This window comes from Oryctolagus cuniculus, chromosome 2 (assembly GCF_964237555.1).
Source record: "Oryctolagus cuniculus chromosome 2, mOryCun1.1, whole genome shotgun sequence".
Classification (NCBI taxonomy): domain Eukaryota; kingdom Metazoa; phylum Chordata; class Mammalia; order Lagomorpha; family Leporidae; genus Oryctolagus; species Oryctolagus cuniculus.
The window spans coordinates 129,043,341-129,115,012 of NC_091433.1; the positions used below are offsets into that span (position 1 = coordinate 129,043,341).

Below are 71,672 nucleotides of genomic sequence, written 5' to 3' on the forward strand. Positions count from 1 at the left end.
AGCCAGGAGCCAGGTGCTTCCTCCTGATCTGCAGGGTCCAAGCACTTGGGCCATCCTCCACTGCCTTCCTGGGTCACAGCAGAGAGCTGGACTGGAAGAGGAGCAACCGGGACAGAATTTGGCACCCTAACCGGGATTAGAACCTGGGGTGCCAGCGCCACAGGCGGAGGATTAGCCAAGTGAGCTGCGGTGCTGGCCAAACGTGGGCATTTTTGGGACTGCTGAGGGCAGGGTGGGACAGCCAGGCTGCCTCTGGGCCACCGCATGGAAAGGGGCATTCTTCCTCTTGCCCAAACCCAGATGGTCTCCCATTTCAACCTATGCCAAGAACTGCAGGAATTTCCCATATCTTGGAAATTAAGAGAAGCAAAAAAACAGAGACTTGGCTCTTTGAGGGGAAAGTTTCAAGGACCACTGGCCCAAGCAATAAAGACTAAACATACTCAAGACAGAAAACATTTTAAATTGAGCAGAACTTCACAATACTATGGATTCCACACGGTCCCTTCCTCCCACCAGAAATCATTCTTCTCTCCAAGGTATTTACTCTCTTGCCCTCACCTGAGGTGTCACAAATAACACTATTATTTCTAGGCCACCTTGGAACACTAGGATCAGCTCATTGAAGAAAAATGCAGGATCAAATGCAACTTCAAACGTCTTCCTAGGTGTTGCCTAAGTCAGAAAAGAAAAAGCAACACAGTGAAATGAGCGGGGTGGGGCGGCGAGGGAATGTAATCATCTATTTGGAGTGTAACCTGGTTGTCCACACAAAGGCTCTATTATCCGCAGTTGAAAGTTTGCAGGACATAAGGAGGAGGTGAATGGGATGACCCACTTGAGACAGCACCAAAAGAACAGTGATGACTTCACAGCCCTGGAAGACCACAGTGGGCAGAGAACACTGCATAATGAGGAGCGAACTGGGACACACCTTCAGTGTCAGCACATCCCAAAATCCACGTTCTGCTCCCCGTCCCCAAAATTCTAATTTAACCCTGTTTCTATGATGCTTGATCAAATGGTTCACTCTAGAGTCCGACAACAAGTTAAATGTTATTTTATTGTAGAGGAAAAAATATCCTGAAATGTTTGTTACATAACAGTGATTCCTGAAAACAATTGTCCTTCAGGGTTTCTAAGTTTTGCCATCTGCACGGATGGGAGAGCTTACAGTAAGCTTCATTAATATGGCCAGAAAGCACAGGAAAATTCTAAAGATTTTTCCTAAATGGCTTCCAAATTTCTGCATAGATGCCCTTATTTAGTCCAAAGGTAAATAACAAATAAGTTGGCAGATAAATTAGAAGGATCGTTGAGAGGAAAAGAATATTAACAAGAGGTGAATCTAGAAGGAAGGTATATGGGTGTCTGTTACACCTTTCTTTCCACTTAATTTTTGGGTTACAGTACTTTAGTGTGATCATGTTCTTTTTCAGACTTGCCTAAAAAAGATACTCAATTATTTCTTTTCAAACCAGAAACAGAAAATCAGTTCTCCCCTGGGTGATGCCCCCTCCTAGTCCATCTAAAAAAGCTTCCAAAGCTCTCTGGAAAGCTTTAAGTCGCGGGCTACAGTCCACTGATGCGGGTTCATAGTTCTTAGAGGGTCCTGAGTCACACTCTCATCGGAGGTCTGTGATGGTCACCGCTCTGTCCACAACAGTCACGTGGCTGCAGCTCTGCAACAGAGAAGGAAATATTATTTAAATATTTAAAGTGCTCATTCTAGGCCAGTGGTTCCCAGTCTGGAAGCCAGACTGCTCCTGAAGTGGCAGCTGTGGTAGAGGGCCTGGGAACTAGCATTTCTAGTAACCCCTTTCTTGCTTAACCAAATCAACTTCTGCCCAAATATCTCCATTTAGTTTTTACATGTTTATCCCAGAGTCATTCTTTCTGTTTTTGGTGCCAAAATCTGGGGACAAATAGAGTTATTCTTAAAATACAAGTTATTTCAAAGAACTATTGAATTCACTGCAGTTTTTGGGTCATTACATCAAGCAGATAATACAGCACACCCATGAGCCCACGGGGAAATGCTCACTTTTGGCTTGAAAACGGGGTCTCTGCTACTGAAAACCTGAGCACTGGCACCACAGACTTCTTTTCTCTGATTGTGAAGTCTCTGTTGCAACATCCTGGTACCCAGACATTTATTACATTCCAACACAGACCAGTCTATTTGTGAACAGATCGTCAGAAGCTTCTTCCTCACATTCAGCTGAAATCTGTCATTCCAATGACATGAGAAACACCCAGTACCAACACTTGAAATGAGCTCTTGTAACCTTCCTGGGGTGTCTCTTTTGAACACCCTCAGTTCCTTCCATGTAACAAGGCTCTGATTCCCTTTCCCATATTGGTCACTTTTCTCTGAACCTGAAAGAAATAACTACACTCCATGGCCTCCATGTAGGAAAGCAACACTGTCACATTAGATTTGAGGGCTGAATTGAAACATACTGATCTTATCATCAACTAAACTCTTCATTCACAGAACACAACTTTGTGGGGAAAAACCACTTCCTAGGATGATTAAACACCCTCTTACCTAAGCAAAATTCCAGAATCGAGTATACTCCATTTACCTATTTTAAGTGACTTGCTTCCTGTGCGTTTTCAATCTCTTACTGAAGAACAGGCTTAGTCACTGACATTGACAAAAACTAATATTTAATGAGCAGTTATCGCAGTGGGTACCTTCTGCACATTATTTAACTCTCTCAGTCAAGTGGCTATTGTTATTACTATTATCTCCATTCTACACACGAGGAAGCTGAACCCTGGGAAGGGTTTGTGACCTCATCACATAGATTCGAATCTATCCCGATCCTACACTGCTTCCCAGGTATGTCCTCATTCTGGAGATGAGGAAAGATAAGTGACAAGGCTGATCCTGAAAGGAGTCAGAAAGGACGATGTTGACTCATCAGCCTGGTTGTCCTCCCTCTTTGAAACACAGCTCCAATGTCTTCTAGGTAGATACACACACAGAACAAAGGTGGATCCTTGCTGTGCGGATGAAATCCCTTCTGGCGACAGGAAGAGATCTCTTCTAGCCCATGGTCGGTCAGTTTAAAAAATCCAGTTCTGAAACAACAACAGGCAGGTTCAGAGTCCAGCAAAAGTGTAGTACCCTGTCCATTCCATGTGCACATGCACGCTCACACACACACACAGAGGCATGCACACACATACACAGGCGTGCATGCTCACACATAATCAGAAGCACACATGCTTACACACACATAGGTATGCACACTCACACAGGCGCACATGCTCACACACACAGAGACATACACACAGGCATGCATGTTCACACACAGACATGCACACACACAGGCACGCATGTTCACATACACAGGCACACATGGTCACAGAGACATGCACACACATAGGCATGCACACTCACACACACACTCAGGTCATGCACACACACAGGCATGCATGCTCCAGGGACATGTACACACACACAGGCACACATGCCCACACAAGAAGTCATTTTGAGAGAGCATCCATAGCATGCTGGTTTACAGGTCTCTTCCCTGGTGAATGAATCAGTTAGGGAGAGATTTATAACTGCCATCACCCTGTTTTGCTGGGAGAATTCATAGTAAACAACAGGATTTGAAAGAAAAATGATCTTGAGATCATGTGCTTGATTTTGAAGTTCTTTAATCCAACATCAAAATCCTCAAATTCCTATCACTTCAAGTCAAGCACTTCATATTTCTTGAGAATTTTTTTTTTGAAAAGCAACTAAGTAATTGCTTAGTTATCTTTTTAAACCAACATGGTAGGTTTATTAGGATACAGGGCTTAAAAGGAAGCCTTTTAGAACAGCCAATTCATACTACAATCTATATTTTATAAAACCCCAGCTGACAAGGAAAGAGACCTTTTTCCCTACAGCCTCTTTGGAACCCACAGCCAGGTCCCGTGGACTTACTCCTGGAACTTGGGAGAGCAAACGATGGCTATGGACTCCGGCAACATCATCTGGTAGGAGCAGTGCGTGTGCAAGTCAACACTGGAGAGAAAGGCAGTCTGGGTGGGATGCGTCTGCAGAGAAAAAGAAAGAGAACTCTCAGAGAGGGCAGCCAGCCAGTCTGGGACAGAAAGGATGGCAGAGCCAAGTAATTCTCAACGACCCCGATCTCCCCTTCAAGCAGAAAGCCACTGGCAACCATGAGGGGAACACCTGACACTGTTAGCAAGTAAGGATACTCTTTCCCAGCATTGGAAACAGGAGTATGCAAAGAGATTCACAGTGTCTTTTTTCTCAAGTTCAAGAGATGAATATGTTGATCATAATTCATATCAACGTGTTATACACTTGAAAACAGAGTAGCTTCTAAGTTCTCACAACAAAAAATAAGTATGTGAGGTAATGTACGTGTTAATTGGCTTGATTTAGCCGCTCCACCATGTATACTTATTTCAAAACATCATTTCCCATAAATAAGTACAATGATCATATGCCAATCAGAATAAAAATAAAAAAATATGTTGTACACCATATGCATATATATTAATTTTATTTGCCAATAAAAATAAAAATATATGCTCCTATTATAAAGTCCTAGAAAACAAGGAGTAAAATGAGTAAAAGAGCTCACAGCAATAAAGGGAATAAGCAGATTTTGGAAACTGGAAGAGCTGCCTGTGGCGAGGAACACAACGAGCGAGGGGAAGGGGATGGGAGTAAGAACATCAAATATCTTAGGAGGTGGGGACTTGTCTGTAGAGCAGTGGCGGGGAGACGCCACGAGCTCGGGTCAGGGGGGCTGCTTGTATTAGAGATGCCTTCACACACACTGCACAGAACCCTAATGTCAGGATGCTGCCCACAGGATGTGGTCTGAGAGACAGAGCGAAGCTGAGCCCGGGCACGTGCACCCCATCCTAGCTCACAGTTACAGGTGAGATAGCCCCCCACCTTCTCAGGGAGAGGCCCGGGGGGCTGGGCCATGTTGTCTAAAAGGAAACAGTGGAGAGAGGGATGACACGTTTTGACTCTCCCCGTGGGAAGGAAGAGAGATGTTAGGCAACCTGAACCCTTGGTGGTAGTGGTAGGGGGCAGTGAACAGAGGGTGAACTTCCCTCCCTGGACCATTCATAATGGGAACTTTGGTCCACTGGTCTCAAGGCCTGGCAGGCTGAATAGGTCTTCAACGCCTGGTCAGATACAGGGCTGCAGGTTGCAGAGCTTTGAGGGCTGGGGGTGGCAGCAAGGCAGCTGGAAAACAGATGGACACCACTATACCAGCAGGGTACAAAGAGGGCACGGGCACAGCTCAGAGGGAAAGATACTGATAGGCAGCGCCAAGGCCCACAGATCACTGCTCGCAGGAGCTGACTTCCGAGGTCGAGGCAGACAGGAAGACGGCCCCAGGTGTTGGGAAGAAGTTTCCCTGGCATGGTGCGGTGGCTTTGAGGGCTGGGGCCTGGTGGGGGAGCCCCACTGCCACCACCGATATGGCCCATGGAAACTGCCAGCTGCCCCGAGTCCCACACTAGTGGGACACTGGAGCGACTTCTGCCTGGGGCGTGGTGAGCTTCAGGACGTGAGACACACGTCAGGGGCGCAGGGGTCTTAGGCTGGGAAACTGGCGAGTGGCTGACTCAGCATGGAGACAGGAGACGGCCTTGCATAAGCACTGGGGATGGAGACCCAATGCAGAAACCTCCACAATGGGCAGTGCAGGTGAGGAGACTGGCATTGTGGGAGCTGGAGGTATGGAGCCCAGGAGATCACTCCTGTGCCTTGGGCACTGCAGGTAGGGAGACTGGCATCCCTGGTGCCACAGGTGGGAAGATGAACGTACCTGCCTTTCCACCATATGGAGACAAGCAGAGAGACCAGTGTCAAGGCTACCTGTGGTGAGAAGGTCACAGGCACGATGGGAGTGGAGACAGGCACAGGCTTGGAGACAGGAGAGGGGGAGGGTTGTTGATTTTTTTTTTCTCTTTGTTCTACTCCAGAGCCAAACTGTAAGAATTCAAGGACATTGATGTTGGGCTCACCCTGGGATCCATAGAATCAAAGATGTTAGTAGGGTCATGGTGATGGATGTCCACAGACAAGGCAGGGTGTCCTTAACAACTGTGAATGGCAGGAGAGTGGCCCTGGAAACTTACTCTGAGAATTTCTCCTTTTTTACCATTTCTAAGAAGTATGAGCATCTCTCTGGATGATTCAGGCGTTGGTTGTTCAATAGACTCATACTTTTGAATTGGCCACCAAGACTCATTTGGCTCTTCACAAGCTCTCTCTACACTATGGAGAGTCACCCACTCTGAACAGATGGGACATGCTGCCCAATAGTTCAACATGGTAGATGTTAAGGTCTTAATAAACCACAATTAAATGAATAAGTCTTCTTCCTTATGGAGTATTATGAAAAGGTCAAACATGAGTCCTGGGCTCTGTAAGTTGTCCTGAAGTTAAGGCATCATTCAAGGAACATATGGGAGGTAGGGGGCTACTTAGATTTCAGTGGATAGTTAAACCTTGCCAAGGAACCTGTCAGACAGTAGAATATGATGTTGAAATTTGAGGGTGATCAGTGAAGGCACCATCTAAATGTGCATTCATTTTATTTCAATTGTTTTTAATTATCTTATTTTTAAAATTTTTGAGAGGCACAGAGAAACATTAGAAAGAGAGAGAGTGAGAGATTTATCTGCTGGCTCACTACCCAACTGCCCTTAACAAATGGGGCTTGGCAGGTGCCAAAGTCAGAAGCTGGGAACTCGATCCAGGTGTCTCACGTGGGTGGCAGGAACCCAAGCATTTGAATGCTGTCTTCCAGGGTCTGCATTAGCAGGAGTCAAGGGCCAGAGCTGGGTATCCAAGCCAGGCATTCTGATAGGATGCAGGCGTCTGAACAAGCATCTCAACTGCTAGGCTAAATGCCTGCTCATATTTTATGTTTTATTAAGCACATTTTTTTTTTTTTTACAGGCAGAGTGGACAGTGAGAGAGAGAGACAGATAGAAAGGTCTTCCTTTGCCGTTGGTTCACCCTCCAATGGCTGCCGTGGCCGGCGCACCGCGCTGATCCGATGGCAGGAGCCAGGTGCTTCTCCTGGTCTCCCATGGGGTGCAGGGCCCAAGCACTTGGGCCATCCTCCACTGCACTCCCTGGCCACAGCAGAGAGCTGGCCTGGAAGAGGGGCAACCGGGACAGAATCCAGCGCCCCAACCGGGACTAGAACCCGGTGTGCCGGCGCCGCAAGGCAGAGGATTAGCCTAGTGAGCCGCGGCGCCGGCCTATTAAGCACATTTTTTTAAATACAGAAGACAACTATATGATGAATTATGTTCTCTGACAGAGGGTGTGATCTTAAGTAACAAGTATGAAAAAATAAAGACCCATTTTGACTCAAAAATACCACCACCTTTCACTGAGAGGAAAGCATAGAAAATAAACAAGTATAATTGATTAGCATCCTCCTATTGGTTATGCAAAAAATGAATGTCCTGAGGCACTTGTCAAAAGCACATACCCCTGGAAATATCTATCTACCCCTGCACCATACCCCTGGAAATATCTATCATGAAAAGGCAATTTGTTTTCAAAAGGCAGAGAGACAGAGATAGAGACATTCCTCAAATGCCTGCAACAGCCAGGACTGGACTAGGTCAAAGCTGGGAGCCAGGAACTCAATCCTGGTCTCCCAAGTGGATGGAAAGGACATAAGCCCTTTAGCCATCACCTGCTGCCTCCCAGGGTACGTATCAGCAGGAAGCCAGAACTGGCTTCATGACTTGAAGTAGACTCAGGACTTGAACCCTGCCACTCTGATATGGGATGCAGGCCATCCCAAGCAGTGGTGTAACACCTCTGCTGAACACCCAGCCTGAGGGGAAATTTTCAAGATCTCTAAGTGACTTAGTACAGGCTCATTTGAGAAGTGCCACTCCATGCGACGCACGAGCTCACTGTGGAAGAGGTCTTCAGGGCAGGAACATGTCAGCTGAGTGCTGGTGGCAAATCCACACATGGGACTTCAGGGAGAACCACAAGAAAAAAAACATTTCTACCTGTTGATCACATGATCTGTTAGACTACTAGGGAGTAGTGGCCTGCTGCAACACCTTTCACACCAGGAATGGGGACAGGATTCTAACTGGAAGCAAGCTTGGCTTATACAAACTAGTCTAGGCCTATAGTTTAAAGTAGGGTAGCAAGGAAGATGATATAAAGACATACAGCAGGCGCTCAATAAATAATTGTGAAACGGAACAGAAAAGCCTTGCTTTGATGCACCGTTCCCCTCTAACCACTGTGCCTCCCCTCGTTCCTTCCTTTCCAGGGCCACTTCCTTTCAAGCTTATTGAATGAAGAGTTATTTGCTGTTTCAATTCTGCTGGGGAAGAAGGAGGCACTTTCATAGACGCAGTGTGTCATGGGAGCAGAAACGAGCCCAGTGAGTGAGCGCTGCGGGCAGCCTGGATACCTGCACAGGAGCAGAGCACAAGGGACGGCAATGAAGCCTGAGACAACGTAAGGAGGCCTTGATCGTCGCTGGTGATCAATACCTGACCAATGTCTTTAACCAGGGAAACTGACTCAAAGTTGGCAAAGTTCAGAAGGAAGAATTGATCTTCTGCATTCACATCTTGCCAGTTTTAATGTCTGTGCAAACCTTATGGTCTGCTTTTTGTTTGTTTTAATCCCAAATTAGGAATGAATGGTTTGTAAATATCATGGACAGAAAAAAAAAAGCTGAATTACTACTAATTTAGGCTCTAAATTTGCTCCTAGCAGTGACTTCATGGACACTTAGAAATCCTTTTCTTCATCCATGGCTCAGTTCTACTTGTAGTCTAAACAGCAATTATTCTACACCTTCCCTATTCCCTTCAGTTTCTAAATCCCCCACTCCTCTCCTGTTTGATGGCAGACCGAGATTGCAACCTTAGAGAAATCAAGATCGTCTAAAATGCGTTCCCTCGGCTCCTCCAAACATCATTCCAAAGCCCCTCTGCACCTTCATCCCTCTCCCTTCAGTCCTATCTCAGAGGAACAAATGTTTTCTCCCCCATGTGAAGATGCACCCCACACATGAGTTTTTATAGTTCAATATTTTCCTACTGCCACAATACTTTGGCTCTCCTGCCTTTCAACATCTCCTCCCTTGGCTTACTGGGTGTAAAATAAAACACGTTTAGAGAACCACACACCAGAATATGGATAAACCTTCAAAAGATTGAGCAAAAGAAGCAAGACACAAAAAGATACATATTGTATTTTTCCATTCACAAAAAGATCAACAGAAAAACTAAACTACAGTATTCAGGGAGACATATTTAGGTGGTAAAACTGTAAAGAAGGCAAGGAGGCCGGCGCCGCGGCTCACTAGGCTAATCCTCCGCCTTGCGGCGCCGGCACACCAGGTTCTAGTCCCGGTCGGGGCGCCAGATTCTGTCCTGGTTGCCCCTCTTCCAGGCCAGCCCTCTGCTGTGGCCAGGGAGTGCAGTGGAGGATGGCCCAGGTGCTTGGGCCCTGCACCCCATGGGAGACCAGGAAAAGCACCTGGCTCCTGGCTCCTGCCATCGGATCAGCGCAGTGCGCCGGCCGCAGCGCGCCGGCCGCGGCGGCCATTGGAGGGTGAACCAGCGGCAAAGGAAGACCTTTCTCTCTGTCTCTCTCTCTCACTGTCCACTCTGCCTGTCAAAAAAAAAAAAAAAAAGGGCCGGCGCCGCGGCTCACTAGGCTAATCCTCCGCCTAGCGGCGCCGGCACACCAGGTTCTAGTCCCGGTCGGGGCGCCGGATTCTGTCCCGGTTGCCCCTCTTCCAGGCCAGCCCTCTGCTGTGGCCAGGGAGTGCAGTGGAGGATGGCCCAGGTGCTTGGGCCCTGCACCCCATGGGAGACCAGGAAAAGCACCTGGCTCCTGGCTCCTGCCATCGGATCAGCGCGGTGCGCCGGCCACATCGCGCTGGCCGAGCGCGGCGGCCATTGGAGGGTGAACCAACGGCAAAGGAAGACCTTTCTCTCTGTCTCTCTCTCTCTCACTGTCCACTCTGCCTGTCAAAAAAAAAAAAAAAAAAAAAAAAAAGAAGGCAAGGAAAGGAGGCCAGAAAAGTCAGAAGAGGGGTACTCTTTACCAGGGAGGAAGTGTGAGTGGGGTGGGGACAGGTTTCTGGTAGTGCTGTTTCCTAACCTAGGTATGTATGTACATAGATGTCTGCATTAATGATTCACTGAAGTATATATTTAGTTTATGAACTTTCTTATATATGCTATATTGAAAAATATAAAGTTTTTGAAAAACCAAAATAAAAAACAGAACATATTTAAGCCTTTTTACACTAAACAATCAAATGTACTTTTAACCCAGCTACCCCATGAGCCACCATCCCTCTCTCTCCTTTCCTGTAGACCAAGCTCAAGATGGTAGTGTATGTTTCACTACTACCAAAACCTCAATCCCGTGATGTAGACCCTTAAAATCTACTCCCAACACTGCCCAAAGCCCATTACATCCTTGTCCTCAACAACCTCACCAAATCCTACAGGCTCATCCAGGTCATGACCATTCTGTGGTGCTTTGCAGCATGGGACACAGACAACCTTCTCATCCTGTGCCTTTGGTGCCTTAACACTATCCTCACTCTTCTCACACATCTCTTTGCCTCATTACCAACTATTTTTTTTTTTAAGATTTTATTCATTTTAGAGGTAGAGTTAAAGACAGAGAGAGGTAACAGACAGAGACTGAGGTCTTCCATCTGCTGGTTCACTCTCCAAATGGCCTCAACAGCTGGAGCTGGGCCGAAGCCAAGAGCCAGGCACTTCCTCTGAATCTCCCATACATGTGCAGGGGCCCAAGCACTTGGGCCATCTTCCACTGCTTTCCTAGGCAATAGCAGAGAGTTAGATCGGAAGTACAATAGCAGGGACACGAACTGGCATCCATATGGGATGCCAGCACTGCAAGTAGAGGCTTAGCCTATTACACCAAACTGCTGGCCCCCATACCAACTACTTTTTACGCTGCCTCTGGTAGCCTGTCCTCTAAGTTGCCACTGAACCTCTTCTTGTTCTCCATTCTTGCCCCACCTCTGGTCTCTAAGGTCAGCTCTGTTCAGAGGACTTCCAGTTCTCCTCTGCTTCGACTTTGCTCTCAAGTTGCAGCCTCACATTTCCAACTGCCTGATCACCATCTCTGATGATTTGGAATCTCAGGAGTACCTTAAATTCAACACATTCAATCCTACTTCCAAAGTAAGTGTTCCTCTTAGATTTCCTGTTTCTATTAAAATGATCCCTGTCAACCCATAAGCCAGGGCTGAAGTCTCTGAGTCATCATTGACTCTTACTTATCACCCTCTGTTACTCATTTCCCAAATCCCTTGAAATCCAACATTCATCTCCTCCTTCTCAAACATAGCATCATCACCCTATCTCTCATTATTTGAGTTTTATCAACACACTAACCTCTTAAATGGTCTCCTTGCCTCACCATACCTCAACACTGCCTTTATGTTTCACTTTCATCAGCATGGCTTCGATCATTTCATTGCTCTGTTCAAACACCTTCAAGAGTTCTCCACTTAGTGGACACGGCTTGTCCACCAAAGACTTTCCAGAACATGGCTCCAGTATATGCTGGTGATACATATCTGCCACCATTTTCTGATGCAAACCATACATTCCAGCAATCAGGACCACTCAATGCTCCAGGAACACAATCTGCCTATTCCCAGTGCTGTCACTTCCTGTGGAGCTCTCCCTTGGCTCATCTTGCCATAATTCTGTTGATTACACTGAGTATGACCCTCCTTCCTCTGAATTCCAGTGTCCTGTGTGGCCCTTTGGGGCCCCTTAACACATTCTGCACCATCTGAAGCCTAAAATCGTGTTTTACTCAAATTTGTATTCCCTGAAGATGGGAAGCAAGTTTTTTATTCCTCATCTTCTCCATGGAGGGAGGTACAATAGTAGGCAGATCAATAAAAATTAATGAGATTGAAATGAAAGAAGGATGGCAGGACAGGAGACTGCCTCATGGGTCAGTATTTTCCAAACTCTGGCATATAAGTAATCTTCTCAGAGCCAGAAATAAGCCAAGTTATTGTCTCTAAGTCTGTCAAACACCATGAAAAGCATTTTGGGTCTATCACATTGAGTGAGGGGTTGAAAAGTAATAGAAAAATTAACAAATAACCTCAGGGAAGGAATTCTATTTTACCTATACGTTACTGGAAGGTGCACATGATATGCTGATGTACCTGATATTCATGTACATTGTTGGCCCTTTTGGTTATATAAAGGTATACACTGCTTTAAGAAAGACCAGATGAAAACATCTACATTAACTTCCTTAACTAATTTAAAATATTTTGATTTATATACCTTTTAGGAATATCATTAGTATACAGTAGGCACAGTCTCTATGACCAATGTTCTCACTTTTCTTGGCCAGCCTCCTAGTATCACTCATGGTCAGAGGGAAACATTTATTTTTATTGAAAAATAAATAGAAATAAAACTAAAAAAAATTAAAAAGCCATAGACAGTCACCAGAAATCAATACAAGAGTGGAAGCAGTTAAGGATGCTTAAAACTGTATCCAAAGGAGAGGACAGCAATGAGTAATCTGGACATAATTTGCTTTGTTCAAGGAAAAAAAACAAGCAGTGTGTTTACAACACAATGAGGAAGCAGGAGATGAATCTTCAGGGTTGCTTACGTGGATCCAGCCCAGTGTGATGAGACCCTGCTGATCCTGGATGAGGAACAGTTCTTCTTCGTTCTCTGTATTGCAGTAATCAGACCCAGCACTTTGCTTGGGGATGAGAACATGGGTGATGGTAAATTCATTCCTCATCTGTCAAAGGAGAAAACAACTTGTCACAATTTCTTGTAACTCACACAACCCCCTTCTGTCCCGACAGTGCAAAGTTGAACATATGTACAAGACCCTTCTCACCCCAATCAGTCTCTTTTGAGTTCCCTGTACTCTCATCTCAGTGGCTCACAAGCTGAACCGCTCATGCACATGGCCCAGGGTGCTCTGTAAAGCAACAAATGGGAGACCAACCCCAGACTCCAGAACTCCATCTGTGGTGCAGCCTGGGTAAGCACCACAGCCACGTGGGAATCTCCTCCTGCAGCCAAATGGGGCTATTCCTGGTCCTTGAGAAGCTCCGGGCAGAGACCCATGTCTATTCCTTTGCTCGTGTCTTAAGTAGTTTCCCTTTCATTGTTTCCTCAAGTCTTTCTCATCCTTTAACGCTCAAGTTTAGTCTAGCCCACTTCACTCATTTTTTCATTCAGCAGTTAGAAATATGTTCAAGTGCCTCCATTCAGAGATCTTTCCTTCTGCAAAATTCTCAGTGCTCATGCTGTACCTACTATTCAGCACACTGTATGTCTTTTGTTGTACGTCTCCTATAACTCTCCAAAGTGACTGGTTGCTTTTCTTATGGACACATCCTTATACATTTTATGTCTCAGGTCCCACCATAAAATGAATATTTAAAACAGGATATATATAGGCAACAAATGGACCTTCCTGTCAACAATTAGATATTTCTAAGATAATCAGGGACTCTGCAAATCAACCAACAAGGTCACAAAATTCAAAGTGACACTACATACTGCAGTCCACAATTCCTTCAGCAGAGGGATTGGTGCAAAGAGTGACTGATTCTGGAGATCTTCCCTGAGAATCTCGGCAGGCCAAGGGGAAAGAAACAGCCTCAGTGCAGGGAAGAGTTTGGTTTCTTTACCAGTTTTCCACAGAGAATTCCACATGTCTCTACTCCCCGGGCAGTGTTGGCACTGGCTAACTGGAGGAACTGTGGGCATAGCCTCCCGGGCACCACCACATGGCGTAATCCATCAATTGTAGGAACTGTAATGGAGAAAAGGGGAAAGTCTGAGACCACTGGGCTGGGCCTCCCGAGGCAGATCCCACAGCTGGCAGCCTTGGGAGGGCAATGCTCACTCAATGGGATCCTCCCGGCTTCTAGCAGTAAGTAGTGACCTCATCCTTATGGCACCAAAAAGGGGATGTGAAGTCTCTTCTCCAGCCTTTTCCACAGATGTTGAGAGCAGTGATGGTTAATTTTTAAGTGTTGGCTTCACTGGATTAAGGAATATCTTGGAAAACTAGGAAAGCATTATTTCTGGGTGTGTCTCTGAGGGTGTTTCCAGTGAACACAAGCGTGTAAGTCAATGCACTGCTCCACCATCAATGAGGGAGAAACCATCCAGTCAGCTGGGGACCCCGGTAAAACAAAAAGGCAGAGGAAAGGTGATTTCTTCGCTTTCTCCTGGAGCTCTGAGTCTTCTTTGGACTCCAGGACTTTCACCAGTGGCCCCTCAGATTCTCAGGCCTTCAGCCGCAGACTGAGAATTATACCACTGGCTTCTTTGATGCTGAGGCTTTCGGATTTCGACTGAGCCATGATACCGGTATCTCAGGGCCTTCAGCTTGCACACATCCTGTCATGAAGCTTTTTAGTGCCCATAGTAGTATGAGCCAATGCCCCCAAGAGATGTGGGGCCATGGCAGCCACCACCTAGATTTCAAGGGATGTTGGGGATGGCCTGGGGACCCCAGCAGAGACTTGCCACAGGGTTGGAGCCACTGAAGAGTTTCCCCCTAGGGCAATGGCTCAGGGAGCACTAGGTATGGCACAACAGCTGATACTCCAGAATCACAGAGCCACCAGGTGCAACTCCAGCCTGGGAAAGCTACAGACATGAGACTAATCCAGGAGCCCAGCAAACCCACAGGGGTGGCAGGACCAGGTGGCATTGCTGAACTTCAAAACTTTAAAGAACCACCATCAATTCTTCTAAAATAATTTAAAAGAAGTGAAGGGGAGGGAACCTTTCCAAACACACTGTATGAGACCAACATTACTCTGATACAAAAATCAGACAAGCATGTAATAAAAAAACAAAACTATAGAACAACATCCCCAATGAACACAGATGAAAAAATTCTCAACAAAATACAAACAAATGGAATCCAACAGCAGGTAGAAAAGATTATACAACATGATCAAGGGGCATTTATCCCAGGATGGTTTAACATACCCAAATTAATAAGTATAATATATCACATCAATAGAACGAAGGAAAAAAACCATATGGTCACTTCAATAGATGCAGAAAAAAATTCAGTAAAATCCAGCATTCATTGATGATTTTAAAAAAAAACCTCAAAAATCAGGTATTAGAAGGAATGTACCTCTTCAAAATAAAGACTATGTAACAAATGCATAGCCACCATCATACTGAATAGGGAAAACCTGATATTGTTTCCTTTGAGATCAGGAACAAGATAAAGATGTCCACTTTTACCACGCTTATTTAATATAATATTGGAAGTCAGAGCAATTAGGCAAAGGAAAGAAATAGAGGGCATGCAAGAAAGAAAAAAGGACAAATTATTCCTGACTATAGATGACATGATTTTAAATAAAAAAAACCTAAGGACTTCACCAAAAAACTATTAGAATTGTGTAGTGGGTAAAGCCACTGCCTGCAGTGACAGGATCCCATATGGGTGCTGGTTTGTTACCTGGCTGCTCCACTTCTGATCCAGCTCGAAGCAGTAGAAGATGGCCCAAGTCCTTGGGCCCCTGCACCCACGTGGGAGACTCAGAAGCTCCTGGCTTTGGATCAGCACAGCTCTGGTCGTTATGGCCAATTAGGGAGTGAACCAGCAGATACAAGACCTCTCTCTCTCTCTCTCTCTCTCTCTGCCTCTCCTCTAACTCTGACTCTCAAATAAATAAATCTTAGAAAAAAGAATATTGTTAAATTTTCCATAATATCCAAAATGATCTAAATTCAATGCAACTCCTATCAAATTACAAATGACATTCTTTATAGAAATAGAAAAATACAACTTCCTAAAATTTGTATTATTCCCACCAAAGACCTTGAATAACCAAAGCAATCCTGAGCAAAAAGAACAAAGCTGAAGACATTATAATACATGACTTCAAAACACACAAGTCTTTAGTAAACAAAAAAGCATGATATTGCCATAAAATCAGATACGTAGACCAATGGAACACAACAGAGAATTCAGAAATAAATCCACAGATTCACAGCCAACTGATATCTGTTAAAGGCAGCAAGAAAATACCTTGGAGAAAGGAAAATCTTTTCAATAAATGGTGCTGGGAAAACAGGATGTCTATATAAAGGAAGAAACTAGATCCCTATCTCTTACCACATACAAAGGTCAACTCAAAAATTGATCAAAGACATAAATGAAATTAGTAGGAGACAAAATAGGAGAAAAGCTCTATGAAAGTGGTCTGGGAAATGAGGGGGTATGTCCTCAAAAGCACAGAGAACAAAAGCCAAAATAAGAGACTAGTGTTGTGGCACAGCAGGTTGTAATACTGGCTGTTTGTAATACTGTTTGTAATACCGGCATGCTGGCATCCCATATCAGGGTGCTGGTTTGAGTCATGGTTGCTTTGTTTCTGATCCAGCTCCCTGCTGATGCACCTGGAAGGGCAGCAGAAGATGGGCCAAGTGCTTGAACCCCTGCCACCCATGTGGGAGACCAGGATGGAGTTCTAGCCTCCTGGGTTTGGCATGGTCCAGTCCTGGCTATTGTAGTCATCTGGGGAATGAACCAGCAGATGGAACTCTCTTCTCTGTCACTCTGCCTTTCAAATAAATAAATAAACCTTAAAACAAAACAAAGAGGGGCGGATTTTTAACCTAGTGCTTAAGATGCGGGTCTGGATGCTTGCATCCCATACCACTGTGCCTGGGTTCAAAACCCAGCTACAGGGGCTGGTGCTGTGGCTCACTTGGTAATCCTCTGCCTGTGGTGCCGGCATCCCTTATGGGTGCCAGGTTCTAGTCCTGGTTGCTCTTCTTCCAGTCCAGCTCTCTGCTGTGGCCTGGGAAGGCAGTTTAGGATGGCCCAAGTGCTTGGGCACCTGCACCTGCGAGGGAGACCAGGAGGAAGCACCTGGCTCCTGGCTTCGGATTGGTGCAGCACCAGCCGTAGTGGCCATTTGTGGGGTGAACCAACGGAAGGAAGACCTTTCTCTCTGTCTCTCTCTCACTGTCTAACTCTATCTGTCAAATAAATTAGAAAAGAAAAGAAAAGAAAAGAAAAGAAAAGAAAAGAAAAGAAAAGAAAAGAAAAGCAAAGCAAAGCAAAGCAAAGCAAAGCAAAGCAAAGCAAAGCAAAGCAAAGCTACAGCTTCTGACTCCAGCTTCCTGCCAATGCAGAACCTGGGAAGCAGAGGTGGTGGCTGAAGTAACTGAGTTCCTGTACTCACATGGGAAAACTGAACTGAATTACTGGCTCCTAGCCTTGGACTAGTCCAGACCTGGCCATTATAGGTATCTGGGAAGTAAACCAGTGGATAGGAGTGCTTTCTAATAAATTCTTTTGAAGTAAAAATAGGTGAGGGCCAGCGCTGTGGCATAGTGGGTAAAGCTGCCACCTGCAGTGCTGGCATCCCATATGGGTGCTGGATTGAGTCCTGGCTGCTTCGCTTTTGATCCAACTCTCTGCTGTGGCCTGGGAAAGCAGTAGAATATGGCCCAAGTCTTTGGGCTCCTGCACCTGCATGGGAGACCAGGAGTAAACTCCATGCTCCTGGCTTTGGATTGGCACAGCTCTAGCTGTTTTGGCTATTTGGGGAGTGAACCAACGGATGGAAGACACCTCTCTCTTTCTCTCTCTCTCCCTCTCTCTCTGCTTCTCTGTAACTCTGCCTTTCAAGTAAATAAGTAAATCTTTTTTAAAAAAATAAGTGAATTGGGTTACCTCAAACCAAAAAGCTTCTGCATAGTAAAGGAAACAATCAATAGAGTGGAAAAACAATTTAGGGAATGAGAGAAAATATCTGAACATTATTCAACTGACGAAGGATTAATATTAGAATACAGAAGGAGCTCAAACAATTCAGCAACCCAAAACTTGAGTTTTTAATCTGATTAAAAAATGGGAAAATAATCTGAATAGGCACTTCTCAAAAGAGGATGTATAAATGGCCAACAAACATGAAAAAAAAAAAAAAGCTCAATGTCATTAATCATCAAGGAAATGCAAACCAAAACCACAGATATTATCTCACTCCTATCAGAATGGCTATTATCAAAAAGACAACAAATGCTGGTGATGATACCAAAAAAGGGAACTCTCATGCACTGTTGGTGGGAATGCAAATTAGTACAGCCATTATAGAAAACAGTATGGAGCTTTTCAAAAAACTAGAAACAGATTGCCATGTGGAAAAAAAAAATTGCCATGTGATCCCACAAAGTGAATTCAGTATGTCAAGGCTACATCTACAGTGCCATGTTTGCTGTAGCACTATGAGCAATAGCCAAGATTTAGCTGGATGTCCATCAATGGAAGAATGGATAAAGAAAATATGGTAATATTGGTACCGATGCTGTGGTGTATGTAGCAGGTAAAACCACTGCCTGCAGTGCTGGCATCCCATATGGCACTGGTTCAAGTCCTAGCTGCTCCACTTCTGACCCAGCTCTCTGCTATGGCCTGAGAAAGCAGTGGAAGATGGTCCAAGTCCTTGACCCCTGCACCCACGTGGGAGACCAGGAAGAAAGTCCTGGCTCCCGTTTGAATTGGTGCAGTTCCGGTCATTGTGGCCAAATGGGGAGTGAAACAGTGGATGGAAGATTTCTCTCTCTCTCTCTCTCCCCTCTTCCTCTTCCTCTCTCTCTCTCTCCTCTTCCTCTCACTCTCCTTTCTCTGTGTAACTCTGACTTTCAAATTAATAAAAATTAAAAAATGACATATATATATACACACACACAAAACAGAATGCAAGTGATAAAAAGAATAAAAATCTGTCATTTGCGGCATAATGGGTTCAACTGGAGGACATTATGTTAAGTGAAATAAGTCTGGGACAGCAAGAAAAATATCACATGTTCTTACATATGAAATCTAAAAGCTTGATTTCACAGAAGCAGGAATAGAATAGTGATTTGCAGAGCCTGTGAAGGGTGTGTGGGGTTGAGGGAGGAGTGAAGATGGTTAATGGGCATATAGTGAAGCTGGATAGGAGGAATAACTTCTAATGTTCTACAGCACAGTTAAGATAACTAAAGTTGACAACTAGGTAGTACAGAGGACTTTACAAATTTATTTATTGGAGTGCAGTGGTTAAGCCACTGCCTGTGACACCTGCATCCCATATGAGAACTGGTTCGAGTCACTGTTGTTCTGCTTCTGATCCTGCTCCCTACTGATGCACCTGGGAAAGCAGAAGAAGATGGGCCAAGTGCTTGGGCTCCCACCCATGTGGGAGACCTGAATGGAGTTCTGGGCTTCTGGCTTTGGCCTGGCCCAGCCCTGGCCATTGTGGCTATTTGGGGAGAGAACCAGGGAGTGGAAGACTGCTCTCTCTGTCTCTCCCTCTCTTTCTTTAACTCTGCCTTTCAAATAAATAAATAAATCTTAAAAATTTTAAATTTATTTAAAGGCACAGTCGACAGAGACACACACAGAGAGACAGAGAGACAGATACAGACAGATCTTCCATCCACTGGTTTACTCCCTCAAATGCCTGCAATAAACAGGGACTGGGCCAAGCCAAAGCCAGGAACCCAGAACTGAATAAAAGTCTTCCACATGGGTGGCAGAGACCCAAGTACTTGGGCCATTACTTGTTGTCTTCCAGGGTGTGCATTAACAGGAAAGAGGAATTGAAAGTGAAGCCAGGATTCAAACCCAGGCACTTCTAAATGGGATACAGATTTCCCAAAGTGCATCAAACATCTGTCCTGTAGAAAAGATTTTTAATGTTCCCAACACAAAGAAATGTCTAAAGTGATAGATATGCTAATTACCCTCAATCGGTCCAATAGACATTGTATATATGTATTAAAATGTCACTCTGTACCCTATAAATATGTACAATTACATCAATTAAAAATGGAACATATATTTATATACACATATGTATAAATGCATACACATATACATATACATCTATATAGAGAAAGTGCGTGAGCAAGCCATAAGGACAGGGATGGCTGCGACCTTGGGGTCCAACTCTGCCCTAGTGTGCTCAGGATACAAGCCCTGGAGACAAAGACTATTCTCTGACTATTCTCCAGCTATAAGACTTAATGTTTTTCGTGATGGGTCTGGGATTTACTTTGGACTAGTTAGCCCTTTCTTCTTGCCTATTTCTCTCTTTTGGAATGGGAATGACTGTCCTACCACTGCACTGTATTGGAAGCACATACATCTATTATTTTCACAGGCTCACAATGGAGAAGTAATTTGTCTCGGGATGAAGTGTGCCTTGGGTATCATCCATGTCTGGTTAGATGAGACTTAATAGACTTAATACTTTTGAGCTGATGTTCTTTTTTTTTTTTTTTTTTAAGAAGTTGGTGCAATCTCCCTTTCAAAGAGGGTGTGTGTGTGTATGTATGTATGTGTGTGTATATATAAAGATTTCCTTATTTACTTGAAAGGCAGAGTTACAGAGGCAGAGGCAGATACAGAAAGAGGCAGAGGTTTTCCATCTACTGGTTCACTCTCTATGGCCACAATGGCCAGAGCTGGGCTGATCCGAAGCCAGGAGCCTAGAGCTTCTTCCAGGTCTTCCACGTGGATGTAAAGGCCCAAGGATTTGGGCCATCTTCTACTGTTTTTTCCAGGCTACAGTGGAAAGCTGGATTGGAAGTGGAGCAGCCGGGACTCAAACCAGCGCCCATATGGGATTCTGGCACTGCAGACGGCAGTTTTACTTGCTAAGCACAGCACCAGCCCTGAATTAATGCTCTTGGAACTTCAAGAAAAGGTAACTTTAATTACTCAAGCTAAGACAAGGGTGAACTATTTCTTTAAAAAATATTTTTGATACATTATATTATAGATAAATAGTCAAGAATTCTAATACAAAGGATTAAAAAATAACCTCCCTACTCAACTGAACTTTCATTTTTATTTTAAATCTTTCTTTCATCTCAGGTAAGAATATCAGAGTGACTTTCAAAGAACTACACCAGGATATATTCTTGAAAATGGAAAATAATTTGGATAGTTATTTGCTTTTGAACTTTATCTTTCAGAAGAAAGTCAAAATGCCAAAACAGAACAACAACAACAAAATCCCACAGTCTAGTCCTTCACAAAATGCATGAAGCAGCTCAGAAAACTTTACACAAGATGTCAAGAACGAACTCAGTTCTTGAATGCCACAGAGACGCCTTGAGACAGCCAGCAAGTTAAAGTTAGGAAATGTCTTTCACAGTCATATTTTCATATTAAAAAATGTGAAAAAAAGATGTTCTACTTCTGTACATTCAACAGCGAGATCTGAATTGCTGGAGAGGTAGGAAACTTGGACCAGGAGACACACAGTCACACAGACAGTGTCTAAGAATTACAAATTAAGGTTTGGTACAGTGATTTCCTTTCTGTTCAATAACCACTACTATGTACATACCAAGGAGACACTGGTCAGCCCACTAGGAACACAAATATGAGTGAGACTCAAGCCTTACCTTGGAAGAAGTTAAAATCTAGTTCTTGACTAATGATGACACTATCAGGTGAATGATCTAAATTGCATTAGAGATCAAAAGAGCTCTGGGAGTTTTAAGAAGAATGGAACTAATCTGATTGAAGGGAGGAAAATCAGACTTCAAGGAAAACAAGGGAGGCAGCAAAACAGAAAGAAGATTCTAGGTAGAAGGCAAATGTTCATAAATCTCTTTGGATAAGATGGTCCGGGGAATGTTGTGGGTGCACGACAGTTCCCTTTCCTCAGAGCACAGACTATGCAGAAACAGTGGGAGATAAGCCTGCTGAATAAATGGGAGGAGTCCTGCTTCAGACCGCAGCCCCAGCTTCCTTCTCACGCATACTTGTAAATGGATCACCTGCAAAGCTGACTTCTGGAAATGACTACTTGAAAGTTGATTCCTAGCCCCCCAGGTTTAATCTAATGATCAAGGATACTCATTATTGTAACTCTACTGTTATTTTCTCAGATTTCTGGTTGTTGGGGGAAAAAAGAAAGCCTGTCCATAGTTTTTATGGCTAGACTGATTTATCACCAACGATATGCAAATGTTTCCCTTAACTAATCTTAAAGATAAGGAAGGCTTTCAGTGCAAGCAGAGTGCAGTAGCCCTTTTTTACTTTTTAAAAAAGTCAGTTGTTGAACTGTAGTCATACTACAAATTTCAAAATTATTTTTCAAAAAGGCCAACATTGGTCTCTAATTCACTGGACATTTTAAATCTCTATATAATTCTCAAAAGTGGAGGATTTGACCTTTAATAGTCTTCAGAAAATCAATCTGGTCTTGGGCAAATTATATGGTTTAAGAAAAGACCACTTTATAAGCAACCAGTGTGAAAGGACACAATATAGCAATACTTATCAAATGGGTTTCTGTGACCTAAGCCTAAAAATCATTAAGGTACTCTTAGCCTGAACCCCCCAAAATGATTCTCTGCTGCAAAAGAGATGGAAGAGGAAACCAGCAAATGGAAAACTCACTACTTTCTGAGTTGCTCAGTGCTCCAGGCTTCAAGGACCGGTCCACCACAGGTGGCTTAGTTGGCCTTACAGCAGTGTTACAGTCTGAAGGCGGCGGCGTGGGTGAGACAGGTGAGGTGGGGAACACAGCTACAGGAGGCCCTTCCAAGTCAGGCACCAGCGGACCCCCTAAGCCAGGATCCACCTTCCCAAACTCCTGTACGATTTTCAGTCGTTCTTTTTCCAGCTCCTGGTTCCGGATCATCTCCTCAAAGGCATGGAACTGTTCCTGTTCCAGTTGTTGCTGCTTCTGTTGTGCTACCCTCTGTCTCTCCTTTTCAAGCTCTTGCTGGATGGCCATATTCCGGGCAAATTCCTCTGCTTCCTTCTTCTACAAAGGAAGAAAAATATTTAGGCTAACACTTCACACCTCAGGTGACTTTACACCTCAAATGACTTCACACCTCAGGAGCAACAAGGTTTTTCAGCAGGGGGACTTCTAAAATGTACTTCTGCCCCAGTCTGATTTCCCAACACAGAATTCCTGCCCCCCCAGGACATCGTTAGCCATGGGATCTAGTCACCACTCCTTTCTATCCAGCTACTGCGCACCTATCTTCAGGACAGTTAAAGTCTCAACCCTTTTAGTGTCTTCCCATGACTCTACCAATTTTCTTCTTTACTGATCTCAATGCAATTTATTTTCTGTATCCCTTACCTCTATCACGCATAGTTTTACTCTCCAATTGTGCCATGTATATATTCTGTATCCTGGGGAGGACTATAAAATAGAATCAAATCCAAATTTTTACCTGCTGTCTTGAGGGCCTTTAGTGAATTTTAACGGCAAATGAAGTTTTTTCTAGTGATCAGTTCAACACAGAGTGACACTTTAACAAGAAATACTAGGTACAGACAATCACTGAGTTAACAGTAGCTGGACTTAAGATTTTATGACTTCACAATGGTGTAAAAGTGATACACATTCAGGAGAAAACATACTTTGATGAGTTGTGAGCTTTTCTCAGGTTAGCAGTGTGTGGCATGATTTTCTTTTGTGATGCTGGGCAGTAGCAGCAGCTGCAGGTCCCAGTCAGCCCTACCATCACATGGGTAACAGTAAATACTCTACAATGGACTCTGTTGCTAAGCTATGTTCTTTGGTAGGTTAGGTATATTAAATGCATTTTCAGCTTATGATATTTTCAACTTACAATGAGTTTGTCAAAACACAACCCCATCGTAAGCTGAAGAGCATCTAGAATGCCCTCCTTCCTTGAAGTTTTCTCTTACTCTGTGCCTTAGAAATACATGCCTCAGGGTAGGGGGCATGGAACAGTGAGTGAAGTTACTGTTTTGGACACCTGCATCCCATCTTAAGAGTACCTGGTTTGAGTTCTGGCTGCTCCACACTTCTGACCCAGCTTCCTGCTAATGTGCCTGGCAGGTAATGATGATGGCCCCAGTGCTTAAGTTCATGTCATCCACATGGGAGACCTGAATGGAATGGAATTCTTGGCTCCTGGCTTTTGTCAAGCCTAGCCCTGGCTGTTGCAGGTATTTGGGGAGTGAACCAGTAGAGGGAAGATCTCTGTCACTCTGCTTTTCAAAAAAGTAAATAATAGATCTTTAAAACAAAACAGAAACTATATGCCTTATCACTCTTCTGCTATTTTCCACATCAGAATTGAGAACAGAGGCTGCCGCTGTGGCATAGCGGGTAAAGCTGCTGCCTGCAGTGCCTTATGAGCATCCCTTATGGCATGCTCCATTTCTGATATAGCTCTCTGCTATGGCCTGGGAAAGCAGTAGAAGATGGCCCAAGTCCTTGGCTCCCTGCACCCACGAGAGAGACCTGGAAGGTGCTCCTGGCTCCTGGCTTTGGATCGGCATAGCTCTGGCCGTTGTGGCCATTTGGGGAGTGAACCACCCAATGGAAGACCTTTCTCTCTCTCTGCCTCTGCCTCTCTGTAACTCTGCCTTTCAAAAAATAAACAAATAAATCTTAAAAAAAAAAAAAAATTTAGAACAATGCCCAGCAGACAGCTAGAGAGTAATAGAGTAATGTGGAAGTGGCTGCAGTTTGCATTCAGATCTGACACAGGGCCACTGGCAGAGCCCTGGGAGTTTCCCCACATGCTTTAGGACTCTTCTTAACAAGAACCACCTGAAATGGCTTGAAAACTCAGTGATTACAAACACCTTCAGGTGTACCCAAATGTGAACAAATTCCCAAATTCTTTGATTTAAAAATCTATGTTTTGGTGAGAATATTTCAATGTTCTTGAGGTTCTCATTCTGAGTACAGCAGACAGGTAATAGATGTTCTGTCCCTCCAGTCACCTTCTCTGGACAAGCAGGTTAAATCTGTGCTAGAGTTCTTAGCCTAAATTCTGGTCTTTCTACTTTCTCAAGTTACTGGCGTTTGCCCCAAAATGCCACTGTTGAAATATATTACAATCCCAGGACACAGCCTAAAAAAATAATAATTTTCTTCTTTGATGCTATATACTGACCTTTTCCTCATTATATTCTGTATATTCTTTGGTGTATCGTTTTAACAGCTCAGCCTTCAGTTCTTCTGCTTTGGGAAATGCAATCTCCTTTAATTTCTGAGGTACAAAACAGAAAAACTGAGAGTTAGAACAATGCCAGCTAAGTTAGCAAGAAGGCAAAAAGAAGACTTAAGTCAAGTTGGCAATGGCAATAATGTTTCTAAAAATGATTTTTAGAATAAAAAACACAGCACTCAATACTGTCCCATATTTGCTGTTTCACAGCTGTTCTGGCAAAATGGCCTTGTCTCCTATCATAAGATTTGATCCTCAAGTACACAGACTACTACAAGGGTACTTCAAAAAGTTCATGGAGGTCGGCGCCGGCACACGGGGTTCTAGTCCGGGTCGGGGCGCCGGATTCTGTCCCAGTTGCCCCTCTTCCAGGCCAGCTCTCTGCTGTGGCCAGGGAGTGCAGTGGAGGATGGCCCAAGTCCTTGGGCCCTGCACCCCATGGGAGACCAGGATAAGTACCTGGCTCCTGCCATCGGATCAGCGCGGTGTGCCGGCAGCGGCAGCCATTGGAGGGTGAACCAACGGCAAAGGAAGACCTTTCTCTCTGTCTCTCTCTCCCACTGTCCACTCTGCCTGTCAAAAAAAAAAAAAAAAAAAAAAGTTCATGGAAAAGGGAACTAAGCTTATTTACATGCAAAAACTTTTTAAATCCATGCATCTTTTTAATAATATGAACTTTTACGAGGACCTTTTGTACTTTTAACTTGACATTAGTCTGTGCTGCTTTGAAGCTTTTAAATGGGTGATAATGAAAACACAGACTCACCTTTACCGTGTCTTTCTTTTCAGGAATGACAGCCGATTTGTAATCTCGATGCTTTGGAAGTTTCTCAATAAAGAGTCTAAGGGAATAGATCAAATTGGATATGAAGCAAAGAAAATGTCCAAATGCCCACAAACCCTGCAGCAATGCCCCTCCTTTATCCTGCAGCTACTGCATTAAGAGTTTCCAGAGGAATGGAGAGGGAGAGAAGCCAGGCAGGCCACGTTCCCTAGCCACATTCCCTAGACATCTCTTCCCAAACCAGGCATGTGGCCGCAAGCACCAGACTCCTACAGCAAAAAGGATGGCCAAAACAAAAAAAAAAAAAAAAAAAAAAAAAAAGAAAGAAAGAAAAAAGAAAAAGCCTATCCTGTGCCCAAAAATGTACTTCCAAAGAAAGAGCTCCTTTTCTTGTTGTGACATGACAGGTTTTCAAGGAAAGGACCTAAATCACAAAATATTTTTCAGAGAGCAGGTTGGCAGGCATGTGCAGGAGGCTAAGAGGAAATCATTATTATTCCTAACCCCAACATGGCCTTTAAATTTGGCTTTTATTTTTGGGGATTCACAGTCCTTCAAAGAAGAATATTCTTTTGCATCATACCAAGTATAGAAATGCACAGATACTGGGGTCAGCATTGTGGTGCACCAGGTAACCTACTGCCTGTCACGCTGGCATCCTGTATGGGCACCAGTTCAAGTCCTGGCTACTCTGCTTCTGATCTAGTTCCTTGTTAATGTGCCTGGGAAAGCAGCAGTAAATGATCCAAGTACTTGAGCCCCTGCACCCATATACTTGAACCCAGCTGGAGTTTCAGGTTCCTGACTTTGGCCTGGCCCAGCCCTAGCCATTGCAGCCATTTGGGGGAGTGAATTAATGAATAGAAGATCATTCTCTCTCTCCTCCCTCTCTCTGTAACTCTGTCTTTTCAAATAAATAAATAAATAAATTTTAAATAACACAGATAGTACATGTTTTATATGTATGTAACACATATATATTACACGTGTAGCATGCATTATGATCTTTGATGGAAAGTGCTTAGGTATAAATAAACATAAGATACTAGATTTTTTTTTTTTAGTTCATGTCCTTGGGGAAATTAAAGTGAATCAATTTACAAGCCTCTTAAATTTATGATATTTACTTAGGGACAGTGGAAACAAACAGAAGTCCAGTAACTTGTCACAGCAAGAAAGTGGTAGATTCAGCTTTCAACACTAGCAGGACTTTTTTAACCACCCCACCACACTGCCTTCACATACTCCCACAATGTCTGGGTCTGGGGAGGGTCTCTGAACAAAGATGACTTTTAATAGAATTAAGTTGTAATACACAGAAACTGGGAACTAAAACCAATAAATTGAGGGCAGCTTGCCCATGGCTCTACTGTAGTTGGAATAAACTAACTTTCCCACTTTCTGCCCATGGGGTAGGAATAAATGGAGGAGGCGGCCTCACTAAGGAAAAGAGAGGAAGATCTTCCTCCCCCCGCCTCCACCACAGCAAACTCTCTAGAGATAAGCCCTCCTCTGCCAGTTCTATATTAAGCACATAAAAATTTCATTTCAATCCAACTTGACCAGACTCCTCAGGCACAGATGAATTCTAAAATCAAAATGGTTCTAAAAATCTTCCCTTTGGGTTCATGAAAAAGATATAAAACTCTTCCCTTGAAGGCTATATTTAAAACAAGTACAGATTGATTTATTCAAACCACAAAGTCTGAAAGAAGACACTCGGATTAAATGAGACCTCGTTCTTGTATTCTGGAGCCTTAGACTTCAGCAGCTCTCTCACCTTGGCCCCACAGACCACGGTGTATATTTACCACCTTTGCCAGGCTGAATGTGCTTGGCACTGAAGCTTCAATCAGCTAAGAAAGCAGTGCACTGTACAAACACCACGCTTTAAGTACCTTATGTTCTCATCACAGAACTAGACTGTAATCTTCCTGCAGCCAAATAGTTCTGTTTCATGCTTCTTTGTATATTCCCCCAAAGCCAGCACAGTGTCTGTATAAAGAGGCTCTCTCAATAAATATCTGATGAATGAAAAGGGCTTATAACCTTTGGATGAGCTGAGAGAAAAAAAGAAAGTGTAAAGTATATACAGCATGTTATTTTATGTGTAAGAAAGGGGGGGTTATATATGTATATGTATATGTATATATATACACATATGTGTATATACACAGGGTACTTAAACAATTCATGGAAAATGGATTTAAAACATGAGTTTATTTTGGTACAAAAAAATTTTAGAATCCATTCCCATGTAGGATCTTCAGGAAGTTCACAGAAAATGAATATAATGAAAAAACTATTCAAAGTTTTTTTGCATCAAATTAAGCATATATTATTACCTGTTTATTTGAAAGGCAGAGACAGACAGACAGACAGAGAGCTCCATCTACTGGTTCTATCCCTAAATGCCAGCTGGGACAGGGTTGGGCTGGGAACTCAATCCAGGTCTCCCACGTAGGTAGCAGGAACCCAACCACTTGAGCCATCACTGCTGCCTCCCAGATCCTCATCAGCAAGAAACCAGAGTCAGGAAAGGAGCCGGGTATCAAACTCAGTCACTCCAACATGAGATGTGGTGTCCTAACCACTAGGCTAAACACCTGCCCTGAAACTTATCTTTAAATTCAATTTTCCATGATCTTTTTGAAGTACCTTCATATATACTTTTACTGCTTGTGAGTATATAAAGAATAAGTATACACAAAAACTAACAGAAGTATAAGGTAGAAAAATAGAGCCGGATGAGCCAAGAGGGGGTTAAATCATTTTACCATATACCTTTTCATGTTACTTTGACTCTGAACCAAGTAATGAGATCCAGTTTATAAGTGAAGAGAAGATTCCCAGACTTGTACAAGAATACCTTTGCTTTGTTTCAGCAACTTCAATTTTCCGAATGGGGACATAGGGCAGAAAGCCCTCTTGAAAACATGATGGACAACATAACCCATTACTCAGGCTGGGAATAATAGAGCTTAGTGGTTAGGAGGGCAGACTGTGGAGCCACCTGCCTGGATTCAAGGCCTGGCTTTACAACTTCCTAGCTGCATGACATTGGGCAAGTCAATCTCACCGCCCTGCAGTTTCTTCATGTATATAAGTGATATAGATACAGACAAACCAGTACTCCCTGATATTGTTGTAGTGACACTGAAACAGAGAAAAATAAAGTACAGAACACAGTGCCTGCCCACAGCCAACCTCTGCTCTCTGCTTGTGTGACCTTTTTTATTTTTTTTAAAGATTTATTTATTTATTAGAATGGCAGAGTTAGAGAGAGAGGGAGAGACAGAAAGGGAGAGAGAGATCAATCTTCTATATGCTGGTTCACTCCCAGCACAAAGCCAGGAGCCAAGAGTTTCTTCCCAGGCTCCCACATAGGTGGCAGCAGCCCAAGGACTTGGGGCCCCTCTCCTCTCCTCTCCTCTCCTCTCCTCTCCTCTCCTCTCCTCTCCTCTCCTCTCCTCTCCCCTCCCCTCCCCTCCCCTCCCCTCCCCTCTCCTTTCCTTTCCTTTCCTTTATTTGACAGGTAGAGTTATAGACAGTGAGAGAGAGAGAGAGAGAGAGAGAGAGAGAGAGAGAGAGAGAGAAAGGTCTTCCTTCCGTTGGTTCACTCCCCAAATAGCCACTATGGCTGGCGCTGCATCAATCCGAAGCCAGGAGCCAGGTGCTTCCTCCTGGTCTCTCATGCGGGTGCAGGGGCCCAAGCACTTGGGCCATCCTTCACTGCCTTCCCCAGGCCACAGCAGAGAGCTGGACTGGAAGAAGAGCAACCGGGACTAGAACCTGGCACCCATATAGGATACTGGCGCCACAGGCGGAGGATTAACCAAGTGAGCCATGGCGCTGGCCCATTTTTGGTGGGGGGCACTTTCCACTGCTTTCCCAGGCACATTAGCAGGGAGCTGGGTCGGAAGTGGAGTGGCCCAACGCCAGCCCCATCTTATGTGACTATTTCTTTTTTTTCTTTTTGACAGGCAGAGTGGACAGTAAGAGAGAGAGAGACAGAGAGAAAGGTCTTCCTTTGCCGTTGATTCACCCTCCAATGGCCGCTGTGGCCAGCGTGCTGCGGCCGGTGCACCACGCTGATCCGAAGCCAGGAGCCAGGTGCTTCTCCTGGTATCCCATGCGGGTGCAGGGCCCAAGTACTTGGGCCATCCTCCACTGCACTCCCGGGCCATAGCAGAGAGCTGGCCTGGAAGAGGGGCAACCGGGACAGAATCCGGCGCCCCAACCAGGACTAGAACCCGGTGTGCCGGCGCCGCAAGGCGGAGGATTAGCCTATTGAGCCGTGGCGCTGGCCTTATATGACTATTTCTATCAACCAACAAAACATGTGAGCAAGAATGAGATGAAGATACTAACACCAGGGCTAGAAAGTTTCTAGGCATAGAATAGCAGTGGCCCAGATGTATACTGTTCTCTGGGGTATATCTGGTTGCAGCCCAGAGAGAGGAAATGTACCAAAGCACATAAAGAAAAACACAAGCAAAATAACCAATAGAACAATTGAAAAAGAAGAGAGGAATAGGAAAGAACACAAAAGGTGAATAAATATACAAAATGGTATACAGTTTCACTCATACTGAAAGCAACTCAAATTAAGATGAGATGGAATTTTCACCCATCAGATTGGCAAACGGGTTGATTAAACCTAGTTTAGGCAAGGATGCCAGGAAATGGGTGTCCTCATACACTGTTAGCAGGATTATCAATTATGCCTTCTTTTCTTAGCAGAAGGAAAATATGCGAAACAATAATTTAAAATTTAAAATATATGAGGGGGGCTTCAAAGAGTTCGTGGAAATGGAGTTAAAAGATACTTATTTTGGCATAAAAAATTTGAAATCCATGCAGTGTTTTTTGATAACATACATTTTCCATGAATTTTTTGAAGATACCCCATATGTTTCTTTTAAATTCACAATTCTACCTGAGGGAATTTACCCTGGAGATCATCCAATAGTACAAAGGTACACATGTAAAACTATTCAGTATAGCATTGTTCATAAAAATAGGGAAAACAGAAAAAAATTACCTAAATATCCATTCATAGGTGATTATTACATTTTGGTCTACTGAAATGCAAAGCGTATAACCATCGGTGGATTCACTCGACAAATATTTGTTGATCATCTGCTTTGGGGTCAGGCAGTGAACAGCACAGTCAAAAACTCCTTCCCACCCCACAGACTGCCCTTTACAGACAAGAAACAAAGTCAGTAATCGGGAAGGGCTGGCATTTTAGATGAGGCGGCTAAGGAAGGTATCGCTGAGAAGGTGGCATCTGAGTAAGAACTACAAGACAGTGAGGCCCGGGAGATCTGGGGATACAACTATTCCAGGCAGAAGGAACAGCCCTGAGAAAGGGTGAGATAGCTCAGTACGTCCTACTCTGGGAAAGAGACTACAAAGAAGCAAGTCGTAGAACAGAATTCATCACATAAACCCATTCATGCTTTAAGGATACACACAAGGAAACACTGTCTTGTACCCACAAGAATCCTAACAGTCACTTATTGTGAGTGGGCCTTTTCTTTTCGCCTTAGTATCTTCTACATAGTGTTTTCCTTTAAAAAATATTTATCATGAACAAGTGTAAATTTGGCATGAAACAATTAATTTAAAAAGCCAGGAAGAAATTGTATAACATGGATGTAGTAAGGATCCTCGTCTCATTTTTTCCAATCATCAAAGCATGATCAAAGATGAAGCCTTCCTTGGTTTATGAACTCCCAGCCCAGCAGACATTTACAGGTGCCAGTTCATGTGCAGGAGGGCCTGTGTTACGGGAGGCCCACAGAGCAGGAGGAGTTGCCTGACTACTCTGCGACTCCCATCTGTGTAGCCTAGTTGATGACCATAAAAAGCTGTGAAAGAATCCACTGCCGGGTTTATTGTCTGTGCTCATCATGAAAATATGTACTGATTTAATATGCTGAAGCTCTTTCTTCTATACTGGGGTCTGCAAAAGGCAAAGCATTCCTACAGCAGAGAAACCGGTGAGGGGGAAATATGCTTGAGATCATTAAGATGCCAGAACTGCTCCAGGAAATAGAACAAACATGCCCTTTAAAACCTGAATTAAAGTATCCACAAAAGGTCTCAAACAATGACTCTCAATAGTAGGGGAGGCAGACAAGGAGTGAGGTAGATGTCCCCCCATCCCTGTTTTCTCTTCAGTTGTAGTAACCAGCAAAGTGAGCTGCTGTTACTGCTAGAAATATATCAAGTAAAATATGTTAGAAAATAGGCTAGGAATCACTGATCTAGAACTTCTTTGCAACTCCTGCACTTGTCAGCTTGGCAAATCAGAATCAGGGTTTTTTTTTTTTTTATTTTTTTTTTATTTTTATTTATTTTTTGACAGGCAGAGTGGACAGTGAGAGAGAGAGACAGAGAGAAAGGTCTTCCTTTGCCGTTGGTTCACCCTCCAATGGCCGCCACAGCCAGCTGATCCGATGGCAGGAGCCAGGAGCCAGGAGCCAGGTGCTTTTCCTGGTCTCCCATGGGGTGCAGGGCCCAAGCACCTGGGCCATCCTCCACTGCACTCCCTGGCCACAGCAGAGGGCTGGCCTGGAAGAGGGGCAACCGGGACAGAATCTGGCGCCCCGACCAGGACTAGAACCCGGTGTGCTGGCGCCGCTAGGCGGAGGATTAGCCTAGTGAGCCTCGGCGCTGGCCTGTTTTTTTTTTTTTTTTTGTTTTTTTTTTTTTTTTTTTTTTTTTGACAGGCAGAGTTAGACAGTGAGAGAGACAGAGAGAAAGGTCTTCCTTTCCGTTGGTTCACCCCCAAAATGGCCGCTATGGCCGGCACGCTGCGCCGATCCAAAGCCAGGAGCCAGGTCTCCCATGTGGGTGCAGGGCCCAAGCACTTGGGCCATCCTCCACTGCCTTCCCGGGCCACAGCAGAGAGCTGGACTGGAAGAGGAGCAACCGGGACAGAATCCGGTGCCCCAACCGGGACTAGATCACGGAGTGCTGGCGCCGTAGGCGGAGGATTAGCCTAGTGAGCCGCGGCACCGGCCCAGAATCAGGGTCTTGAAAGCAGCTGCAAGAAAAATGGAGGTTCCTATATTTATTGTTTCAGGTCAAGCCAACCCAATGAAGTCCCAAATTAAACCCCTATTCTAACAAAGTCAGCTGCTAAATCTGCCCCCAGCCCACTTCCCACCCCTACCAAGCCTCTGGGCCTAGTCCATCACATTGAGTGATCCCATAAATGGCACAACTTTTTCAGGGCAGATTTCCCCAGACCAGTCTTACAGTTAACACTGATATTCATGCCATGCAAAATAAAACCAAGTCACAGTAAAAAATCAACTTCATAAGCATCTGCGTTCTCTTAATACTCTTTCCTATTGCCTTCTCCAGAATTTCTTGCTGCAGTTAAACTCACTGTCTTTCTTTGAATCATCCGGAGCTCCTCCACAGGCCCCTTTTTCTCTGCAGACATGCCCTAGAATCTCCTATCTTTTTAAGATTTATTTACTGAAAGGCAGAGTTACAGAGAGAGGGTGAGACACACATACACACACACGCACTGAGATATTCCACCTGCTGGTTCGGCTGCAACACCCAGGGCTGGGCCAGGTCAGAGCCAGGAACCAGGAGCTTCATCCAGCTCTACCACATGTTTGCAGGGACTGAAACATTTGCTTTCCTAGGCACATCAGCAGGGAGATGGATGGGAAGTAGAACAGCCAGGACATGAACAGGCATCCTTAGGGGAGCCCAGAATTGCAGGCATGGGCCTAACCTGCTGGACTACAATGCCAACCCAAAGGATATCCCATCTTAAAGTACATACACATACAAGTCTCATATATCCACACACTCCTCAACCCCTTCAACTATTTCCCCATTTTTCAACTTTCCTTTCTATCCAAACTTCTCCAAAATGTTGTCTACTTCAGCACTTGGCAAACTATGGCTGGTGTGCCAAACCCAGTAGTCATCTGGTTTGGCAACTCAATTTTCACTAGAAGCAGCCACACTTGTTCACTGACGTACTATCTGTGATTGCTCTCAAACTACAGAGAAGAAATTGTGATGATCAGGTGACCTGCAGTCAAAAATGTTAACTCTCTGGCCTTTATAGCAAAAGTTTGCTAACTTCTGGTCTATACCTACTGCCCCTACTCTCATTGCTCATTCACCCTCCTGCCCCCTCCATTCTAGTGTCTTTTCAATCCTTTTAGTGAAATTGGTTACCAAGATCACCAGTGAGATGATGTTACCAAGCCCATAGGCCACTCTTCTACCTTTGCTCATCTGACACTCTCCTTCTTCAAACACTGGCCTCTTTTGGGCCCCTACCACCACTCTTCCCTAGGTTTCCTCCTGCCTTTCCAACCTTCTTGCAAAGTCTCCTCTGATAGCCACCCTCCACTAACCAAACACAGCAGAGAGTCAGTCCTAGGCTCCCTCTCTTCTCATTCTAGAGTCTCATTTTCAAGGGTTCTTCATCCAGTGACATGCCATAGCTCCTTCCAGCATCTGGTGAAGCCTATGTATCCCTTCTCATAAATTCTTTTAAAGGTATAATATAAAGTACAAAGGGTTACAAAGGAGTCCAGTTTTACTGATGAGACTTCGAAAAGTTCATAGAAGGGGTAGGGATTGTAGCATAGTGGGTTAAGCTGTTGCTTGGGATGCTTACATCCCATATCAGAGGGTCTGGTTAGAGTCCCGGCTACTCCAGTCTATTTCTGATCCAGCTTCCTGCGAATATACCTGGGAGGCAGTAAATGGTACCCCAAGTACTTGGGTTCTTGCCATCCATGTGGGAGACCTGGATGGAATTCCTGGCTCCTGACTTTGGCCTGGCCTGGCCCTGGCTGTCACAGGCATTTGGGGAGTGAACCAACAGAATGGAAGATCTTACTGTTGCCCCTTGTCACTATGCCCTTTCAAATAAATAAATAATTTAAAAAACATTTTAAAAATTTCATGGAAAACATGTACTATGGGGGCTAGCACTGTGGCTCAGCGGGTTAAAGCTCTGGCCTGAAGCACTGGCATCCCATGTGGGCACCGGTTCTAGTCCTGGCTGCTCCTCTTCCGATCCAGCTCTCTGCTGTAGTCTGGGAAAGTAGTAGAAGATGGCCCAAGTCCTTGGGCACCTGCACCCACGTGGGAGACCTAGAGGAAGCTCCTGGCTCCTGGCTCCTGGCTTTGGATAGGCACAGCCCTGGCCATTGCGGCCATCTGGGGAGTGAACCAGCAGACGGAAGACCTCTGTCTTTGTCTACCTCTCTCTGTAACTCTTTCAAATAAATAAAATAAATCTTAAAAAAAAAAAAAAAAGAAAAACGAGTACTATGAAAAAACTAGGCATGGATTTCAGAATTATTTTCATTGAAATAAACTAATCTTTTAATTACATTTTCCCACAAACTTTTCAGAGTACCCTTATATGTAGCTTTCAAAATATTAAAAAATTGTGATATGTGCTCCTTTATTAATGTGTTATTTATTTTTTATTTTTTGACAGGCAGAGTGGACAGTGAGAGAGAGAGACAGAGAGAAAGGTCTTCCTTTGCCGTTGGTTCACCCTCCAATGGCTGCTGAGGCTGGTGCGCTGTGGCCGGCACACCGCGCTGATCTGAAGCCAGGAGCCAGGTGCTTCTCCTGGTCTCCATAGGGTGCAGGGCCCAAGCACTTGGGCCATCCTCCACTGCACTCCCTGGCCACAGCAGAGAGCTGGCCTGGAAGAGGAGCAACCGGGACAGAATCCGGTGCCCCGACCAGGACTAGAACATGGTGTGCTGGCGCCGCAGGAAGAGGATTAGCCTATTGAGCCATGGCGCCGGCCTATGTGTTCTTTATTAATACATTCATTTTTTTTTTAAATTTTTTGACAGGCAGAGTGGACAGTGAGAGAGAGAGACAGAGAGAAAGGTCTTCCTTTGCCGTTGGTTCACCCTCCAATGGCCGCCGCGGCCAGTGCGCTGCGGCCGGCGCACCGCGCTGATCCGATGGCAGGAGCCAGGAGCCAGGTGCTTTTCCTGGTCTCCCATGGGGTGCAGGGCCCAAGCACCTGGGCCATCCTCCACTGCACTCCCTGGCCACAGCAGAGAGCTGGCCTGGAAGAGGGGTAACCGGGACAGAATCCGGCGCCCCGATTGGGACTAGAACCCGGTGTACTGGCGCCGCAAGGTGGAGGATTAGCCTAGTGAGCCGCGGCGCCGGCCTAATACATTCATTTTTAAAAAAGATTTATTTATTTGAAAGGCAGAGTTATAGAGAGAGAGACGGAGAGATAGAGAGAGAGAGAGAGTGAGAGAGAGAGAGAGAGAGAGAAATCTTCCATCTGCTAGTTCACCCCCTAAATCGACAAATGGCTGGGGCTGGGCCAGACTAAAGAAAGGAGCCAGCTTCATTCAGGTCTTATACAGAGGTGGCAGGGGCCCAGAAACTTGGGCCATCTGCTGCTTTCCCAGGTGCATTAGCAAGGAGCGGGATTGGAAGTGGAGCAGCCACTGGCATCCATATGGGAGGCCAGCATCACTGTACCACAATGCCAGCCCCAACACATTTATTAAAGCACTGAGTAACAGGGTCTAGTCATGAATCTCATAGTTTTATATTTTAATTCTGAAGCAGTGATAAGTATTGTGTGATCTCAGCAATAGTTATACTGTGATACAAAAATATCTTGATTTCTACTGGTGAAAAAATTACAAATATTACTAATACCACTGTAGTTTGAGGCCTATATTAAAAAATTGAAGGAAACATCAAATTTCAGTCAGAGATTAGCTAAATAAAGAAAAGAGAGGTTCTCATCCAAGTTCATGGAGCCTCCTGAATTCTACCAGTAAAGCCCTGTGAGGCTCCTAGACTTCAGATTAAGAAACTCCTGGGGCCAGGGCTGTGGCTTAGTGGGTAAAGCCACCACTTTCAGTGCCAGCATCCCATATGGATGCCAGTTGGAGACCCAGCTGCTTCACTTCTGATCCAGCTCTCTGCTATGGCCTGGGAGAGCAGTAGAAGATGGCCCAAGTCCTTGGGCCCCTGTACCCATGTGGGAGACCTGGAAGAAGCTCCTAGCTCCTGCCTTTGGATTAGCCCAGCTCCAGCCAGTGCAGCCATTTGGGGAGTGAACCAGTGGATGGAAGATCTGTCTTTCTTTCTCTCTCTGCCTCTGCTTCTCTGTAGTTCTGCCTTAATAAATAAATCTTAAAAAAAAAAAGAAAGAAACTCTTCATTAGGTCTCAGCCATTCTCATGGTATCAGAACCATCTGTATGTTGAGGAGTCTTCGTTTGTGTTCCCAGCCTAGATCTTCCTCTGAGCTCAGACTGGTCACTCAAGCTTCTAAGTGACATCTTTACTTGAATATCTCATAGGTATCTCAAACTTAACATGTTGAAAAACCTATACCTGAACTCTTGGCTGTCCTCCCTACCCAACTCCTTTTTGACCTAACACTCCCCACGTCTCTAAATGGACTACCACAACCTTAAGTTGCTTAAGATTGAAACCCAAGGTCAACTTTAATACCATCTGCTTTCCTGAACCATGGCAGTATGTTCCAGGGACTTTACTGCCAAATACCAAGTCCTTCTGCTTCTCTCTGGGCTGCCACCCCTCAAGCCTTCAGCCTCCCTCCTTGAATTCCATTTCCTCACTAGTCTCTGCCTTCTCTTAACTCCTGCTGCCATTTAACACACAATAGCCAGGATTTATTTTTTAAACAGATGAGACAGTGTAGGTCACAGGCTCACTTAAAACTTTTCTATGGCTATTACTCCCAAGATCAGCTGCAAGCTCCTCAGCATGGCCTACAAATCCCTGTATGATCCAGCCTCTCCTGCCTCTCCAACCCTCATCTGGAGACGTTCTCCCTCCTTGCTTGCTACACTTCAAACACAGTGATGGGCCAATGGCCAGAACATGCTAAGTTCTCTCCCACTTAAGAGCCTCTGCACACACAGTCCCCTATATTGTAAATGCTCTGCCCATGCTCTTGGAATGACCAGCTCTACTGCATCCTTCAAGTCTCTGAGTGAATCTTACCTTCTCAGAGAGACCTTACCCCGACTACTCTACTGAATTACACAACCCTGGTTATTCTCCATCACAGCACTCTCTTGGTAGCTTTCACAGCATTTTTCTTACTTTGTTACTATATCTGTCTTCTTATCTGTTTATTTTCCCATACCTGGAAAGGAATCCGTACGGGCAAAGACCACTTCATTCATCACTGCGTATCCAGTACCGAGTGAGTGTCAAGGAAATAGTAGGGGTATTCAATATATATTTGTTGAATGAATGTGGCCCTTACCCTGGAAACATTTTCTATGTGGGGCAACAAGGACCCAGAAGGTCCTTCAGAAAATACCTGGTAAGGTGATCCCATGATTCTATGGAACTTTCTCAATTGGTAATTCTCCAAAGAAATTGTACCACTGGATTTCATTCTGAGAAAATGATTTATCAGATACCTGGAAATATACAAGAATACTATTTCTACTAGCATACAGTATATAAAGAGGACAGCAGAAACTACTTAGGAAAATGGATTTTGTGTCTAGGAATGAAAAATTTGTAATGCCAAGGGGCAGCAGAAATGCAATTATATTAAACCTTATTAACACCAAGATCACATGACATGGTATGATGGCATTAATGGATTGAAGGATCTTTCAGAAAGTAGGTAATATTTCTAAACTTAAAAATTGTGATGTAGCAGGTTAAGTTGTGGCTTGCAACAGTGGCATCCCATACTGGAGCATTGGTTCAAATTCTAGCTGGTCTGCTTCTGATTCAGTTTCTTACTAATGTGTGTGAAAAGGCAGCAGAAGATGGCCCAAGTGGGCCAAGTGGGCCTCTGCTACTCGTGTGGGAAACCAGGATCGAGTTCCTGGTTCCTGGCTTCAGCATGGTCTAGATCCAGTTCTTGCAGACATTCGAGAAGTGAACCAGTGGATGGAACATATCTCTCTTTCTCTCTCTCTCTCCCTTTCAAGCAAATAAATCTTTAAAGAAACAGTAACAGTCCCTCTTCCACATTCTAAAATTACAGTATGAATCCTCTTACATGTACCTTTCTTTTGAGCACTGGTTCTCAACCAGGGGCAATTTTGCACCTCAGAGAATGTTAGGTAACTTCTGGAGATATTGTTGGTCATCACAGTTCAGGGAGGGAGGGTACTAGTGGCAGCTAGTGGCAGTCAGGGATACTACTAAACATCCTACATTGCATGGAATAACTCCTACAACAAACAATTATTCAGAACAAAAGAGCAATTCATGAGGCCGACGCCGTGACATACTAGATTAAGCCTCTGCCTGAGGTGGGGGCATCCCATATGGGTGCCAGTTCAAGTCCTGGCTGCTCCTCTTCTGATCCAGCTCTCTGCTAATGGCCTGGGAAAGCAATGGAAGATGGCCCAAGTGCTTGGGCTCCTGTATCCCCATGGGAGACCCAGAAGAACTTCTTGGCTTCTGGCTTACGCTTAGCCCAGCCCTGGCTGTTGCAGCCATCTGGGGAGTAAACCAGCAAATGGAAGACCCCTCTCTCTCTCTTCCATTGTCTGCAACTCTGCCTCTCATATAAATAAATAAATATTTTAAAAAAGAGCAATTTGTGCTTAAGTTGAGAAATCCTGATCTATAGGTATATGTGGTCAAACACTTTAAGTGATATAACTGATAGCATATGTCATCCCTGGGAGAAAATGTAAGAAAATGAGAGTGATTGCCTAGGGAGGAGGGGAAAGAGACTTGGTTTTTCACTACAAATAGTCACATATTGCATGATGATAATGATATCTTTTTTTTCAAATGGATGTTAGGAAGCAGTATGCTGTGCCCCAGAGTGTGCAATAAGGGGCCCACCTGCCTAGATGGGGAAGGCTTTCTTTCTTTCTTTTTTTTTTTTTTATTTGACAGGTAGAGTTTAGACAGTGAGAGAGAGACAGAGAGAAAAGTCTTCTTCCATTGGTTCACCCCCCAAATGGCCGCTACATCGGCACTGTGCCGATCCGAAGCCAGGAGCCAGGTACTTCCTCCCAGTCTCCCATGCGGGTGCAGGGACCCAAGCACTTGGGCCATCCTCCACTGTCCTTCCAGGCCACAGCAGAGAGCTGGAATGGAAGAGGAGCAACTGGGACTAGTACCCAGCACCCCAACCAGGATTAGAACCCGGGGTGCCAGCGCCACAGGTGGAGGATTAGCCAAGTGAGCCACGGTTCCGGCCAATAATATCTTTTAAGAAATGTATCAGTATGTGATTTCACTGTTGTGTGAACATCATAAAGTACCCTTACACAAATCTACATGGTATGGATCAGTTGCTCAATGTGGCCTCTTGATATAATCAAGAGACATGGTAAATACAGATGTAGGAGGTATACTGTTTTTTATTTCTTTAAAAGATTTATTTATTTGAAAGGCAGAATTACAGAGAGCCAGAGGCAGAGAGAGAAAGAGAGAGAGGTCTTCCATCCTCTGCTTCACTCCCCAGTTGGCTGCAATGGCCAGAGTTGTGCTGATCCAAAGCCAGGAGCCAGGAACTTCTTCCAGGTCTCCCATGTGGGTGCAGGGACCCAAGGACTTGGGCCATCTTCTACTGCCTTTCCAGGCTACAGCAGGGAGCTGGATTGGAAGTGGAGCAGCCGGGACTTGAACTGGCACCCATATAGGATGCCAGCACTGTAGGCGGCAGCTTTACCCATATGCTATAGTGCCGGCCCAGAGGTGTACTGTTTTACCATATACTTTGTATATAAAAATATAGTACAGGTGCAGGTGATTAGCCTAGTGGTTCAGATGCCCTTGTCCCATATCATAATACCTGGGTTCGATACCTGCCTCTGGCTCCTGACTCCAGCTTCCTGCTAATGCAGACTCTGGGAGTCAGCAGTGCTAGATCAAGTGATTGGTTTCCTGCCAACCCTCATGGGATATCTAGATTGAGTTTCTGGTTTCTGGCTTTAGCCAGAAGCATTTAGAGGAGTGAACCAGTGGATGGGAGCTTCCTCTTGCAATCTGCCCATTTCTTTTTCTCTCTCATAAAAATATTTAAAAAACCAAAAAAATGCAATACAGTAAGTATATAAACCAGTAATAGTCATTTGTTATCATGACCAAGTATTACGAAATGTACATAACTATATACTGGCAATGCAGGTTTATTTATACCAGCATCACCACAAACACATGAGCAATGCGCTGCACTAGGAGGTTAGGACAGCCACGATGCCATCGGGCGATAGGAATGTTTCAGCTCCATTTGAATCTTACGGGACTGGTGTCGTATATGTGGTCTGTTGTTGACCGAAATGCTGATAGGCAGCACATGACTTGATACTTTTTGTGCCTTCTGAATTCTGAGTCATATGTATATGTTAATCAAGAAAAGTAACTTAAAACAATGAAAAACTAGTTAGTGTGGCTCATGACGATGATCTCAAAGGACCATCCTCAACTCAGAGAACATTACCAAATGGAAAACAAAAATAATTTATGTTATAGCATGACTCCTGAATTAGGAGTTATGAAGCCTGGATTTTGTCCTTTGAAACTGCAGAACATGAGCATATTACTAAACCTGGAGCTTGTTTCCTCCCATGTAGAAAGAGGGAATGGTGTGCCTTACTCAGTGCACACAGAACTGTTAAGACCAAATGAAATTCTGCAGATGAAATATCCTATAAACTAGTAAGAGCCACACAAACTGTGGGTCCTGATTCTGAACAAACAACACTAGAAATGATATGTAAGACCTTTAACATTATTTGCTTGCTACATTACACTTTATTCATTGTCACTCGGACTTTGATCCCTGTTACAGGACTGAAACCTTCTATTTATGCTACCTACCCTAAGATGATAAGCAACTCAAGAGAAAGGTCTCGTTCTGATGAGCCACACAAATTGTAGGTGGTCAATAATTTATCTGATGACGTGCATGATTATGATAAGGGTTAAGAAGAAAAGCTTTTTCCTGTATCTCTCCAATTGCTACAAAATAAGTAGAGGCAAGGAATTTTGGCTCTGCTGGCCTCTGATTGGCTGCCTTAATAGAGAAAGGACAGCAAAATCATTCTTCAATACATAACATGTCTGGTTTTACCACCAACTCTTTTGTCTAACAGCTGGGCCATGTGGGCACAGGCCAACGAGCCAAGTCTCTTACTCATGAAATCACTGAGTCATGAAAACAACACCTTCAGTCCTCATGTCTCTGAATGGCAAGGACAGTCAATGTGTAGGAGCTGCCAGCAAAAATGATTAATACGGATGATGTTGTGAAGCTCTCCAGTTTTAGCAATTATGAGCAGAGTAAGTGAGGAGGCATCAGTCAGCAGAAAAGGAAACTGTAGGTGTCTTACGTGATATACTTGTTATAGAGGATGAAGGCATGTTCAATGTTGCCTTCCTCAGAGTAAATGGATGCCATTCGGATAATCTCAACTCCAGAGCGGAAGTACCGACGGGGTGGGATGTCTTCATTCACCTCCACTGCACTCCCCAGCTGGGAGAGAGCCCTCACCCGCTCTTCGGGTGGGAGGCTCACATCTCCATGGTCAGACATCAGGACGAAGATGTTCTACGATAGAAAAGAATAAAACAGATGGCATCAACTCAATGGCCCCCATGATCCCAGCAGTGCAGCACACAATGTGTTCATCTCCCAAATCTCTACTTAAAGAAGAAAACAAGAAAAAAAATATAACTATATGCTGTGGTACTTGTCAACTAACGTCTCTTTCCTACAAGAAGGCCAAGACTCTCAAAGAAGCCCAGATAACAATGAGAACTGGCAGACTCAACACCCATAAACCCTGTGCCATAATTACAAAGTACAAAGAGTGTAACGATAACAGGCAATAAAGGGTTCAGTTCCACCCTTCATTCTGTCATTAGTGGCCCTGCCTACAGCACTATAAGAGTAGAGACAATACCATATTTTTTTGGTTATTTCTCTTTCTGGCTATGCACTACCATCTGTCCTACTGGATGGCAGGGTACCTGGAGTGAACTTTCATGAAGATCATTAACTTGTTTCCGGTTTGGTCATTTTAATTTAACTGGAGAATAACTCACATTTTCTGTGGTGTACTTTTTCATATTTGAGCACAAATATGGTCTGGGAGTGAACATTCACAATCATCATTAAACCATTATTCCAATCATTCTATAAACAATTCATCATTATCATGGCAAGGAATTTAGAACTTGAAAAGAACAATTTATTCAAGACTAAGCCTTCTTTGAATAACAAAAGAGCACAAAACAAAACCATCTAATCTGTCAGTTTTCCCTCCCCAGTCTTTCTAGATATTGCTGTTGGAATCACATTTAAAATTCCAACCAGATATCCACACTCTGCAGCGTCTCCAAAAGGAATCTGGGTATTTGAAGTACATTGCTTTGCAGTACACCCTAACCAGCAGGCTCTGTCACACACAAGCTGTAGAATTCATTTTAGAACCCGAGGCCCCATCCTGTGTCTCCTATCTTCTACCTTACTCCTCTCCCACACAGGCTCTGCCTCATTCAGGATTCCAACCTGCCCAGAAAGCCTCACACTTGTTCCGTTTGTCTTGCTACTGTTTTCTATTCCAGCCCTTCCTCAAAGATGCTGTTCTCCAGGTCACTTGTCTCTTCAGATCTCGTCAATATTCGGGTCACACTTGGTCTACAAAGCTTCCCCTCTAAAACGCCCTCATTAATAGCACACAAGCTGTGGGGAATGCCAGGGGATGCAGAGGCACTCCATCTGCCATAAAGCCTCCTGCAAATCCAAAACCTCCCGAGGTCGCCTAATTAGTCAGCTCCGAAGAGTGACCCAAAGCACGGGATTCGCGCTGCACCGCAGTACCTCGCGGGAGAGGCACTTCTGTCTGGCGACAGGACGCCCTGCCGAGGCCAGCAAGCGGCACACCGGGTACGACGGGGTCGGGCGACACCCCAAATAGTACCTGCGGCATCCGCCAGTAAGGGCTGAGGGGAGATACCAGGAAGCGGAGGCGAGAGGAAGTAGCAGGAAAGAGCGGAGGGGGCGTATACGGTAGAGGGGGAGCGGTCGACAACTGCTCGCAGCGCTTTTCTCCAAGGCACTCAAACCCACATTGCCAACCACGGGCAAAATCAGCCAAGGTTTTCGGATGCAGTAGGCTGGGGGACCCTGGGCCTGGCTGGTCGGGCGCCAGCCCGCGGGCACTGGGGCCGTCAGCGGCACTGCGTGGCAGGCGGGACAGGCGACGCGGGGGAGAAGGCCGCAGGCCCCACACTCACGGCGGCCGCACCCCTCCGCAGTCCGACCAGGCTCAGAGACCCTGTCCTACCACAGTCCCGGGACCCTTCCCCACCTTTCCTCGCGGATGACACTCGGAGCTTCCGGGGACGTCACATCCGGCGCCCCGCCCACTCCCGCCCGTCTGTCAATTACACTACCAAGGATTAGGACCTGGGGTGGGAAGCTGGTGGGTGGGGCTAGAATCGTCACCTGCGGAAAATCCAGCCAATGAGAAGAGAGCACTATAGCCCCCATCTTGGTTAAAAAAAAAAAAGGAATAAGGAAGAAAGCACGACCGAGGTAAAGGAACCAAGTTTTTTTCTTGGTTCCTTTTTCTTTTTTCTTCTTATTTTGTTTTGGGGTAGGCGTTTCTTGCCAGATAACCCCTCTATCGCACTCACATAAATCTCACATTCAAGGAGGAGTTAGATTACTGATCCAAGTCAACTGCAGACTTGGCTGAAGTAACCAGGATGTATAAATCAGGAGGCAGGCAGACCTCCCTATTTTTCAGCCTGTTTGTAGTACTTTCTACATAAAATTGGTAATCGGAGATATTAGGAACAGCTTTTATTGCTTAGAAAAGGACATAAGGTTAACTTTTTAAAGTCACAACACCTAAATACACGTTGATAGAAAACAAGTGTTTAATCTCTAAGGCTTCCTGTGTAAAGTAGTGGGGGCACAAAGATCTGGATGGCGTGGTGCCTGCTCCTGAGGCCAGGACAGGTAGCTCCATACCGCAGATACAGAGTGGCACATCTTTCACAAAGATGCAAGCATGTGTGAATATCTGAGTGTACACTCCCTCTTTGCAAACAGGTCCTGCAAGCCTGCTAGTCACTTTGTTCCAGGAGACTTGTATATTATCATTGTGAAACTTTATGCTTTGATTAAAACGTTTCACTCTCTGGGGACACTTTTCCCAGATTTATTTGGGAGCCTCCCTGTGAGTTTGTTAGTGTGAGGACATGATGATCCATCCCTCGTCCAGCTTCAACAGCTCAGGTGTCACCTCCTCAGCTAGCCAGCCTCCAGATTTCTCACGGCTCCTAATTGCCATTGTGTATCTCTCTCTCAGAGTTCCCTCAATTGATTTGGTGTGGTCATTGGCTCTTCAGACTTATGGCTGAATTATCAAGTCATTTCCCCCTTACCAATAATAAGCGTTAATGTGCATGTCAGAGCTAGAGTCCACCAGGGACCATCATGGATCCTCTGCAGATAAGTCTTGGAAGACAACTGTACAGGATTGTCTACTGTGAGCCCCATAAACAGTTCTCATAGTTCTACTTCTCTGCTGACTCTGTGGGGCCTAAATAAATGGATGCATTGGAGACGGAACATAACCTCCAAACAACTTACCTTTGGTAATGTTTAATTTATCAAATTAACAGAATTTCAAATGTCCTATATGTTAAGATTATGATAAATCTTTAAAAGACTGAGACACACATATCAGAGGAGTGCGCATAATCATAAATATAGCAATTACCCACAAAGTCTATTCCTGATGTTAGAAAGTAAGTATGCCCAGGAACAAGTATTGTGGCACAGTAGTTAATATATAGCTTGGGTACTCACATCCTGTATTGGGTACCTGTGTTCAAGTTCCCACTCTGCTTCTGATCCAGCTTCCTCCTAACACACAGCCTAGGAGGCAGAGGTGATGGCCACCCACACAGGAGACCCGGACAGAGTGCCTGTCTCTTGGCTTTGGCCTGGTGCTGTCCCAATGGCATTTGGGTAGTAAATCTGTGGATGGAAGATCTCTCTCTCTCTCTCTCTCTCTGCGTTTCAAATATATATAAACTTAAAAAAAAAAAAAAAAAGAAAGCCAATATTTCAGTTGCTGGAAGTTCTTAAGATAATGAGTAAGAAGATGTAGTAGGAATAGGACGTAGTACTTTTTTTTTTTTTTTTGACAGGCAGAGTTAGACAATGAGAGAGAGAGAGACAGAGAGAAAGGTCTTTCTTTTTCCATTGGTTCACCCCCAAAGTGGCCACTACGGCTGGCGTGCTGCGCCGATCTGAAGCCAGGAGCCAGGTGTTTCCTCCTGGTCTCCCATGTGGTGCAGGGCCCAAGGACCTGGGCCATCCTCCACTGCACTCCCGGGCCACAGCAGAGAGCTGGACTGGAAGAGGGGCAACCAGGACTAGAACCCAGGGTGCCGGAGCCACAGGCGGAGGATTAGCCTAGTGAGCTGCGGTGCCGGCCAAGGACACAGTACTTTTAAGGAGGAAGTCTGTACATGTTGACCAGAGTTTTTGGCATTTGGGGCAAGGGTCAGCACACTTGACTTTCCAGGGTCCAGAAACAACAAACAAGAAAACTTTGGCCAAAGTGAAATCTGACATTCCTCATTTCTTGCTCATCTGACAAAGTTGAACACTGGACAGTTGTGTACATGCAGCAAGGAAGCTAAGGCTAGAAAAAAGCCTGCTAGGTTCTTGACATCGCAGAGAAGACTGGAAATATTCTGTCAGCAAACATGATTTTCAGTAGCTGACCTGGTAGACAAAGGCCAGGCCAGGACTGATGCTGTCTTTCCTTCTGGTGTCTGCACCAGGCCATAGACAGTGTTCCTGAATACAGCAGCCTCCACCTGACCTCTTGCATAGCCCAGTGCCACAGTCAGCACTCCCGCCTATTCATCACTACCTGGCCGTGGATTGCCAGTAGCAAGAAATTACTAGCAAATGAACTTCCTAACTTGATATGGAGAACTGAGGTATAGGTCCAGAGGCAATTGCTGGGGAACCAAGACAAGAAAGACTCCAGGTAGATGTCACTTGCCTACTTGTTACTCCTGTGATAAGTGCCAAACCTGGAGAGGCACTCTCATTAGTGCATTCTTAACCTCCTGCAATACATTCTTGCAACAGCAGCTTTGAAAAGCAAAAGTCTAGATGCCATGATCCCAAACCTAAAGTCCTCCATGGGGGCTGGTGTTGTGGTGTAGTGGGTTAAGCCACTGCTTAGGAGGCCTACATTCCATCTTAGAGTGCCTGAGTTTAAACCCCGCCTCTACTTCTGATCCAGCTTCCTGCTAGTGTGCATCTTGGAATGATGCTTAAGTATTTGGGTCCCAGCCACCCGCTTGGGAGACCCAAATGGAGTTCTTGGCTCCTGCCTTCAGGCTGGCCCGGTGCCAGCTTTTGTGGGTATTTGAGAAGTGAGCCAGCAGGTGGAAGATCTCCCTTTCTCTCCCTCTCTCTCTTTCTATGTTACTCTGCTTTTCAAATAAATGAAAATAAGCAATCTTTGAAAAATCCTTTAAATTCCTTCCAATGACTTCCCGTGGCAGTCGAAATGAAAACTATAAACTCCTTAGCCTGAAATACACAGCGAGTCAGCCCCTGTTGCCTTTCTGACCTCATCGCCCATTCCCTGCCTTGGTTACTACTCTCTGGTCAGACTGTCTGAACATCTGCAGCGCACCCAAGAACTTCACACAGCTGTTTCCTCTCCCTGGGAGGCTTTAACCCTAATCTTTGCTTAGCTGGCCTCATCTTGGCACTTGTGTCTCACTTTATGTGCCACCTCCTCTAGGAAAACTTCCCTGATCACCCCTTCTAAGTGGCTGCCTGGTTACCTTCTGTCCCTCGATCCAGTTTCAAACCTCTTCAAAGCCCTTACACTGTCTGATATGCTCTAGGTTGATGATTTTCTTTCATCTCCCCACTAGGCTACAATTCCAGGAAGAGAGGAACTTTTTTCTGACTTGCTTACTGCTGTTTCCCTAGTGCCTTATGATCCCAGACAACCAGCATTCAATAAATGTTGGATGTTCAAATAACGTTGAGAGGGGCTGGCGCTGTGGCATAGTGGGTAAAGTTGCCACCTGCAGTGTGCCGGCATCTCATATGGGCACTGGTTCAAGTCCCGGCTGTTCCATTTCCGATCCAGCTCTCTGCTATGGCCTGGGAAAGCAGTAGAAGATGGCCCAAGTGCTTGGGCCCCTGCACCCACATAGGAGACCTGAAAGAAGCTCCTGGCTTCTGGCTTTGGATCGGCACAGCTCCAGCTGTTGTGGCCATCTGAGGAGTGAACCAGCGGATGGAAGACCCCCTCCCCTGCCTCTGCCTCTCTGTAGCTCTGCCTTTCAAATAAATAAATAAATAAATATTTTAAAAAAATAATGTTGAGATAAAAGTCCCAGGATACCCTACATGAATATAGGGATGAAGTAGCTCGTTATGATAATAACTGAGATGAACAATGAGTAATGATCACTGTGCTCTTGGGGCCAAGTCTTTTTGTTTTTCTTAAAGATTTATTTATTTATTTGAAAGGCAGAGTTACACAGAGAGAGAGAGAGGCAGAGAGAAAGAGAGAGGTGTTCCATCTGCTGGTTCACTTCCCAGTTGGCTGCAATGTCCGGAGCTGGGCCAGTCCAAAGCCAGGAGTTTCTTCTGGGTCTCCCACGTGGGTGCAGGTGCCTAAGGAGTTGGGCCATCCTCCACTGCTTTCATAGGCCGTAGCAGAGAGCTGGGCTGGAAGTGGAGCTGCAGAGTCTTGATCCAGCACCCATATGGGATGCTGGCACCTCAGGTGGTGGCTTTACCTGCTACACCACAGCATCAGCCCTAGAACAAGTCTTGAGAGGGCAGAGCTAGAAGCAGAAGGTCTCAGGCTAGATGCCTTTATTTGTTGAACATCTATCATTCTCATAGATCGATGTTAGGCAATAGTCGCATAGTAAAAAGAAAAACTTAGCTTCTGTTGTTTTTGAGGCTTTCATGGATAAGGTTTCAAAGGAGAAACAGCTTTAAACAAAAGTGAGGAAGATTTTCAAGGGGATGCCAGTGAGTCCTAGGCATGGAGACTGAAAACACCATTACTAGGGGATGGGCATACTCTAAAAGCAAAAATGGAATGTGCACTAAAGAAATGGTTCACATTGTGAGAAATTTTTGCTGTAAACCTGTTGGGGAAATCAAATGACAAATAGAATTGAAAAGTCAATATTTGGGAAGGAAAATATGTGGTAAAGAAAGTGTAGCAAATTCACTGATGTCTTTTAAGTTTGTGCTTTATGAATTCATGCAAAGTGTGTGCCTTTTCAGCTGAGCTGGACTTACAGATGAAGTAAAACTAGGAACTGTAGTAAAACTAGCAACATTGAGATGATTTTGTGGTTTGGAGCGCCACCTGTAGTTTGTTTGAAGAGTGGCATCTCCTGGCTCCAAGAAAAATGATTAGTTTGGAAAATGAGTTGTCATGTATACCTGGAAAGATCTTTAATTGTGTATTTTGTTAAAAAGTAATGCTTAGGGGCTGCCACTGCGGCGCAGAGGGTTAACGCCCTGGCCTGAAACACCGGCATCCCATATGGGCGCCGGTATGAGGCCCAGCTGCTCCACTTCTAATCCCACTCTCTGCTATGGCCTGGGAAAGCAGTGGAAGATGGCCCAAGTTCTTGGACCCCTGCACCCACATGGGAGACCTGGAAGAAGCTCCTGGCTCCTGATCGGCGCAGCTCCGGCCGTTGCAGCCAATTGGGGAGTGAACCAACGGATGGAAGACCTCTCTCTCTCTGTAACTTTGACTTTCAAATAAATAATCTTTTTTAAAAAAAGTAATGTTTAATGTACACGTAAGGAATGAGGTTTATTTTAGACATGTTTTCTTCTTAACCTGCTAGTTATGTGAGTTATATAATTTATTTCCTAATAATTAAAAGCCTTTTTAAAAAAGATTTATTTTATTTGGCCGGCGCCGTGGCTCAATAGGCTAATCCTCCACCTTGCGGTGCCGGCACACCGGGTTCTAGTCCCGGTCGGGGCACCGGATTCTGTCCCGGTTGCCCCTCTTCCAGGCCAGCTCTCTGCTATGGCCAGGGAGTGCAGTGGAGGATGGCCCAGGTGCTTGGGCCCTGCACCCCATGGGAGACCAGGAAAAAGCACCTGGCTCCTGGCTCCTGCCATCGGATCAGCGCGGTGCGCCGGCTGCAGCAGCGGCCATTGGAAGGTGAACCGACGGCAAAGGAAGACCTTTCTCTCTCTGTCTCTCTCTCTCACTGTCCACTCTGCCTGTCAAAAAAAAAAAAAGATTTATTTTATTTGAAGGGCAGAGTTAAAGAGAGGCAGAGGCAGAGAGAGAGAGAGAGAGAGAGAGAGAGAGGGGTCTTCCATCCACTGTTTTCACTCCCTAAATGGCTGCAACAGTTGAAGCAGGGCAGATCAGAAGCCAGGACCCAGGAGCTTCTCCCACTCCTTTTCCAATACATAAGCAGAGAGCTGAGGAAGAAGAGCAGCTGGGAAAAGAATCTGCACTATATGGGATGCTGGCACTGCAGGCAGAGGCTTAGCCTACTATCCCACAGCGCTGGCCCCTCAAAAGATAACTTAAAAAATTTTAATTACAGGCCCAGCACTGTGGCCCTGTGAGTTAAAGACCCTGCCTGCAGAGCCAGGATCCCATATGGGTCCCCGCTGCCACATTTCCAATCCAGCTACCTGCTGATGTGCCTGGAAAAGCAGCAGAAGATGGCCGAAGCACTTAGGCCCCTGCATCCACCTGGGAGACCCGGAGGAAACTCCTGGTTCCTGGCTTCAGATCGGCCCTACTCTGGCTGTTGTGGCCATTTGGGGAGTGAACCAGCAGATGGAAGGCCTCTCTCCCTCTCTCTGTAAATAAATATATATTTTAAAGATTTACTTTATTTATTTGAAAGAGTTATAGAGAGAGGTTGAGAGAGAGAGAGAGGCCTTCCATCTGCTGGTTCACTCCCCAGATGGCCGCAACAGCTGGAGCTGAGCTGATCTGAAGCCAGGAGCCAGGAGCTTCCTCCGGGTCTCCCACGCAGGTGCAGAGTCCTTGGGCCATCTTCCACTGCTTTCCCAGGCCACAGCAGAGAAAAGGATTGGAGAGGAGCAGTTAGGACTCGAACCACTGCCCATGTGGGATGCCGGTGTTTTTTTTGTTTTTGTTTTTTTGACAGGCAGAGTGGACAGTGAGAGAGAGAGACAGAGAGAAAGGTCTTCCTTTATCCGTTGGCTCACCCCCCCAAAGTGGCTGCTATGGACGGTGTATTGCAGCCGGCGTGCTGCACCCAACCGAAGCCAGGAGCCAGGTGCTTCCTCCTGGTCTCCCATGCGGGTGCAGGGCCCAAGGACCTGGAACATCCTCCACTGCACTCCCGGGCCACAGCAGAGAGCTGGACTGGAAGAGGAGCAACCGGGACAGAACCAGCGCCCCGACGGGACTAGAACCCGGGGTGCCGGCGCCGCAGGTGGAGGATTAGCCAAGTGAGCTGCGGCGCTGGCCAAGGGATGTCGGTTTTTTAGGCAGAGCTTTAACCTGCTGTACCACAGCGCCGACGCAAAATAAATACTTTTTTTTTTTTTTTTTAATTTAAATTCACGGTGGCGAACACAATCTCGCCTCTTTCCCTTCCCGGCCCCGCCTGCATGGTCCTTTCTTGCCCAGGGCCATCCCCGCTAACCCCGGCCTAGCTCCCCTTACCTCGCTCCCACCGCCAATGCCTCCAGGCCCCACCCGGAGCACCTCCTTCCCGTGGGCGCCTGCGTGTTGGGGCTGTAGGGCGACCCCTTGCGCAGGCGCTCTCACCCGGTGGAAATGGCCGCTACGGCTCTCTCGCGCTCTTCAGTTAATGGTGATGGGGCAACCTGGAGTCACACGGCCAAGTTGCAGGAAAGCCCCGGCAGGCTCCTCACCTAAACGTTTAGCCCCTCTGGGAGTCTGATGTCGTCTGATTGGGATGCTGTTCGCTGAAAGCCCCGTCGGCCGCCTACAGGCACTTGCAAACCCCGAGGACTCTACTGCCCCTAGGCCTCAACAGTTGAGGCCGTGCTCCTGGCACTCAGAGTGACCCAGCCCATTGCTGTCCCTCAGTCATAAAAGTGCAGTGGACACTGATGCTGGCCTTGTGTCATTGTGAAGGTAAACTGAGGTAGGGCGTCCTGCTGGCCTGGTACACAGGTGTTGAGTAGATGATGGCTTACATCCCAGGGCCTGTCCTGGGTGGGCCTCTGCTGCTGCAGGTCCCTCGGCCCCAGGGATCAGCTGCTGGAGGGATACCTGTGAGCTGCTGCCCTCCCCTGGTGGATTCCCTCTGTGTTTTGTATTCACTTTCCCTCCAACAAGCTTGTTGGAGGTGTGTCTTGAATCTTAATTTTGTAAATACCTATGTGGTAGGTCATAAGCTGTTCTTAGGAGAGATCTATTACGTGTCTTCTGGTCTAGCCACATTCATCAGTTCTCATTGTCAACTTCATCTAAATTTTATCTGTTTTTAGTACTAACTTCAGATTCAGTGTCTTAACTTCTACCATTTTCCACATTCCTAGTTCTCTTAATAAGCCCATAAATCTTTCTCCTTTTGGCTTTATTAATCTGGGTCACTTTCCTTTCTCTTTCCTCAGTTCTTCCTTTTTTTTCCTCCAATTTTCCCTTCCAACCTTGAAATTTTTTCTAATGCAGCCTCTGAGCTCCACCACCACCAAAGAAAAATCATAATTAACAGCATCTCAACACTCAAAAGATTCTTTATTACTCATCTATTATCTCTATTACATTTATTTCATTTTATTAATGCTTTAAAATTATCAAAGTAGAGAAAATTATAGGTATGTATATGTGGAAAATAAAACTGGTTCCAACAGTCTTAGTAGCTCTTACACTGCATAGCCATAGTATCGAGAGATAGCCATCTCCTTTTGCCTCTCGATGAAAAACTGCAGTTTCCCCATAGAGGTGTATTTGGCAGCATTCTCACGCTGCTGTTGAGCCCGCCTCTTCAGAGCCTCTCGCTCTGGCCTCTGTTCTTCTGTGATGGGATCTGACACTATAGGCCCAAGAATATCAGGTTTCCTCCATGGAATTGGTTGGCGGCTGAAATCTTGGATGAGAAATGGGTTTTGAGGGTTGGGTGGTGACTGGAGCTTGGCCACAGCAGCAGAAACAGGCTCCCCCTTGAGAGAAGTGTAAGATGATGTTTTGTTAGGTGCAGGCCTAGAGACAGCAGATGGAGGGATACTAGGCCGGGTAGGGTGCATCAAACCTGGTCGAGCTGCAATTGGCCGAGCTGGTCTGGCAGGATCCATGGAAGATGTGTTGGCAGGAGCTGCTTGGGGTGGACTGACTGTAGTAGGTTGAGCTGGATTAGTAGAAGCAGGCCAGGCAGAGTTCCCCAGAGTGGGCCTGTGTGAGGCAAGAGACTGTGGCCTCCGAGGAACAGGTCGAGGTTGAGGCTTACTGACATTGGGGAACGGCAGAGGTATCAACTTCACCTTTCCAGGTGGTGGCAGGTCATACACGGAGGGAGATGCGCACCCTTTGTCAGCTTCACCATCCAGTTTCTGGGCACTGACTTGTGTTATCTCAGCACCTGCACCCTGCTGTGGGGTTGTCAGCAATGGTTTGATAGCTGAGGATGCACAGGGGTCTTTGATGTTGCTTGAATTTCCCAGGTTCCTGTAGGAAGAGAGGCCAGTTTTCTTATCGCTCTTCTTCCCCAGCGCATGGAAAACCTGCACAGACTCTAGCATGTGCATGCCTAGGCAGCTTCTAGGTTTTTTGAAGCTCTCTTGGGTAAGCTCAGGCGGATTTCTCTTCCTCTTTGTCTTGGGGACGGATGGTTTATCTTCTGCCTTGACTTTGCTCCCTGAGTGCTTGTTCTCTTCAGCTTTCTTAGGGTTTTTTCTGGTTCTTTTAGTCTTGTCCTGCCCGTGGCCCTTAGATATCCTCGATCTGCTGGATGCAGCTTTCTGAGGTTTGCTGTTAGGTTGTTGGATCACATTCACAGGATCCCTGTCACAGGCTGCAGCACTGCAAGTGACCACTTCTCCCTCTAACAGGATCTCTGGGTCCTTTGGCTGGATTTGGGGAACACCACTGATAGCCTCCGTGGCTTCATGCTTGTTCATCCTGACTTCTTCGGAGGGACCCTTTATGTCTCTTGAACTGTCTTGCACCTGAGTCCCTTGGATGTCTACAGTATCTGTGGCATTGCTTGCCATGGGACCACTGGATGGGTCAGGATCTTCGAAGGAACTGAAGATCTGGGGAAGGCACATCTCCTCCACCAGTGTGGCAATGTCTGCAAAGCCATTGCTAGCTTCAGTCCCATCTTCCAGTAACCCTTGATCCTCAAGACTGAAGTTATTCTTTTCCAGATTGACATTTGTAGTACCAGGCTGCTCCTCTTCACAAATATGAGCATCAGCGCAAGCCAGAAGATGATAAATATCAGGTATTTCCAAAGGGAATAGTGGAGGATCTTGGTTTTCTGCTGGGTCCTGGAAGGTATCCAGTGGCTTTGAAAGCTTGGTTTTAATCCCATCCAAATTGATATTCTCGATTTGCTCCTGGCTTGGGTCTGGGTACAGTGCCAAGAGATTAGTAGGACTCTGCAATGGAGTTATTGAAATGTTTCCTAGTTCAGTTGGTGGGTCACTTTTAAGTATCTGGATATTTCTGCTACTGCAGGACTTTGGGAATTCTGCAGTTTGTGGAAGACAAAATGTCTGGCTTAGAGGTTGCAATCCCAGAGAAGTCTCCATCCCCAGGGAATTTTCCATCACTGCAAAAGAATCACAGAAGAAATCAGTCCATGGTAAGAGAGATGCCCCCACTACACATCCGTGCAGCATTGAGCCACCGTTCACGTGAGTAAGGCATTTCAACTAACTCTTCTCAGTACCAGAGTTAGGCAGTGTCAGTTCTAACTGTCAACTGGTGTCATTATTTTTTTGGTTTCTCTTCAGATGGTTATTATGACAAATAAAAATGAAAGTAGTTTCAAAAGTGTGAAATGTTTTATAAAGCCTAGCACTTTAAATACAGGATGTATTCATTTCTCTCTAGTATTCTGAGAGAGTTAGAATACCTTACATCATGGAGTAGACAAAGTAGAGCTTTTTCTCATGACATATGTAAGCAAGGACAGATGCTGGGCCTATTATGTTTGGACAGGATTTCTGAACACAAAACCTGAAATCTGATATCAATAATAAGGAAACTAAAGCTATCACTGCCACACTAAGAACTTGACAAAGAGACTGTAGTGAGGAAGAATGGGAAGTGATGTGATGGTTTAGGGAGACTGATCAGCTAAGGAAGTGAAAGTGTAGCATCCCTCAGTATGATCTTGGGCTTCTCTCGCATGTAGCATAGATTGCCCATCTAGATTACGTGTTCCTATACAGAGTTCAAAAGGGAGAGCACCGAGCAAGGGTAAGGGTTGAAGAGCCACCACTCTTGCTGCAGAGTTGATCTGCTTTTGACCTTATTCCTTTCCTGCCTAACTGTTTGCACTCACCTTGGAAACTTGTTCCTGTGATGGGTTGAGCAGGCACAGAGTAGTAGATTCCAGAGGTCGAGGCTGGTGGTGGGGCGTCTGTGGGCTGGATCCTCTTGAGCACCATCACCATTTCTGGCTGAGGGGCAGACGCCACACTTCCCATGTATGTCACAGGGCCATAGGATTGCAGACAGGGGCCAAGTTCTCCAGAGAGCACGTGCCCTACTGTGCCTTGATTATAGTAGTAGACCTGGCTTCCTTCTGCATATGGAAGGGACAGGCAGTTTCCCTGATTTGGAATCTGAGTTGCTGTCCCCTGATGCAGTGATGGATACAGAGGGACCATGGTATTGGCATCTGAAGTTTTGTTATATTGGGCTGTCATAGCCATGGAAGAAACACCAGTGTCCTGGTCAATGAGAGTTACAGTGAAGTCCTCGAGCGACGAGGACTTCTTTGCAGTGCGTCCTGTGATATTCCATTCAGAAATACCTGGATAGGAGGCAGCAGAAGTGGAGATCTGGCTCTGGCCAGTAACTCCAGACAATAGAGTTGTGTTAGAATGTTGGCAAAGGTAGGCACTACCCATGAGTGGCTGGAAAGAGGTGGCAGCGGCTGATGGCAGTAGCCAAGCCGAACCGACAGTTGGAGCAGACACTCTGGAGAAGTCGCAGACGCTTCCTGGTAGGGAAGCCGCAGTGCCTACCATGGGAATAGAGAGCTGCAGGGAATTTGCAGTCCCAAGTAGGGATGGATTTTGGAAATTTTCTGTAGGAAACAAGAGCGAGATGGGAAAATAGATGAGATTGATGAAATCTTAACTATCTAAAGATTATTGTCCTAGAAAGCATCTCATACCAATAGTCCTAACACAGAAAATTCAAACATTCATGATTGTCAATAATTCCTAGAGTAGTTTTCTACCCTTATGATGCACTTTGTTTATTGTGGATTGTTGTACAGGTGTGGGGCAGATTCAAGACATTCATCATTGCCTAGACTAGAAGCTGCCTTCTCCCTGCCCTTCTTTTCCTTGAGCCTGCCCCCCAGGTTTGACTCCTAAGGACTTCCTGGAGGTGAAGCATTGTAGAACGAGGAGGTCTCTGGAGAACTTCTAACACTCTCATTTTACCAGTGAGGAAAGTGAGGCTCCTCGAGATCAGATTGACTTACTGGAGTTCTCCCATTGTGTTAGGGTCATTGCCAGGTTACAGAACCAACTCCCATTTCAGGACTCTGCAGATAAACACCTGAGCCTGAGAGAAGTGGAATTTGAATGCAGGCATTTTTGGGTCCTTTGAAAAGTGGTTTCTTTGCAAACAGTACACTAGTGACCACTGTCATCTTTGGTGCATTGTTGTGTTTGTGCAGGGCACCTGCCATTGCCTAGAGTCCACTTATAACCTAGTCCAGCTGGTGTTCAAGGGTTATTCTCTATCCTCTTCAAGCCTGCCCTCTGACCCTAGGTCAGAAGGACCTCCTAAGAGTCGTTATAGTCATAACAGTGATAATGAATGCATGAAAAGGCGATATTTAATGTGTTTTATGTTGATGAAGATATAGTAAATTCTGGAAGGACAGATGAAAATCCTGAAAACATATAATATGACAGAACTGTAAAGAATATAAGGATATTTCAAAAAGTGAATGGAAAGTGAGAGGAAAAGATAAGATTACTTTGATGCAAAATATTTTGACCTTTATGCATATGAAGGGTCTTGAAAAAGCTCATGGTAATGTATGCCATTAAGAGACTATGTATGGATGCTAAATATTTCTGACACCACAGTAACTTAGTGTTTACAGGATCTGTTTGAAATGCCCTCATATGTAGATATTAATGAGAATTGGAATAAATGACAAACAGCAAGGAATAGTAGATTACCACATGGTTCTGTCATCAAACCTGCAATAGTATGCAAGTGAATATTGTGTACTCTATTTTTAGTGAATACTTTTTAACAAAAACATCCTACTTTAGGTGACTTTTGAATGAATTTCTAGCCAGCACATATAGAGAAAACATATCAATGAAAAAGTGTATAACAAGCAGCAGGATGCAGTGAATGTGTAAGTACCCATAATGTATGTGAACAAATACTTCATCAAAAACAAGTCCAAAACAGGTAGCCAAAAACTGAGTGTAAATAGATTCCTTTATTATGCTCATTCATATTACTCTGAGTAGTCTCCAGTATGTAACAGATATCAATCTTATAGAAATAGAAATTTCAATAACTACAGCCATCTAAACACCCGACAAGAACACTGACGGTATCATGAAAATGTTTATATGTATGCTTGAAACCTAGATCCTTATCGTCTTCAGCCTATAGGAAAATGTCATCCCCAAAGCTTAGAAAAGACCGTAACTACCAAATAATTGTTTTAGAGAAATGTAAAACCAGAGGTGTGGGGCTCAACCTGTTACTTTTGTTTTTAGGTAGTTATTTCACTTTTTGCTTAGTTCTAACAACAGTTAATGACTGTTAATCCGCAGGTACTCTGTTTTTGGAGGAAAATAATTATAAAGATGACAGACAGCCTTGACTTGAAATCTGTCACAGCTAGGGAATTTGTTCTCCTGTTGCAGAGTAGAGAATTTGCCCTTCTGCTGCAGAGGAGGATATATCATTTAAAAAATGTTTTTGATAATAGAAATAGACAGCAGTTTAAAAATCAGAATAAACAAGAACACTGAAAATCCCATTTCCCCAGTCCCCCAAGTTAACTGCTTTTAGTCAAGTTCCATGTTTGGAGGAAGCATCACTTCTAGTGCACGTTTCTGATGTTCATTTTCAAAGCTGTCAGGTGTCTTCCATGTTCAAAGAGGCATGGGAAAAAACAAAAACCAAACAACTGAGTATGCCTTTCTGAAAAGCTGCTTTCCCAGGGATTCTCAGTGCTAGCCTTGGTTTCCTTTCTGGTACATTAATGTAAGAATTTGCGCTGCTCTGAGTAAATTCCACCCTGTGCTCATTACTTTAAAATCTTATATCCTCCTCAACATTCCATGCCCAAAAGTCTCTTCTTTCCTTGAGAAATACTCTATGCTGCTCATCGCTGTAATTCTTGAAATTTCCTTGTCGTCATTTTTGTCTTTCCTCCCTCTTCTCAACACCTGTTGTCCCAAAGTTCTTTTTCCTAGAATATCTGCCTATGTACAGGCCAGGCATCTCTATCCTCTCTCCCTATTTTCTGTTTTTAATCTATATTAAATAAAAAAACCCCAAAATATGTGAGTATTGCATTTTGAACAGAACTCAGTTTGAAATACTAAAGTTGAAATTTTTTTGGAGGGAGACTAGTAGAGTTGAGAAATCTTAGCATACAGTATTCTATATGTCCTGGATGTTTTATCCTCTATTTCTGTTGAAACAAGCACTCAAGTGACAGTCTCTGGTTTCATTTTCTGTGTGTATACCCTTTAAGATTCAGTATTAGAAAAGAGTGGGTGGGGGCCAGCGCCGTGGCTCAGTTGGTTAATCCTCTGCCTGTGGCACCGGCATCCCATATGGGCGCCAGGTTCTAGTCCCAGTTGCTCCTCTTTCTGTCCAGCTCTCTGCTGTGGCCCAGAAGGCAGTGGAAGATTTTCCAAGCACTTGGGCTCTGTACCCACATGGGAGACCAGGAGGAAGCACCTGGCTCTGACTTCGGATTGGCGTAGCTTTGGCTGTAGCGGCCATTTAAGTAGTGTACCAACGGAAGGAAGACCTTTCTCTCTCTCTCTCACTGTCTCTGTCTAATTCTATCTGTCAGATTAAAAAAAAAAAAGAGAAAAGAGAGGGATTTGGGAGAATTAATTACTATCCTGATGTAGCAAATGAGGAAACAGGTGTTTTGGGAGAGTTGTGATTCGTCCAAAGTCACATAGCCAGTAACTGGTAAAGCCAAACTCGAAACTGAGTCTCCACGTTTCTAGTTCAATATTTAACCCCATCGTTCCAAGCTGTTTGGACTGTATTACTCAGTTTACATGGAAAAAGCATGTAATGAAGAACTTTTAAAGGTCTCTTTTCTTACCTGACATGGTCAGGGACGAGGAAATATCAACGGTAGATATGAAGGTTGAAGAGACGATACAGAGGATGACTGGCTGACTGGTGCCAGCGAGCACATGTGTCCAGTATGGAGGTCACTGGCTACTGGTCACTTGCGATGTTCCAAATTTGTTTACAGACAGCTCCATGGAAACCCCAAGATTCCACCAGGTGGTAGCAGGTTTGGTGGGAGAATGATGTCACAAAACATGCAGTTTAAAGGTCTGAGGTAGCCAATAGGAAGGTCAGGATTCCCAGTGAGAAGAGGAGATTGGGTGGAGGGAATGGTGGACACCTGTAGCGGCATCTTTAACAGAGCTATGGCGGTTGAACTCTGGGATGGTGAAATCCTGTAAAGACAGACTTCCCCAGCCAAGCAGCTGTTAAATGGGGAAATCTTCTCAATGTTTCTCATACATGTTCATTAATGGAATCAATCAATGCTTACTTACTTTCTGTGTATTGTATATAGTGTCATACACATTTGTACAGTTTCCTGGGTTGGAGAGGAAGGGAAGGGAAGTCCAGATTGAGCGGTTATGGTGCTTCTGAAAGGATCTAGTTGATCTGATTAGTGAACTCCCTGCAGCTTTTAAAGACTAAAGGATTGACCCAGAGTTCCTTTGGCAACGTGGTTGAAGAGTAGAGTGAAGTTCACTGAGTGTGCCTTGTAGGGATGGTGTGGTCCAAGGCTGTTCCCTTGTGGTTTCTTCTCCATGAGTCCTAAGTTGCTTGGGCTTAGATGGGCCAAGTTGGACTTGCATCTTTCTTTGTCCCTTTCATCTTAGCCATTGTGTCTGGAACAAGACTTGTTCCTGTGGTCTTACATTTACTAATGTTACGTGTTGTCAGCTTGCAGAAGCAGGGGTCTTCTTTGGGAAGCAAGCACTAGAGAATAGTGACTGCCAGCCTGCCTTCTCCTAGCTAAAGGTAGTGGTTTTTTGCCTATGGTTTGCTGCCTCTGGTTCCTTGAGCCATGAAGGCATGCTGGCATTCTGTTCCTTTATATCTAAGAGGCATTTAGCATAACTTTTCTCAAATACGCTAATGCAGTGTGACAGTTACTGTAACCTCCTCCCCCTTATAAACAGCCACTATAGAATCTTGGACCTCTAGGGTTCTGTCTGTCTGCTATGTTTCAGTGCAAGGGCAGACAAAATGAAGAGGAGACTAGTTAAAGAAAGAAGACATTAATGAAGAATAGGGCACAAAGTGAGGGGACAGGAGACAAGAGGTATCTGTGTATTTTTTGTGGTTTTTGTAAGAAACAGATTGGTATACTTTGGCTATATTTTGTATTAGGAGAAGAGATAATTCAATATATATATTTTTAAATATAGCTGAGGGGCTGGCAGTGAGGTACAGCGGGTTAAGCCACTGATGGCAATGTCTGCATCCCAAATCAGAGTTTTGGTTCAACTCCTAGCGCCTCTGTTTCCAACCATTTCTCCTCTAATGCTTCTTGGGATGCAGCAGGCTATGAGTCCAATACTCAGGTCCTTGACACTCAGATGGGAGACCTGGAAAGAGTTCTGAACTCCTGGCTTCAGCCTGGCCCAGCCCTTGCTGTTGTAGCTATTTAGGGAGTGAACCAGTAGGTAGAAGATCTCTGTGTATCTCTCTCTCTCTTGCTCTGACTTTCAAATAAGGTGAAAATAAGCTTTTAAATATTCATAGTGTATACTTTGTGCAGTAATAAACTGATCTTTAAGAATAATAAAATGTAATTGTGGAGTATAGAAATTCTCATGAATTCTGTACACTGAGGTAAATATCTTAAATGTGTTTGCTGATATCATTTTATGTCCTGTTAACCTCATTCATGTCATCCATTAGTGCTTGCAGAATATAGATGTGTATTAAGGGTTCTAGTTGTTTTTCTAAGTGCTCTTTTTTCCTTGTCTTTTTTTTTTAAGATTTATTTATTTTATTTGAAAGAGTTACAGAAATGGAGAGTCAAGGCAGAGAGAGAGGTCTTGATCCACTGATTCACCCCCCAAATGGCCACAACAGCCAGGGAAGGCCAGGCCGAAGCCAGGAGACAGGAGTTTCCTCGGGGTCTCCCACGAGGATGCAGTGGCCCAAGGACTTGTGCCATCTTCTGCTGCTTTCTCAGGCGCATTAGGAGGCAGCTGGATTGGAAGTGGAGCAGCCGGGACTAGAACTGGTGCCCAAATGGGATGGTGGATCTCCAGACAGCAGCTTTACTGCTAACTCATAATGTCAGTCCCCTTGGCTTATTTTTTCTGAAGATTTATTTATTTATTTATTGGAAAGTCAGAGTAACAGAGAGAGAGAGAGTGGTCTTCCACACACTGGCTCACTCCCCATTTGGAAACAAATGCCAAACTGCGCCAATCCGAAGGCAGGAGCCAGGAACCTATTCTTGGTCTCCCACAAGGTTGCAGGGGCCCAAGGCCTTGGGGCATCTTCTACTGCTTTCCCAGGCCTTAGTAGAGAGCTGGATGGGAAGAGGAGCAGCCAGGACTGGAACTGGCACCCATATAGGATGCCGGTGCTTCAGGCCACGGCATTAACCCACTGTGCCACAGTGCTGGCCCCATCCCCTTGGCTTATTTTTAAGGAAATCAACATTGTAAGACACATCACATGTTTTTTATTTTATTTTAAGTATTTATTTATTTGAAAGGCCCTGTGATGAGGAAGAGAGGAAGAGGAGACAAAGACAGCAAGATATCTTTGATTCTCTGGTTCTCACCCCAATTGGCTGCGACAGTCATGTTTGGAGCAGACTGCCACTTGGGTGGAAGGGACCCCAGCACTTAGGCCTTCTGTTGCTTTCCCAGGTGCATCAGGAGAAAGCTGGATAGCAAGTGGAGCATAGAGAACTCTAACTGGAACTTGGATATTGTATGCTGGCACTGTAAGCAGCAGGTTAACCCACAGTGCCATAGGCTGACTAATTATACACACTCACACACCCACACATACACACACACACACAATTTTTCAAGTTTCTGCAATAGCGTATTATGCAATTATGGAAAGAAATACAGTACACAAAATATGACATGCACAGTCCTTGAAATCATTATGCTATCAAGGGAATTCAATACCAAAGGCCATACATTGTACGTTTCTATCTATATGAGCTATCTAGAAAGGCAAAGCCATAGAAATTGGATAGGGCCAGAGAGGGGAGGGCATGGGGAGTGACTACTAATGGGTGGAGAGTTTCTTTTTTCAGAGCTCAAAATGTTATGGAGTAGGGGCCGGCGCTGTGGCATATTGGTTAAACTACCACCTTCAGTGCTGGCATCCCATATGGGCGCTGGTTTCAGTACTGGCTGCTCCACTTCTAATCCAGCTCAATGCTATGGCCTGGGAAAATAGTAGAAGATGGCCCAAGTCCTTGGGCCCCTGCACCCATGGGGGAGACCTGGAAGAAGTTCCTGGCTTCGGATTGGCCCAGCTCCAGCCGTTGCAGCCAACTGGGAAGTGAACCAGCAGATAGAAACTCCCCCACCCCCTTTCTCTGTGCCTCTCCTTCTCTCTCTGTATAACTCCTTCAAGTAAATAAATAAATCTTAAAAAAAGTTATGGATTAGATGGTGATGATGGTTGTACAATCCATGAATATACCAAATGCCATGAATCACACACTTTTAAGTGGTGAATGTTGTTCTGTTAATAAATCTCCACAAGTAATTTTAATAACATAAATTATTAATTTTGCCAGATTGTGATCCCCCATGTTCCCCACCCCATTTTGTTTTTGCCCCTTCAGCATTGCCCCCCTCCTCCCATTGGTACCTCGAGGCCATACCCAAAATGCTTTGTTCTTGTGGACCTGTGATGTGACTGTGGGCAACCTGGTGTGCACCCGCTCTCACCCTGTAGAAATGGCTGCCCCAAGCCTCAAATGCCACAGTTAATGATGATGGGGCAACCTGGAAACACACGGCCAAGTTGCAAGAGAAAGCCCCGGCAGGCTCCTTACCTAAAGGTTTAGCCCCTCTGGGAGTCGTCGTCTGATTGGATGCTGTTCGCTGAAAGCCCTGTCAGCTGCCTATAGGCACTTGCACACCCCGAGGACTCTACTGCCCCCAAGGCCGTGCTCCTGGCATGCGGGGTGACCCAGCCCATTGCTGTCCTTCAGTCGTAAAGTGCAGTGGACACTGATGCTGGCCTTGTGTCATTGTGAAGGTAAACTGAGGTAGGGCGTCCTGCTGGCCTGGTACACAGGTGTTGAGTAGATGATGGCTTACATCCCAGGGCCTGTCCTGGGTGGGCCTCTGCTGCTGCAGGTCCCTCAGCCCCAGGGATCAGCTGCCGGTGGGATACTTGTGAGCCCCTGCCACTCCCTGGGACCATCCCACTGTGTTTGGGCCCACCTTTCTCTGCTGTGATGCTGTGGTAATTGAACATGTTAGAGATGTTTCCTGAATCTTAATTTCTAAATTAAGTTTAATTTTAAACTACTGCTCTGGTAGTTTATGTCATCAAGGCCAGCATTTACAAGAGATCTGTTTACAGAATTTTTTTAAAGATTTATTTATTTATTTGAAAGGCTGAGTTACAGAGAGACGGACAGACGTAGACAGACAGACAGAAGGAGATCTTCCATCCTCTGGTTCACCTCTCAAATGGCCACAACAGCTAGAGTGGGCCAATCCGAAGTCAGGAGCCAGAAGTTTCTCCCAGGTCTCTCACCTGGGTGTAGGGGCCCAAGTACTTGGGTCACCTTCCATTGCTTTCCCAGGCACATTAGTAGGGAGCTGTATGGGAAGTTTAGCAGTTGGAACATGAACTGGTACCCATATAGGATGCTGGTGCTGCAGGTGGTGGCTTAACCCACTACGCCACAGCTCCAGGCCCTGTTTATATTTCTTCTGGTCTAGCCAGAGTCATTTTCTACTGGTGTTAAATTTACCCAATTTTTTTTCACTCCTAAGCATAGACCCTTGTCTTCTGTCATTTTCCCCGTTTCTGAGTCTCTTAATGAGCCCATAATATCCTTCTCTTTTTGGCTTCCCTAGTCTGGGTTCACACTCCTTCCTACTTTTCAATTGTTATCCTTTTGTCTCCTATTCTCCAATCCAACTTTCATTTAATTACATTCTTTTTTTATTTAAAAATTTTAAAATATTTATTTGTTTGAAAGGCAGAGATAGAGAAAGGCAGAGACAGAGCGAGAGTGAGAGCGAGCGAGAGAGAGAGAGAGCGAGGAAGACAGAGAGAGAGAGATCTTCCAAGCGCTGATACACTTCTCAAATGGCCGCGATGGATGGAGGTTGTGCCGAACCGAAGCCAGGAGTCAGTTTTTCCGGTCTCCCACGAGGGTGTAGGGGCCAAGGACCTGGGCCACCTTCTGCTGCTTTCCCAGGCCATAGCAGAGAGCTGGATCAGAAGTGGAACAGACGGGTCTCCAACCGGCATCCATATGGGATGCTGGTGCTGCGGGTGGTGGTTTTACCTGCTACACCACAGCACTAGCCCTTCATTTCATTTTTCTAATGCAGGCATAGCCCTACCTTCACCAAAACAAAACACACAATATAAAGGGTTATTTGTTATTAATCTGTTATTTCTATGACATTTCTTTATTTCATTTTATTAATGCATTAACTATATCAATAAATACAAAAATTTGTATCTGTCTATATAAGTGGAAGACAAAAGTGGTGCCAGCAATCTTAGCCATTCTTACATTGCATAGCTATAGTATCGAGAGATAGCCATCTCCTTTTCCCTCTCGATGAAAAACTGCAGTTTCCCCATAGAGGTGTATTTGGCAGCATTCTCACGCTGCTGTTGAGCCCGCCTCTTCAGAGCCTCTCGCTCTGGCCTCTGTTCTTCTGTGATGGGATCTGACACTACAGGCCCAAGAATATCAGGTTTCCTCCATGGAATTGGTTGGCGGCTGAAATCTTGGATGAGAAATGGGTTTTGAGGGTTGGGTGGTGACTGGAGCTTGGCCACAGCAGCAGAAACAGGCTCCCACTTGAGAGAAGTGTAGGATGATGTTTTGTTAGGTGCAGGCCTAGAGACAGCAGATGGAGGGATACTAGGCCGGGTAGGGTGCATCAAACCTGGTCGAGCTGCAATTGGCCGAGCTGGTCTGGCAGGATCCATGGAAGATGTGTTGGCAGGAGCTGCTTGGGGTGGACTGACTGTAGTAGGTTGAGCTGGATTAGTAGAAGCAGGCCAGGCAGGGTTCCCCAGAGTGGGCCTGTGAGAGGCAAGAGACTGTGGCCTCCGAGGAACAGGTCTAGGTGAGGCTTACTGACATTGGGGAACGGCAGAGGTATCAACTTCACCTTTCCAGGTGGTGGCAGGTCATACACGGAGGGAGATGCGCACCCTTTGTCAGCTTCACCATCCAGTTTCAGGGCACTGACTTGTGTTATCTCAGCACCTGCACCCTGCTGTGGGGTTGTCAGCAATGGTTTGATAGCTGAGGATGACTGGGGGTTTTGTTGTTGTTTAGATTTCTAGGATCCCAGAAGAATGGAGTCCAGTATTATCGCTCTTCTTCCCCAGCGCATGAAAAACCTGCACACACTCTAGCATGAGCATATCGAGACAGCCATGGGTGTTTTTTGAAGCTCTCTTGGGTAAGCTCAGGTGGATTTTCATCCTGTTCTTCTTGGGGATGGTTGATTTGTTTTCTGCCTTGACTTTGCTTCCTGACTGCTTGTTCTCTTCAGCTTTCTTAGGGTTGTTTTCTCTGGTTCCTTTAGTCTTGTCCTGCCCGTGGCCCTTGGATATCCTGGACCTGCTGGATGCAGCTTTCTGAGGTTTGTTGTTAGGTTGTTGGGTCACATTCACAGGATCCCTGTCACTGGCTGCAGCCCTGCAAGCGACCACTTTTCCCTCTAACAGCATCTCTGGGTCCTTTGGCTGGATTTGGGGAACACCAGTCATAGCCTCCGTGGCTTCATGCTTGCTCATTCTGACTTCTTTGGAGAGACACTTTATGTCATTCAAAGTGTACTGCACCTGAGTCCCTTGGATGTCTCCAGTATCTGTGGCATTGCTTGCCATGGGACCACTGGATGGGTCAAGATCTTCCTAGGAACTGAAGATATGAGGAAAGCAAATCTCCTCCACAGCATAGTAATGTCTGCAAAGCCACTGTTGGTCTCAGTCCCATCTTCAGGTAACCCTTGATCCTCAAGACTGAAGTTATTCTTTTCCAGATTGACATTTGTAGGACCAGGCTGCTCCTCTCACCAACAACAGCATCAGTGCAAGCCAGAAGGTGATGGATATCAGGTATTTCCAAAGGGAATAGTGGAGGATCTTGGTTTTCTGCTGGGTCCTGGAAGGCACCCAGCGACTTTGAAAGCTTGGTTTTAATCTCCCCAAAGGATTACTTGCCTTTTGCTCCTGATTTGGTTCCTGGGGCACTGCCCAGTAATTAAGAGGACTTTGCACTGGAGCTATGATCGAAATATCTCCTAGCTCAGTTGGTGAGTCACTGTCAAGTATCTGGATATTTCTGGTACTGTAGGACTTGGGAAATTCTGCAGTTTTTGGCAGTTTTCTGGCTTGGAGGTTGCAATCCCAGAGAAATCCCCATCCCTAGAGAATTTTCCATCACTGCAAAGGAATCAAGGAAGAAGTCAGTCTGTGGTAAGCCAGCAGCTATGTTACACATCAGTGCAGCATCAGGCCCCTTTTATGTGAACCGTGCACTTCAACTAGCTAGCTCTCCCTAAGGACCATGGACAGAGAGTTAAGCAGTGACTATTCTAGATTTTTTGTTTTTCTCTTCATGGAGTTGTTACGTCAAATCAAAAGAAAAACATGAAATGTTTTAGAGCCTAGCATTCTCATATAGGGTCTTTTCATTTCTGTCCATTCCCAGAGGGAATATGAAAACCTCACACCATGGCCTAGGAGTGGGTAGAGCTTTTCGTCATGAACTATATAAGCAAGGACAGATGCTGGGCCAGTTTTATTGGACAGGGTCTCTGAACATAGGATCAGAAATCCTGGTGTCAATTAAGTAAACTAAAACTCTAACTACCACTGAAGAAGTCTAGAGTGCCTTATGAAGAGACTAAAGCAAGGGAGAACGGGAAGTGATGTGCTGGTTTAGGGAGACTGATTTGCTAGTATGTTCTTGGACTTCTCTTACATGTGACATAGACTTCTGTCTGTATTAGGTGTTCTTATATAGAGTTTGCAAGTGCAGAGCACTGAGCAAGGGTAGTGGTTGAAGACCTACCACTCTCAGCTGCAGGTTTGATCCGCCTTTGACCTTAGTCCTTTTTGGCCTTTTTATTTGCTATCTCCTTGAATATTCGTTCCTGTCATGGGTTGTGCAGGTACAGAGCAGTAGATTCCAGAGGACAAGGCTGGAGGCAGGACATTTGTGAGATGAATCTCCTTTATACGCATCACGAAATCTTGGTGAGGGGCGGAAGCTACACTTCCTGTGTATGTCGCAGCAAAAGACATAGGATTGCAGGCAGGGGCCTCGTTTTCTGGACTACAGAGGCCCTACTGTCCTATGACTGTAGTAATAGATCTGGATTCCTTCCTGGTATGGAAGTGACAGGCTGTGTCCCTGATATGAGGTCTGAAATGACAACTGCTGCACAAGTAATGGGAAAAGGGGCCATATTATTGATACCTGAAGTATTGTCATATTGGGGTGTCATACACATGGAAGAAACACCTGTCTCACTGTCACTGATAGTTATACAAAAGTCCCTGTTTGACAAAGACTTCTTTGCAGTGCATCCTGTGATATTCCATTCAGAAATACCTGGGTAGGAGGCAGCAGAAGTGGAGATCTGGCTCTGGTCAGTAACTCCAGATACATAGTTGTATTAAAATATTGGTAAAATGTAGATAGTACCATGAGTGGCTGGAAAGAGTTGTCAGCGGCTGATGGCAGTAGCCAAGCCGAACTGACATTTGGAGCAGATACCCTGGAGAAGTTGTGGACGCTTCCTGGTAGGGAAGCCGCACTGCTTACCATAGGTATAGAGAGCTGCAGGGAATTTGCAGTCCCAAGTAGGGATGGATTTTGGAAATTTTCTGTAGGAAACAAGAGACAGGTGGGAAATAGATGAGATTGTTGAAGCTGTATTATTATCTAGGCATTATGGATACCAGAGTCTAACATCAGTATTCCCTCAGTCACCAAGAAGCAAACAGTTCATGCTAGGCTGTAAGTGCCAGAACAGTTTTCTACCCTTATGATGCACTTTGTTTATTGTGGATTGTTGTACAGGTGTGGGGCAGATTCAAGACATTCATCATTGCCTAGACTAGAAGCCGCCTTCTCCCTGCCCTTCTTTTCCTTGAGCCTGCCCCCCAGGTTTGACTCCTAAGGACTTCCTGGAGGTGAAGCATTGTAGAACGAGGAGGTCTCTGGAGAACTTCTAACACTCTCATTTTACCAGTGAGGAAAGTGAGGCTCCTCGAGATCCTGCCTTTGCCTAGAGTCCACATATAACCTAGTCCAGCTGGTAATCAAGGCCATTTTCTGTCCTATCAAGCCTGCCCTCTGACCTCAGGTCAGAAAGACCTCCTAAGAGTGGTTATGGCTGTATCAGTGATAATGAATACATGAAAAAGGGTTATTTATTCCATGGCATTTATACGGAGGAAGATATAAATAGTTGTGGAAAGACAAATAGATGAAAATGTTGAAAAACAAAATATTACAGAATTGAAAAGAAGGCAATAGTACTTCAAAAATTCATGGAAAAATGGGATAGAAAGACAGGCTTGCTGTGATGTAAAACATTTGAAAGCTATGTCTATGAGGTGTCTTCAAAAACTCATAGGGGATTCATATTATTAAAATGTTATTGGGGCAGCACTGTTGCACAGTGTGTTAATCCTCTGCCTGCAGAGCCAGCATCCCTTATGGGCACTGGTTCTGGTCCCAGCTGCTCCTCTTCCAATCCAGCTCTCTACTATGGCCTAGAGGGGCAGTAGAGGATGGCCTAGGTACTTCGGTCCCTGCACCTGTGTGGGAGACCCGGAAGAAGCTCCAGGTTCCTGGATTTGAATTGGTGCAGCTCCAGCCGTTGTGGCCATTTGGGGAGTGAACCAACGGATGGAAAACTTTTCGCTCTGTCTCTCCCTCTCACTGTCTGTAACTCCACCTCTCAAATAGATAAATAAAACCTTAAAAAAAGTTATCATGTACTTCAGACTTTTCTGATACTAAAATCAATTCACCTCTTCAGTTTGCTTTCCATGAACTTTTTGAGTAGCCTCACATATAGATATTAATGAAAACTGGGATATGGAGCATGAATCAAAAATAGTAAATTTACTATGAAATTCTTTCATCACAACTGCAATATTATACAAGTGAATATTATCTATATTCTTAGTGTATACTGTGAACCAAGAAGTAGCCAACAATGGGCTGTTTTTGAATGAATTTGTAACCAGTACATATAGAGAAAATGTATCAGTAAAGAGGTGTATAACAAGCAGCAAGATGCAGTAAATGTGAATGTCCAGGTAGCCATAATATATCTGCACAAATGTTTCACTGAAAACTGGTAGAAAGCAGAGAGAGAAGTAGGCAGTATGAAAGGATTTCTTGTGCTCATGGGTGTGGCTCTGGATACTCCCCAGTAAGTAACAGGTATCAGTCCTAATGGAAGCAATATTTCAATTAACGTAGCCACATAGAAAACAAATAAACAACACTGGAGGTATCATGGAGATTTTTACATTTCTGCTTATAACCTAGCTTATCTCAACATCCAGGAAAATATCATCCCCAAAGCCTAAAGATGTCCTCACTGCCCGAGAATGGTTTTGGATAAATCAAAGTCAGAGCCTTGACCTTTTATTTTTATCTTTAGGTAGATCTTTCTCTATATGCTTAGTTCTAAAAACAGTCAATAACTGTTAATCAGTAAGTATTCTATATTTGAAAGTAAACCATTATAAAATGAAAAGCATCTTGACTTGAAATCTATCATCCAAGGGAATTTTTCCTCCTGATGCAGAGAAGGATACATCATTTTTTCAAAACTTATTTTGAGGAGTAGGTAAGGTATTTTTAGTATAAATTTCAGGATCCAAGAAGTAATGAGTTACATTTTTTTTTGACAGGCAGAGTGGATAGTGAGAGAGAGAGAGACAGAAAGGCCTTCCTTTTGCCGTTGGTTCACCCACCAATGGCCGCCACGGCTGGTGGGCTGTGGCTGGCGCACCGCGCTGCTCCGAAGGCAGGAGCCAGGTGTTTCTCCTGGTCAATGAGTTACATTTACAAAGTAAATCTGAAATGAGTTTTTTTTTTTTTTTAATCACTTGGTGCAGACATTGTGGCATAGCAGGTAAAGCTGCTGACATGCCATATGGACACTGGTTCATGTCCCTTCTGTTCCACTTCTGACCCAACTCTCTGATAAGGGCCTGGGAAATCAGCAGATATGGTTCAAGTGTTTGGGCCCCTGCAGTCCATGTGGGAGACTGGGATGAAGCTCCTGGCTACTGGCTTCTGGGTGCTCCAGCCATGGCTGTTGGTGACCCTCTGAAGAGTGAACCAGTTGATGGAAAATCTCTCTCTGTCTCTCTGTCTCTCTGTGTCTCTCTGTCTGTCTCTGTCTCTTCCTCTCTCTATGGAACTCTGACTTTCTAATAATCAATAAACATTTTTAAAAAAAGAGATAATCACTTTGCCCTGCACAGTGACACTGTGCCCCTCAGTCATGAGGGACAGTTTCACCCCTCCATTAGGGATGGGATTGGCCCGATGAAAGATAATGCCGAGGATTCTCCACTGTCAGTGGAAACAGACTTACAGTGTGAAATGAGCATGAACTAGAATACTGAAAATCCCTTTTCCCCAGCCCCCTAGATAACTGCTTTACTCAAGAATCTTATTTTGAGGATGTATTAGCTCTGATACCCATCTCTCAGTTTGTTTTCAAAACTGTTAGTGTCATCCATGTTCAAAAGCCCTGGGAAATAAAACCCAACCAAGTGAATGTGACTTTCTAAAAGCTACTTTCCCAGTGACACACTATTCTAACCTTAGTTTCCTTCCTCATATGTTAAGGATTTACACTGCTCTGAGTAAATTTTACATCATGCTGTTTCACTTTAATTTAAAATATTACCTTCTCGTCAACATACCATGCCAAACCAGCTCTTCTGTCTTTAAGAAATACTCTATGCTCACGAGCTCTTTAGTTCTTACTTTTTCTTGGCCATCATTTCTCTTTCCTGCCGCTTCCCAGTTGCTGTTGTCCCAAACTCCCTTTCCCCAGATATCTGCCTCTGCACAGCATAGGCCTCCCCATC

General features: G+C 45.0%; 2 protein-coding genes and 1 pseudogene across 7 annotated transcripts; all 3 read right to left on the reverse strand.

Moving 5' to 3' along the window:
- Positions 1-1,044: 1,044 nt before the first annotated feature.
- On the reverse strand, positions 1,045-59,532 carry STAMBP (STAM binding protein). 6 transcript variants are annotated; one of them, XM_070068912.1, is made up of 11 exons: positions 44,178-44,262; positions 42,195-42,412; positions 38,198-38,300; positions 25,826-25,901; positions 25,006-25,101; positions 22,511-22,880; positions 13,749-13,873; positions 12,707-12,844; positions 3,950-4,062; positions 2,991-3,090; positions 1,045-1,682 (listed from the first exon to the last, which is right to left on the reverse strand). In XM_070068912.1, the coding sequence occupies exons 6-11, from the start codon at positions 22,848-22,850 to the stop codon at positions 1,626-1,628; spliced, it is 873 nt and encodes a 290-aa protein (XP_069925013.1). In that variant the 5' UTR covers positions 22,851-22,880; positions 25,006-25,101; positions 25,826-25,901; positions 38,198-38,300; positions 42,195-42,412; positions 44,178-44,262; the 3' UTR covers positions 1,045-1,625. The 6 variants fall into 6 exon arrangements, with proteins under 6 accessions (XP_069925013.1, XP_069925015.1, XP_051698710.2 ...); XM_070068914.1 differs by having other exon boundaries at positions 43,788-44,185; XM_051842750.2 differs by lacking the exons at positions 38,198-38,300; positions 44,178-44,262 and adding an exon at positions 59,398-59,532.
- LOC100350631 (uncharacterized protein C2orf78) lies at positions 51,589-59,509 on the reverse strand (the record flags this gene model as incomplete). The annotated part of the gene is made up of 3 exons (XM_008254715.3): positions 51,589-54,654; positions 55,393-56,142; positions 59,398-59,509. Coding segments are annotated over 3 exons (2,769 nt in total), but the record flags the coding sequence as incomplete, so codon positions are not given.
- Positions 59,533-64,661: 5,129 nt separating the features above from the next.
- The window catches only part of LOC100350888 (uncharacterized protein C2orf78-like), a 7,157-nt pseudogene continuing 146 nt past the window's right edge, over positions 64,662-71,672 (reverse strand).

What these genes read in the sequence shown, in the direction of transcription:
- STAMBP (XM_002709738.5), bottom strand. An exon ending in ACTGAGCAACTCAGAAAGTA is followed by an intron (nt 13,874 to 22,510) that starts GTGAGTTTTCCA and finishes TCTCCATTACAG; the next exon opens with TTCCTACAATTGATGGATTA. An exon ending in AGGATCCACCTTTGTTCTGT is followed by an intron (nt 1,683 to 2,990) that starts GTGTGTATCTAC and finishes TCTCTGTTGCAG; the next exon opens with AGCTGCAGCCACGTGACTGT.